Source organism: Enoplosus armatus, unplaced genomic scaffold (genome assembly GCF_043641665.1).
Source record: "Enoplosus armatus isolate fEnoArm2 unplaced genomic scaffold, fEnoArm2.hap1 Scaffold_52, whole genome shotgun sequence".
NCBI lineage: Eukaryota > Metazoa > Chordata > Actinopteri > Centrarchiformes > Enoplosidae > Enoplosus > Enoplosus armatus.
In genome coordinates this window covers 1-55000 of record NW_027261244.1, presented here as the reverse complement: position 1 = coordinate 55000, position 55000 = coordinate 1, and the positions used below count along the sequence as shown (strand labels likewise).

Below are 55000 nucleotides of genomic sequence, written 5' to 3'. Positions count from 1 at the left end.
ATGAGGAGAAAACTACAGCAGAAGTTCAGTTTTGGGAATGGCTGGTAGTATCAGAGGGTCTTCGGTGAGGCTGGCATGTTTTCAAACATGAAGCCACGAAGCCAAAATAAAGGGCGGTGGTTGTGATAGCTGTCACAAACTGCGGGATGTAGCCACACGGCGAGTGCGCTGGTTTGTGCTCATGTTGTTGTCAACTTACCTTCAGAGAGCTCCAGCTCCAGCTCCGCCAGCTTCTCCCGGACCTCCGCCGGCAGGGTCATAGCGACAGCCGGCGTGGGCTCCAACATCATCGTTAGCAACCCGGTAGAGGTTCTCTCAGCCATGGTGGTCCAGTACGACGCACGAATAGGTCCACTGAGTCGCCGGTTCTGAGGACAATGCGACCAGAAAATGAAAATAAAAATAAAAACAACAACCCCTCCTCACTTGGTTTCGGCTAAGGAGGGCAAACAGGGTGTTGGTGCGTCTCCTGTCTCGCTGCAACGTCGTACAGATGTGTGAGAAATCTCTCCAACCGTCATGACACGGCTAGCTGTGGGGCTAGCAGACACACCTGGCTGCGCGTTTCCATGTAGTGTGCTGGGTCAGGGCCCTGCCAGCGTCTCCGTGCCCGCTGTCTGTCCCTCGGCACTGACGGTGTCCTGACTGTCGGAGGCAGCTTCACTTCAACTGTGCAGAGAACTCATTCAACTCCTCGCTCGCTTCCCACGGCGCAGTCGCCATTGCATCATAGCAACAGCAGCCCTGGCCGTGCGCGTTCACGAGGCCCACTCGTGTATTTGTGTGCTGCACGCTGTCTCCTGATGTTCCTCATACAACTTGCCTGCCTCCTACTGTCACAATCACAGTGCTGCGTGGCACTGGATTACATGCAGTGACCTGGGAGATACTACTGTACTATTGAAAAAAATATATATATGGTTTGTATTGTAAAGATAGCATTGAATTATCATCCGGCTAATGGCACTCCCAAAGCACAAAAATATCTTCATACTGTGGCCGGTATACTAGAAAGTATTCAAAAGTCGCTATAAGGATGCTATATTTACAACTAGAAATGGCTACATTTTATGAAGAAAATGTAAGTGTGCTTACTGCTGACATGTTGCAGTTGAAACATTTGAAATAGTTAAAATACAAATATTTATAGCTGTTAAAAGGGAAGTGCTGAAAGGAGTTGAAGTATCAATTTAAGTATAAGCACTGAATGAAGTTGAAGTATCAATTTAAGTGTAAGTGCGGGGTGAAGCTGAGGCATTTCAGTTGAAATGAAAGTGCTGAGAGGAATTAAAGTTTCAGTTTAAGAGTAAGCGCTGGGTGAAGCTGAAATAGGCCACCGTATCAGGTGAAATGAAAGTGTTGAAAGGTGAGTTGAAGTGTCGGTGATGATCTGAGCAATAAGTGTCAATTTAAGTGGAAGTCGTGAAAGAAATTAGTGTTCAAGTGTTCAAGTTCAAGTGCAGAAACTCAAAGACAATGTCAGCTGAAGAGCGCATAAGGCCACTGTAAGGCAACACTTTAAATATTATTATTAAATATTTAAATATAGATATTTTAAAGTGAACATGAAATCATCTACTGAATTCAACAAACTGCCATATAAAGAGAAAGTGGAGGTGGAGGGGGGTTGCAAAAAGCAAAGCCCAAATAAGAGCAGATCCTGTCAAAGTCATGACTGGAGGCTAGGAGGAGTCAGCATCCTGTTATCAAATGTGGTCCTGCCTCCTGAACTCAAATTATGCTGACATTGAACATCATGTGACCCACATCAACATACTGGTCATTATATTTCAAACATTGTTCTACAACTTTATTGTACTGTAGCAAACGTAAGTATTAAGATAACAGAAATGCTTACAATGAAAGAAAATAGCCAAACACAAAATACACCAGTGCCGGCCCTAGCCATTTTGGTGCCCTAGGCGAGATTATGATTTTGCCCCCCCCCCCCCCCCCCCCGCGCGCGCGCATACACGGCAAACATTATAACATTAATAACATTTTTTTTTCTGAAGGCTTGGAGCGGTGCCCCCTCCGGCAGGTGGCGCCCTAGGCGACCGCCTAGTTCGCCTATGCCCAGAAATACACAATTTGTTGATCCCAGGGGTGATAAGTAAGTCTTATTGTGAAAACATATTGAAGGTAAAGGCATACATATCTTGAATTGAAGAATACATTTTTTATTTTGAATACATTGTTGAATTACTTTACTATTGTTTGTATTAAAATTACACTTAAATGTGAAATTATGCTAGTTGCCCACAATGGAAACTATGTTAATATTAATAATAATAGTAACTTAAATTATATGCCATGTTTTTCTAAAACAAGTTACAGAATGTGAGTAAAAAAAATGAAAAATCAATAATACAAATACAATAAGTAGTACATAGATTTTTTTTTTATATTTTAAGTTATTTTTTACTTTGTATATATTTCCAACAGCAAAATCACAATGTTTTTATTTCACACTTGCTTTTGCAATGTAAATGTAAACATTTCCAATGCCAATAAAGCTAATTTGAATTGAATTGAATTAGATAGATAAATAGATAGATAGATAGATAGATAGATAGATAGATAGATAGATAGATCAAATATAGTGTTTACTTCATAATAAAAAAAAGTGATACATATAATAAAAACATTTTAAAAATATATGGGTAACATTCCTGTTTTAGCTGCGCTGTATGAGGCAAGAAAAAGGCCATTCACATTACTTCTTCAAAAAAGAAAATTAGTTACATATGATTACATTTACAGTAAGTTGTGTATGATTAAAACAGTCTTTATGTGCTTTATATTACTCTATAACGTTTGTTTTTTGTCTTGCATGAATTGACATTTGTTTCTATTGCGAGGTTCTGATTGGGTGTGCTGTTTGTTTATTATTATTATTATTATAATAATTATTATTTTGTTCTGCATGTACATTTGTATGTCTGTTACAAAACAGTTAAAATATATATATGTAGTTTATATATAGGTTATATTAATATATATGTTTTGCTTCATCTTCAATGTTTGGAGTTAATACAACCAGTAGGTGTCGCTATATACACAGTAAAAAAAAAAGGTTCTTCTCTGGCAAGGCATGTGCTACATTCATTTCTATGGCAAGGTATGTGCTACATTAATTTGTGGCAGGAAGTATTGCTGGTGATGAAGTATTGCTCTATTGTAAGAAAAGATCTTTCCGCAGAGTATGTTTCAGATCGATGTGGTAGTGTGCGCCAGGATTCCTCTTGTTATGTTCAAAGATGGCCCCATTCACCTCGGTATGAACATCAACAAGGTGTGTTTTCCTGTCAGAACACAAACAACAGTTTAGTCTAGAGCTTTTACAGTCTTTAGGTTATATGGAAACTGTCGAGTGTTTGCCTGTACCTCCTTTGGCCTTTGTGTAAGGCGTCTGTCAGTGTCTTCAGGTAAATGGAGCGATGGTGTCCTTGCTCCAGTTGACGTTCATCTGTCCAGCAGTGACTCCAGAACACATCTGCATCTGTGGGGATCATATCACATCTGGATGGCCCATCACACCCATCTGTCTCCAGGTCCTCATCCCGGTGGTGCATCGTGGCATGGGGCTGGAACTCAGGGACACTGTACCTCTGGATGAAGAAGAGTTTGGGCTTGCCTGTCAGCATGGGGCATGCATCAGCAGTGAAAAGACGTCTGACAGTGTCCAGATGTAGACCTGGACTGTACGAGTCTGTACCCAGGAGGTGATTCGTCGTCCCGCGGCTAATGATGCAACAGATAAAGCCGTCACCTTCGAGGTTCTCTCTCTGTCTGAATATCCCTGTGAGGGCTGAAACAGTGTCCTCCACATTCAGCCATTTGTAGACGACCACCTTGAAGTGAAGAGCCTTAAATGTCTGCTCCATCATGTCTGAGTGAGCGAGGAAAGATGAAACCAGAATTTAAGTTTTACCCTCATAATACATCACTAAAAAGATAAATGAAAAAATCAGACTATGGCTGCTACTAACTACCAACAGTCTGAAACCCAAATATATTCAGTTTCTATCACCTGAGACAAAGAACAGAAACAAGCATTGATAAATTACTAAAACAATTTATCAACTATCAAAGTAGTTGTAGATGAATTTTCTGTCGATCGACTAGTGGATTAATTGACTAATTGTTTCAGCTCTAATTCAAATCAAACATATTTTTTCAGTGGTGCATGTAAGGAAGTACATTTACTCAAATACTGTACAATAAAGTACAATTTTGAGGTACTTGTGCTTTACTTGAGTATTTCCTAGGGGCAAATATTGTACTCCACTACATTTATTTCATTGCTATAGTTACGAGTTAGTTTTCAGATTAATATTTAACATAAAAACACGTGTGATAAGCTTATGAAATACAACTTGTTAAAGATTAGTCCTTACAAAAACACACCGTCTAGTTGGAAACCAATTTCTATGAGTTGCAGTTGCACCAAAAAGACATTTCCCCTCTAAACTTCTCATGGTTTCATTTAAATAACTATTTGAGGGTAAAAAAAACATTTATTAAAGTTATTTACTATTTAAAAAAAAAGCAAAGATAAGAGAAAAGTCTTGTGTAGCAGAACTTGTTGTTCTTCTGTTTTTTCTTCTTTCCTCTCCTGTTAATCATCTCACAACCCCTCAGCTTTAACATGTGACCCTTTGGAGGGGCCCAACCCCTAGGTTGACTAAACTACCTTACTGTGTATAAAATAGTTAAAACTAGCTCCACTTCAACAGTAAAATGCTGCTTACACATGGATGCATCAGTATTAACAATCTACTATGTAATATACAATAATATGGCAGTCAAGGGCCATTTTTCTGCAGAACGAGTCATTTTACTTTTGATACTTTAAGTACCTTTTCCTGATCTTACGTTTGTACTTTTACTTAAGTAGGATGCAGGAGTTTAAATGCAGGACTTTCACTTGTAATGGAGTATTTCTACACTGGCATTAGTACTTGTACTTAAGTAATGGATCTCAATACTTCTTACTCTTAGACTGTAGCTAGAAAGTGTTTTGTCTCTCACCTCCATCATTACCCACGCAGTCTATGATAACACAAACTCCTCTGGGATTAGTGTTAAATTTATACCAATCTAGTTGACTCTGTAATGCAAAAGAAAAAGCAAATAAGTTTCAAACATGCCTTTTACTAATCAAACACACTCAAAAATATAGGAATGGAATTATAGTAAGGATGAAGTGTTCCTTTATGGGTTGAGAAAATTCTCCTACTTCTAAACTAAATAAACTATAAATAAAACACCTTCGATTAGTTGGAAAATGCATCGTCACAAACTGAAAACAGGGTTGCTTTTCTGAGCTCATGAAGTGGACTTCTTAGTGATACATGGTACAAGGACAGCGTCGCTACAAACACATAATGATATTATAGAATATGATGCAGTGCTGTAGATTAAATTACCCAATAGTATATAGAGTAGTACAATTAGCGCAACCATAAACATCTACAGCAATAAAATGCAATTTACACATCAATGCAGCAGTAATATTAATCCAGAAATATTATATATAATAGTAAAACACTGACAGGGAGCATTTTCTGCCCAATGAGTACTTTTACTTTTGATACTTTAAGTACATTTTGCTCATAATAATTATTTACTTTTACTTAAGTAAGGTTTTGATTGCAGGACTTTTGTAGTGAAGTAAGTTTCACAGTGTAGTATTAGTACTTTTACTTAAGCAAAGGATCTGAGTTCTTCTTCCAACTCTGTTTAATAGTGAGTGAAAACCTTACCTGACGGTTCTGCTCTCTGTATACAGGCGCTGGTATGTTTTCAGTGGCTGGTGACAAAGGGTAAATACGGTAATATGAATAGCAAAGTGAAAGACAATGAATGACCTGGGGCTTTCCAGCTGTTTTCATTGGGTAGCTGTAAAGCTCCATCTGAAATAATATTTGCTTACAGTATCTCTGGCACAGTTATTATAATTTGCTAATAAGTAGCCTGTCTTACCACTGTGGAAGGACGGTCCTCGTCTTGTTTGTTGTACAGGGTTGGAACTATTTGAAGGGGGGAATGGAAACTGAGGAGAAGATGTTTCGGTATTAGTTTTATGAGAGAGTAAATGAATACAGTAAATATTAACTGTTGTACTCTGTCGTACTCACATGAGCTCTGAACCTTTGTTGTTGAGATGAATGTTGTTCAGATGCTCCAACTGTGTACACAGACAGAGCAAACAGACGTTCTGTATCTTCACATACAATAAACTTGATCAAGCCTGCGCAAAAAACTCCTCATGTGGGACATAGATATGTGTTCCTTGGGCAAGTGCACATTTAATATCAAAAGTTACAGTCATGGGAAGCAGATGAAAGAAAATGTTAATATTGGTTTGATTAAAGTTAGGTTTTTAGTTGTATAAAAGTAAGATGGAACAATGAGACCTGGAATAAGCTGAAACTTATAACATATGGTTTAATAAATACAGAGTTTAGTACTGAAAATTGTGTAAAATTGAATCTGCCCAAAGGGCAAGTATATCTGTGTCCAACTGAGGTATGGTATCTTACCATTACATCTGTAAACTGGACGTTATGCTGGTATTAAGATGTGTTTTGTCAGTTATGTGAGTTAAATGAAACAGAAAATGAAATGCATTTTGTTTTATATTGTGCTTTATGTCATATTCTGGGAAAGAAAAAAACTATTACTTTTTGTTGGAACATGCTGAAATACACCTTTGCATTGTCAGAGTATGTGGTCACTGCGAAAAGATGTGTTGTACAGGTGGCTTTAATTTTGGGTTTCAATGTGTGAAACATGTTTTTCTTTCTTTTCTTTGTTTTGGGAACTATGTAGAGGATGTGATATTCAGCTATTACATTTTTCTTTGGAACTTGTCAGCTGCCAGCAGTCATGTGTTGTGAACCATCATTCATTCATTTTCAGTTAACATTTTCCTGTCTAAAGAAAGTATAAACATTTCATATTTCACATGCACTGTGTGTACAGTGCAAATGTTACAAACCTCACAGTTTGCTCACTTGAGAACATGCTTTTCACATTTTGTCAAAGATGATTTTCATCTTGGCGATTCATAAACTCCTTACAAACTTGAGCCATTCCGTATTAAAAAGGTTAAAGTAACTCACCTGACATCTTGTATGCAGTCAGTTTTTTGGCTAGGTCGAGCCTGCCGATGTCTTGCAAACAGTCCTCTACAAAGTCGACTCTTTCAGCTGAAACTATATCCAGCTTCTCCAGTTCAATGATCACATCCAGGAAATTCTGTCACAGAAGAGAGAGGGGGAAGTCAGAATGAATGGAAGTTAAAATTGTTGTGTTATGTAGAACAAGAAGTGAGCCTTTGACATTTTTGGGACAGTACACCAAAACTCCCCTCCTACACACACAAGAATTTGGAATTGAGTAAGTGAAAACGAAACCAAACTTGAGTCTCACCTTGGCCTTTTCTATCTTCTCGCGGGGTAATGTGTTGCTTAACAAGAATTTCACATTGTTTAGATCTTCATTGGCCATATCCTCACTTATATTAGCCATCAATACTCTGCAGTAAGGAAAAAACATGATTATTTTAAGAACCACAAGTATGTTAACTTGGACTGTTAAAACATTTAAAACTAATATGCAGTGGTGGAAGAAGTACTCAGATCTTTTACTTGGTTAAAAGTAATACAATACCACAGCGTAGACATACTATAAGGAAAAGTCCTGCATTAAAATCTTACTCAAGTAAAAGTACAAAAGTTATTAGCATCAACATTTCCTTAAAGTACCAAAAGTAAAAGTACTCATTATGCAGAACGGCCCATTTCAGAATAATGTATACTATATCATCGGATTATAATTATTGATTATAATAAGCATCACTAATGTTGTAGCTGGTAAAGTTGAGGCTACTTTTAACTACTTTTTGTACTGCCATTTGGCTTAATCCATAAAAACACATCATAATGTATTAGTTGATTATATTTTGCATTAATAATCTGAATCTTCAAAGAAACAAGTAACTAAAGCTTTAAAATCAATGTAGTGGAGCAAAAAGTCACAATATTTGCTTCTGACATGTTGTGGAGTATAAGTATAAAATAAAATAAAAAAATAAGTACCTCAAAATTATACTTAAGTACAGAACTTGAGTAAATGTTCTTAGTTACATCCCACCAAAGCTAACTTGACTTTTTAAAACACATCTTACCTGAATCTTGGCAGAACCTGCCTGCATTTCAGATTCCTCTCTACCTCCTCTCTGCTGGTTTTACACACTTTCCTCAGGATATCAAAACGCCTCAATTGCAACATCAGCTCCGTCAGAAACAGGTGATCTCTCTCATAACACATCAATTTAGACTTTAGCATTTCCTTCAGGCAAGCCACGGTGTTGTCGGTGTCCCAGCTTTCACACAGGTAGAAGAGCCTCCTGCGTTCACCGCTGCAGAGAGCCTCTGCTATCTCGTTAATCGCCTGGAGCTGATGTTGGTCTGGATGAGCCATGTGGACCTTGGTGGGAGACGAGTGACAGCTGGAGATGTTGAACAGCAATCAAGACCGATCCACCTATACACCGGAAATCCGATTAATACTGTGTTAGGCTTGAGTTCCGAATAAACATAGCAAACAATCATGTCAATGCAACACTGACTGTACCATATATGATTACATGTGATAAATACTAACAAATAACTTGATTGATCAATAACTGAGAGGATTATTGAAACAGCCTACCTTACACCGTCGAAATCTGAGGGACAGTTTGAAAGAGGAATGGAAAGATGACGCACGACATAAAATACTTGGGGAAGTACCTCTTTGGTAAAGTCACACAAATCCCACGAGTCGTGCACGGCGAATCACTGACTGACATTTAGAAATCAGCAATCTTGATTACGGGACAGGCGCACAATTACGACCGAAATTCTTCTAGGTTTATAAAAGTGCACAATATGGAGTTATAGCTCACTAAAGCGAAAGTGAAAGCAAAAAGGCGGCCCCGCTTTGATAACAAAACTTAAAGGCACAAGCTGTAGCAGCAGATGATCCGGACCAAAATCCATTTATTGACAATTTATTAACACTTAAAACCGCAGACTATCAGCATTTCTATCATTCAATCAATCAATCAATCAATCAAGTGTATTAGTCACATGCAATCATAAAATGTACAATCAAAGTGAAATGTAATAATCACAGTATCTGGGTAAATGGATTAATAACATTTATAACTATATTATTACCAAATAGAAAGGATAAACCTGGCAAGCCTTATGAGAAAGTAGCACAAAATATAATATCATAAAATACAACAGGAATTATTAACATGAGTAATATTTAAAAACACTGGAGTAAAACAGGTTTATGTTTTTAGACTTTTTCTGACTGGGTAGTCTTTATCAACAAATTAAAATGGGCTCTGTAATCAAATTATGTTTGGTGGCTGCATGAGAGGGGTGATTTATTATGCAAATAAAAACATAAGAATAGGCTTCTATGACAATCAAAAATAAGGACTCCTTTACTTCAGATAATATTATTTACTTTAGATTGCATTTATTTTTTCATATATTATATGAAATATTATATATTTTTCATACTTTTTTTAAAAAACATGTTTTCGAATTAATCTGCTTTAGTTCAGGATATTCTACTACTGCCAAGTTACACATCCTGCTTATATGCAGTGTAATCTGTTTGAGCAGGATATCAATAAGAGTAGCTCAAAGCATGATTGTGAGTTTTCCGACAGCCTTGAAGGCGTCACTGCTGCTCCCCCTGCAGGTTGCCGGAGCTTTCTGCTTACCAAAGCGCTCCGAGTTCCGCTCCGTCTGGCCAATCGTGTCACGCTGTGGCTCAGCACCATTGCAGTGTGCAGAGATCATACGGAGGTGCTGCTCACTGAGAGAGCGACCGTTTGGAGGAAAGATACTCGACCTGGGTGACCGCTCTGGGCAAACACCAACCCTACTTCCCTGACACAGTCACCGCGTGGCACTGCCATAACCAGCTTCAGTCCGGGTGAGTATTTCATTATCTGGTAGCTGGCAAAGCATTCAGGGTTTTCCAGGTACTCGCAGTCAAGGGCTGCTGGTGACTTGGAACATCAGCAGCACTGTCGTGTGTTGATGTGGACGTAAACCCGCGGCGGGGATGCTTCAACGTCAGCGGGCTGACCAGTGCCGACACGAGTGTTAACTGTCTGTAGCTAGTGACCACAGAGCAGATGCTTCGGCGTTGGAGCGAGGCAGTCAGCCGTTTTGGCCTGGTCACGACTGGTGTAAAATGAGGATGAGGACGTCCAGCAGCAGCTGCCGACTAGAGCAGGCACGCTAACGGCATGCAAGCCTAGCTAAGGTAGCTAACGTTGACGTGCAGGTTCAGGCTTTCGTGGCAGCGTTGTAACAGCCGTTAGCTAGGTAGCAGTTAACTAACTGACTAACAGGGCTGCGTAGAGCCATCCACATAACTCGTTAGCTAGCTACAGTGTTTCAGGCAAAACAGCACGTAGGTTCACTTAACGTTAGCCACTGCACATTTCGTCCTGGAATATATACACTATTTCCACCTTGACACTTGCAGCTTGTTTAGTCAAAAATGTTTTATTTTGAAAAATATAAGCGGAAGGCTCAATTTTGCACCCTTGCAGGCTTGCAGTATAACTTTTTAATGCTTAAAAGTAGCACTAACGTCCATCTATTACATCTTCCACGAAGTAACGTTACGTTAAAGGGTTGGGTCTGATTCTGTTAAGTAACGTTGATTGTCTGAAAGGAGATGCTGTTGCGTAAATCACTGTGATGAACAGCGGTCCAGCTAAAGTCTCTGAGTAGCCTTTGCTAGTCTCAGTGGCCAGGTAGTGACTTGTATGTTTTATTTGTCGCTGGTTAGTAGTTCACGTTAGCCATCAAACCATCCATGTCTCTGAGTTTGCAGCAGTACCACAGTGATTTGAATTACCACCACGTATGTATGTACATGTTTCAGTGGCCAAGTTATGTTGGGTATGAAGAACCAATATCTGAGAGGTGTTGCCTCAGTAGACAAAGGTGAGAGTGCACAGTGCATGGCTAGTTTAGGAGCTTCAGACCAGGAGCCTGATGCTGCTTAAGCTTTTCATCCAGAAACATTTCATTTGGGTAGCTGTTAAAGCACACAGGGCCTATACCTGCACCACTTGGCTGAAGACAGGGTCTCACTCTTCCCCCAATGCTCTTTTATAAACTCTGCTGGGACATAACAGTGTTTTACACCAGTAGTTCAGTCATGCTCAAAGTTACCAGCAACCAACACTCCTTAACATCACTAATTCATACCTCTCTGCTCTGCCAAGCCAGTTTACTTCTGCCAAGTTGCTTTCTAGTTGATCTTTAGGTGTTGGCACACTACTGCTTTTAACACTTACATCAGTAAGTTAAATGAATGCTGCTTGGAGCGATGTTGGTCATGATAAGTAATTTAGCTGCGCCTCAAATAATGGCGTCATGGGCAAAGATGTAGAGCTGAAGATCCAGATAATTCCATGCCATCTGCTGCTCATCCTCAATCATCATCATCATCATCCTCCTCCTCCTCTCTCCTCTTTCCTTGCTCTATCCGTGCCACCGTGTGTTTTGGGACTAGGCTATCATCAGAGCTGCGGCCTATTTTAGCCGGGAACTCCATTTACCCACTTAATCTGTGTCTCTGTGTCCAGGAGTTGAGTTTCTTTTATTGCTCAGTGTGACAAATGGTAGCTTATCCAGCCCAAGTTGTTTGATGAGCAGAAGGACCTAAAATGTGTCAGATCATATTGTGAATTCACTTATCAAACACTATACTGTAGTTAAAGGCCCATTTGCTGTATAAAACTATGGAGCTTGCCTAATGGTTTCAAATGGGATTCACTAGAAGCTTAGGTCAACTGTTATGAACTTTGTGTCAGTATATGAGTTGACTAATAATGCACAACATTGTAATTGTTTTGGCCATTCATGTGCAGCAGATGTGAGCTTATTGAGACAGCTCTAAACCAAAACAAATCTAAACGTAACTGTATTGAGCCCCAGAGTGTGTTGCCTCCCTCCCACCTGTGGTGATGCACACGCCTAGGGGATCAAAGCTGTAATTAGCCTGCCATGGATTAGCAGTGGGGACTATTTTCCACTGTACTCGCTCCGACAGAGCCAGAGGATCACACAGGCAGCCAGCCCCCTACCCTTCCTCTTCTTCCTGTAGAGAAAATCTGAATTGACATGTTTGTTGTTATCTCCTCCAGGCCAAGCAAAGGGGAGACCTCACAATCCTGCCCTGGAGAGTCTGGACATCCAGAAGTTCTTAAATTTATTGTGTATTGTTTTCCTTTGTTGTTAGTCAGCATCCATATTGCTTCTTCATATACTTATATGTCACCAGTGGAGTCTCTGTAGTCGTGTTGCGTGCAGACAGTCTTGAGAATCAGCTGGATTTGTGGTTGGCATGCAGAGAGAGCTGTGGTGCTGCTGACTCACTGCACTGCCAGGTATGAGGTCTGTTTGTGTGTTGGCTGTCTCCATGATGTACAGCATGTCTCTCTGTGAGCCAAACAAGAGTTCATACTGTTCCTCCGGGGGCTCCGAAGGGGTGGAGCAGCATTAATGTGTGTACTCTCTTGTTGGTAAATGAATCAATGCTTTCAAAACTGATTGCAACAAGGTTTGGGAATCACAGGGTTTATTGCCCAAGCTGATGATGTATTCATACAGGCAGTTCAGCAAAAGAGGGGGATTGATGTTTCATCGCAGTACTTGTGTTTCAGGCTGCAACTAACAATATTTTCATTATCAATTAATCTGCAGATTTTCTCAATCTATAGTGAAAAAGGCCTATAAACAAAGATGATGTATTTGAAATCGATTGCTTTGTCTTACCAAATGTCCAAAACCCAAATATAATCAGTTTACATCATATGACAAAGAAAAGCTTAACTTGAGAAGCCGGAGCTACCGAATGTTTAGCCTTTTTGCTTGAAAAATGAATAAAACGATCAAGCAATTATGAAATAGCCCATGAATAATTTTCTCTCAATCAACTGACAGATTAATCGACAAATCGCTGATTACTATGGGAAATGCAATCCAATCCATGCCTGTTTCAGTGTATCAATAACCTATTTTAGGAGAATACATTGTGGTACATTTTACAAATTCTTTGTCAAACCTGTAACTCAAATTATATGTGTAAAGTGGCCTATGCTGCCATCATTGGCATGCTGGTTAGCTCAACATGTGTGAATGTTTTGATTAGGTTAGATTAACCGTATTATCCCGAAGGGGAAATGGCTTGTTCCCATGGAAGTGGTGAAAGGCTTTCTTATTGTTCTGCTGTACAGTACGGCCAGTTGATTTCAGGGTGCCACAGACTTTCACCTCCTTCAGTTCTTTTCAGTCAATGCTGTGTTTGCAACCCTTCATTATTAATACAATGCTGTGTTGGCATATCAAGTGGTTAACCTTTAATCCACCATTCAGCATTGGTCACAGGGAACAGCTTACTTGCAGCACATATTTTAGTCATGTTTAAATGTACCTGATACACTATATATGTAATATACACTTCAGGCTATAACTTTTCTATTTTGAAAATTATTAAATTGTATGGCAAACTTTAGAAGTGAACATATCATGATGCACAGTCACCGAAGGCCATTTTGAATAGAGAGTAGGGCTGCAACTAATTGGCATTCAATGCATTATCTGGATATCTATAGATTTTTTTTTTCAGATATATTTAAAAATACAGATCTCACAAAACTGCATACTAATTCATCTACAGACAGTTGGTTAGTTAGCATTAGCTACCCGACAGGTATAGACTGAACAAAGTTGAATCTGAACATTTCTTCCGACTCCTGTGGCGGCACTGTTCATAACTAGATAACACTTTGTCAATGAACACAAAGGGAGAGCTCAGATCAGTGTACAGTCTTTAAATCTGTACCTCTCGTACATGCCACCCTTTAAATTCACAGGATCGTCAGAACCAGCAAGCCTGCTGGAGTCATGACAGCCTCGTAAACGGCGACCGGTGCACATATAGCATAGCTATTCACGTCACAGTTTGCGGGACTCAAGACTTGTTAATTCAATATATTAATCAGCCCTATTTCTGACCAACTGTATCACACCCCAAAGTATTCCATTTAAAGTGATAGAAAAGCAGCAAATCCTCTCGTGAGAAGCTGGAGCCTGTGAATGTTTGACATTTTCCCCTGATAAATGACCAACCCTGTTGCTCTGTATTTGTGCCCCAGAGGTCAAAATGGCAAGGATAGTTGAACATCACACAGGTTTAGCACACTGGGGCCAAACTCAATTGAGGGACTGTGTGGAAGAAATAGATTTAGGTTCTATGGGGGCCTCTTGCTGTGACACAGTAAAAAAATGTTTGAAGTATACCACATAAAGTATGTTGTAGTTGAATTCCAGTCACCACCAAAAGCAGTTTGACCAGATAGGCTCATTTAACATGCTAACGGCAACCATTGAACACAAGGAAATGACACAACTTGCTGTTGACCTGAACACAATGCACATGAGACTGAATGGCACCTATGCTTTCCTACTTTTGTACTGGGTGTCAGGGTGTATGTGTGTTTTGGAGGGGAAACACAAGGTCTGTATCATTAATGTGGTAGCATGGACTGTTTGTTTAAGCCAAGATAATAGGTCATCTTCCTCTCAGAGCCACTGCTCTCTGCTGGCCTTTACCTTCCCATCGATCAGCTCTCTGCTCTCCTGCTCAGGTTGCTGGTCACGACTCAGCGCCCGTCTGAAGTTGAACAGATGCCAAAGCCCGGTTGATTCCAGGAGCCTTTGAATTATTGCCAGTTATTTGTTGTTGTGATATGATAGAAAAGATGTGGAAGGAAAGTGGGATTTTTTTTCTGAAGCAAGCCATGAGAGATGTTTATTGGAGAGTGAAGCACCTGTTAACAAACGTGTCCCCTTACATTTAGTGAGGCCTAGTTGTTTGTGCTGCCGATGTACTGAGAAATGTTTGGGAATAAGGGGATGGAGCATTTCTAAAATTATAAAGCCCAATAGGCACAGTTTTCATTGCGTAATTAATTATTTTCAGGTGTCTGTGTCCTAAGTGACTGAGTGTTTCATTGGCAAGCCAAAATCTGGCCAAGGCTCGATGGCTAATGCCTATTAACTTGGCTACAGTTGCTAGCAAAACTCTGTCATTGTCCAGCTAGTGTACTGTCTTTGCATCTGCTGCAGGGGGATACATGGAGCCAAAATGTAGCCCACATATTTGTTGTTTTTCATACTGTAAGAAACAATTTGATTTAACAACTATTACCAGTCTCTGGGGTGGGAGGAAGTTGAGAGGCCAAGCTCTCTGGCTTGATTTTCTTGGTATTCAGCGGTTTTGCACCCCCCCCAGCATCTGAAGCGGCACGGTAGTAATGCACCCACTCTCGTCCTGTTTCCCCCCTGTTGATCCTTTGGTCATGCAGGCTTTGGTCTCAGGCCCGTGGCCTGTGCAGTGGTCTTGGCATGTCACGAAAGCTGAAGGTGGTCTATTGTTAGCAGACTGCTGAGCAGCTTATATGGCAGTACAGCATTTCCCTCCTCCGTTTCTCTGGAGTAAAGTAAAATGCTGAGCTGCTCCTCCACAGACCATGAACACACTGTCAGCAGGCGTGCTAAATACTGTGGAATTAGTGGTCATGTGTCTGTAGTTTGAACTGTCAGTGAACTTGTGACTGCCCAAGCTTTCATTAACCCCCCCCCCCACACACACACACACACACACACACACACACACACACCTCATTGCTTTTGTTTTACACTGTTAGGTACACCTGTACAATCTAACGAATTCAGTACAATAGCCCAGCTGTAAATCCTATCTTTGTGAAGCTTTTAACGTTCAGTCTTTGTTGACACTGTGTCAGACAAGTGTTGATTAACCTCTATGGTATTCTTTGAGGATATAGCCAGTGGTGGTGTTATATTGGGCAGCACATTAATGAAATGTGTTTGTAATGTTTGTTTACCCCCTCTTATTTACACAAGGGGAACAAAATATTAGAAATGCCTTTCAATGTAATTGAATTTTAATCCAATAAAACACCACCACTCATCACGGCTTAGAAAATAGACTTCTGTGACACAGTGTCAACAACTGAACATCATAACCTTATAATTTATGGATTTCATAGGATGGGTTTAATTGCAGCACAGTTATATTGAATCGCATTAGATTGTACAGGTGTACCCAATAAGTAGGTAACTGTGTTTCCCTCCGTAGTACATCCAACCTAAACAGTGGTTTTCTGTCCATTTGCACTGGTCTCTCCAGAATTACTCAATTTAAAAAGGTTGTATTATTCATATATTTTATGTATCGAACACCAAAAAAGCATGAGAACTCTCAACTTACATGTGTTATTTTTTCCTTGTGTAAGGAGAGCCATGACTTGTCGAGACACTACACTTGCATTGTATACAAGTGCTTGCTTATTATGATGCTTCTCTGACAATTATAGGGCGTTGTACACAACAACCTTATTGTAAGTCATTCTGGATAAGATCACAAGCTAAATGTTTGAAATGTAGCAAATGCCATGGCCTTTATAAGTCAAGTTGTTCCTCCAGTGATAATATGTGTAGGTGAGGTTAATATGGGGCACTCTGGAGGGCCTCAATACAGTATGTATGTGCGTGTGTGAATGTGTTTATTCTGTATGCGGATGAGTATACACACAACATTTGCATTGAAAGGATTTGCATGCCTCAGTTTGAAGAGCAGACAGGAAGGAGGCAGAATGCTGTTGGCATTCACCTGTGCTGTTGTGTGTTGTGGCTCACCCTGTCTAATTGGTGGAACCGTGTGTGTGTACTTGGTTGCAACACGGGCCCATCCCAACACGTCTGGCCCTGCAGCTGCAGCAGAGCTAATTTTAGCCCAGGATGTGCGTACGCCTCAGTTCCCCTAGCCTGGCCTATGAGAGATGAGGAGAGGATGAGGGAGAAAGAGTAGCCAATCTTTCACTCTCTCTTTCTCTCCTCTATCTGTGCACCTATCTCTCTGTCTTTCTTTCTTTCAGTATTATTATCTGTGGTATGAAATTTTCATGCCCAAGGAAGTAGTTTTTTGTCTCCACGTGTTCTAGGGGCAGCACTATCGATTTGCACAAGAACATATTGACTGCAGTCACTGTTGTCTGCCTGTTTGTGACCTTTTATTCACCAGTCCTTTCTGCCTGTACCTATCTACCCACCTATCTTTATAACTATATATGGTTATCATTCTGTAAAGAAAACCAGGCAATAGAGGTAATTTTCCAGTGCTGTATTTGCTATTAATAACTCCCATTCTATTCCTGTGCTGCCTGCTCCACTGGTGAGTGGCTGGTTCTTGTTGCGATTGAGAGAGGCACAGGGATGGAGATTACAGCCGACTGGTTCACTGTGGTCAGGTATTAGAGTTAATCCCCCTACCTAGGGAAAGTGTCTGGATAGTGTCTGTGTCTGTGTCTGTGTGTGTGTGTGTGTGTGTGTGTGTGTGTGTGTGTGTGTGTATAGTATGATTGTGTGTATGTCTCATGAAGAATGGCCAATTGCAGACACACATGCACCAAAGAGGATGACTGTCAAATGTTTTAGAGGAATATTTGAGCAGGGAGGACGCAAAATTTGCATGTGTGTTTTGGGGGTTACTCGTGCATTTGGGCTGTGCTGCTTGTTTATGTGCAAATCAGCAGACTGAAACAAAACTCACAGTGGTCATGAACCTGCCCCAGATTCGTGTAAACTTGGCTTTGTAGACTGTAGACTCAGTTCAATCATTAGTCTAAATTTGCATTTTGTGGCCCAAATTTAGAAAGTACAACATATTTAAATCTCCCAATATTTGCATTTGCTCTATGAGAACAGCAGCACAGTTTTGAAACAGCAAAAATATATCACTTTTTAGCAAGAAAAACATTTAAGTACTGCAATGGCATGCATCCACCCTGTTTATGTGTCTTTGAGCAGAACACTGAATCCCTCCTGCTCTGTATTTGACCCTGTGATCTGACTCTCCTGTTGAAGAGGTTAAACGCAATTTTCCAACACAGATCAATAAATTGTCACACCATCATTGTTGGACATTTAGTTTGTCATGGTCACAGTGAGCAAACTTGAGGGAAGAGGGGCAGCAGCAGAAGTGGTGCAAACAGAACAGGCGCAGGGCTTGCTAAAGCTCAATAATTCATGGCTGACTGAGCTAAGATGACCTTGAAAAATCCCCAGTGTTGGACTGTTGAAACCTGGCACTGCTCATTTAGGGCAGAGAGGAGAAGTTGAGACAGACAAATACAAACACACATAGGCAGTGCATTTGTAGTCTCCCTTTTTGGTAAGGTTTTTTTTTTTTCATTTGCTGACGCAGATTAAGAGAGTCGTCTGCCAACATTGTCCTTTTTCATTCTCACAAAGGGCATTCATTTTGGATTGTATTACTGTAGTTCATGTATGCTATTCATTTGACTTTATATTTTGTATCTTCACTAGGTTTGAGTTCACATGTGAGAGAGAAACATGTTCCACTACAGTGACTTACTGTGTCACAGTTAAAAAAGGAGCCTGCTGCTCTCGACAGAGATTGTATTGTGAAAAAGCATAAAAAAAGAACTGTCCACAGCAATCGGTGACGCAGCTACTGAAAAAAACTAATGTATACCCACCTGCTACCATTTATTTATGTTGTTTCTTGTTTTACTGCTGTCTCGTGCTGTTTTATGACCATAAAGGAATGGATCTAGACTCTGGACTGATTTTCATATTGAGCTGTTTTCCATTTGTTGATACTTTACCTAGTGCTAAATGGTAATGGTAAATGATCTCACTTATATAGCGCCTTTCAACCTTCACGGTTCCCAAAGCGCTTTACAGCTAAGTCTCATTCACCCATTCACTCACACATTCACACACCAATGGTGACCGAGCTGCCATGCAAGGTGCTGGTCTCCATCGGGAGCAACTTAGGGTTCAGTGTCTTGCTCAAGGACACTTCGACATGACGGGGGCAGCCGGGGATCGAACCCCCAACCCGCTCTAACCAGCTTTACCTCCCGTGCGACAGTGCTAACCACTGCGCCACCATGCCGTGCTGTACAAACAACAGAAAAAAGCGAATAATGGCAATAAGCACAGGCCTATCATGAAGTACCAGGGACTGAAATCAGTTTTTTTTTACTCCCCTCACTCCTCTTCTGCCAAAAATTCTCACTAATCTCATGGAATGACAGTTCGACAAAATTCAGTCTGATAATTTAATTATTTGTGTGTGGATATCAGTTTTGATTACAAGTGCTGGGTCATGTGAGGTTGCCAGCCTGCAGCACACAACAACCATCTTCTGCTCGAGTGTTTAGGACGTTTCTTAACACGTCATGCTGAAAAGTATTGCACCCAGTTATCACAACCGCTGACTAGTGCTACTGCAGCATTTGCATTTGTTATAAGGATGCGGCACTTCTTATTTTTCTTGCTTTGAAAGATGTTGTGAACGCTGCCTCAAGGTTTGGAACTGACGCATGTGGTGAACGTGGTTCAGTTTCCGATATACTTGTGGTTGAATTTGTGGGGAAATAAAATGATTGTTTCCTTTCCAATCACGTAGCAACTGCAGCAGTGCTCATTGGAGCCCTTTGTAACATGATCCTCAAATAAGAAGCATTGATTGTGTCGAATATTTCAGCAGTTCATGACTGCTGCTCAACAGCGGCTCATTCAGGAGCCAGAACTACTAACACTGGCAGGAAAAATGTGAACCCAAGAAAGAACTAACACAAGCTCAGTGTTGATTGCTATATCTTTGGTAACACAAGTTTCTACTGTAGATCACAACTTGGACAGACCAACTGTTTAAATAATCCTGGTCTGTCTCCTCTCCCCTGCCCTGGGTGCCACAGTGGTTAAGAGTGGCCCTGTGTACTTTGCAGGGCTGTAACCTTGTGTTTGTTTACACTAGTTTAATGAGTCGCTTAGTCACGGATACTTGTATGATTCATCTGTCTGTAATGAATGATGAGTGTTGTTAGGTGCTTTAGGGAGCCCTCCATTTGGTACTAACTTGAAATAAGATAATAAGGGGATAGAATAAAGGCTAAAGCTACATGGTTTTATGTTGGCCATTGTTGCTAATGTGTCATACATTGGAAAAACCTCCTTTTAGCGGCATACTCATCCATTGTACTTAAGCCTGCCACCTAATGTACAGTTCAGTCAAGCCCAAGCTAAAGAGGTTTGTTTATGCTGAAAGCAAGGTAAACACATACAGTGTACACAGAGCAGCAATGTGGGATTAGCAGGCTGCCATAGAACTGACTTGATTAGCATGCTTATAGTGTTTGTTTATAGAGTTGCACAGCATGTCGATTAGCATGCTGCAGCTGTTGCTAGTCCTGTATGTCCTGGCAGCTGGCAGAGGAGAGGACCGATGGTGGACCAAGACGGCGTTTTGGTAAGACTGGAGTCATGGCACACACACACATACACAGCAGTCTTGCCCCAACATTCAAGATGTTAATCTTATGTTGTTGTTTTGGATTTTAGCGCAGACTTGACTGATTGTATGAAGCCATTTTTCATTTACCAGTTTAGCTGACAAATACAGTACTTATTGAGTCATGGGACTGCCGAGGTTCCAGGCTCATATGTGAAAACAATCTCAGTCAGAAGGTGAATAGTGAGCAGTTTCTCCCCCCCTCTAAGTGCAGTTAACATGTAGCACTCCATATCTGCCTGACTGCGCTGCTCACTGGCCCTTTTCTCAGTTATGTATTAATCAGTGGCGGTGAAAAATGTTCTACTATTTTAGCCCCTTGAGATCATCATACAAATGCATTTATATTGTAGAGACTGAGAAAGAAAAACTTGTCTACCATGATGGATTGAATATGTACATTTTTGTTTAATTTCTTGATCCGTATATTAAACATTTCAACAGTAGTTAGTAATTGTCCATATTAATCAACCTGACAGTATATGACAAGGTAGATCTTTTTTAGACATGCTAGTGGCGTAGCTCTAAGGATGGCAATGTTTGTCAGGTGGACGGTCAGGCTGCCCATTACTTTGGTCCAGATGGAATAACCTCAACAACCATTGGATTGATTTCCATGAAATCTTGTCATGGTGATAATGACATTTCTACGAGTCCCATTTGTACTTTGTGTTTAGTACTAATTAGCAAATGTTAGCATGCTAAGCTGAAATGAAAACATATCTGCTAAACATCTACATGATAACATTATCATTGTGTGCAAATTGACTGCAAATTCACAGAGGAACATATTGTGTGTTAACTCCTCTGTCTTGAAACTAAATACACTTGTTGTGATTTGGGGTTTGAAGTGCCGTAAACAGGATGGGTTGGCACTCTCCTCTTCCCTTGGGAGCTCCGCCACAGGACAATGAGCAGGTCCTGCATAGAGGGAGAGCAGCCCTTGAAGGAAAGTTTGCTTATTGTCATTCGCCAGGCCTCATTAGGTGTATGACATATTTAGCTCACAGTGACGGCTGGCTGGAGAGCACTGTTGTTACTAGACATGCAAACACTGTAGCTCCCAAGTATGGTTCCAGCTAATTGTGCATTGTTGTAACCAGAAGGAAGGACAGAGTCGACTTTTCTGTCATTCCTTTTCTTATTCCTGTTACCCAGCCTTAGCTAGATGTTTAATATGTCTTATTCTTACAGTAGTTTTATATTGATAATGAGGCTTTTTGGTTTCATCTGTATGATGGGGAAAACTCTACCCAGTATCCAAGCCTTAAGGCAAAAAAACCCTTTGGGTAAGACTGAAGAAAGTGCATGTTCTTTTGTTACAGTGCAGTTTTGACTTATACCTTTATAGTATGCAGCACCTACAAAACTGTCTGACTTGTGCAACAGTTCGAAGACCCACTGCAGTACAGATGTTGGTCCGTCTGTTGCTTAGTATTCTATGAAAGGTCCTCAGAGAGACTTAATGGATGTAAATATTTCCTGCTTGCTCTGTTCCTTATTGTCACAGAGCTGTGTTTGTGTTTTGAAAAAGCAGGAGTGAGCAAGAGTCATGGACAATGGGATGGACTTAAAAGATATCTAATACATTTACTGTAAAAGGTGTGTGAAATAAAGAAAAGTTAACACAAATGTCCTTTTTCATATTATTTACTTTATAGATGGGACAAAGCTCAAGTGAACAACAAGGCCAATTTGTATATTGGTATTCAAATACACATTTCTTATGCATAATTATGAGGTACTTCCCATGCTGTTTGGACATGGGTAAAAATATATAATTATATATAATAATAGTGAAAGTTTAGATTCATGACAGATTTGAGGTACTGGACCAAATATTTAATGAAAATCAGTCTTGTCTAAAGTAAAAAACATCTCTAAAATTGTTTGTGCCAGTGTTTGCGTATGGAGTTAATCCTCTATCCAGTATATGTAATTTTATATTGCAATATCGACAGAAGGAGGAACTGTTAATGAATGAAATAACCAAACTGAATCTCTGTTTGAGCTAATCCAGATGGTTAAATGCCTGACAGATCAAAGTGCTATATTACACTGAAGCAAGAATCATATGGAAATCCAATATAGCCATCAAACTGCTCTGCTCATTGGTTTGCAACATAGCCCACAATGGCCTCATACTCCCAGAAATATTAAAGGGATAGATGCCTCAATATATAAACTGCTAGCTTGTACTGTTTGGTAAAGTTCTGAGATATAATGTCTACCGTATAAAAGAAGTGAGATAGATGCGTCAAGTTAGGTTGATCACACTTGATGGATACTCATGTCTATTGTCCTAAAGAACTCAAAGTATTTTCCCATCAACTTTAAACTTACATAATTCAGTTATATAATATGTAATATATTTGTGTTGCAGATTTTGTTTGTGTTGTGTTATTCATTCCTTGTCCCTCCCTTTGCTGTATCACTCAAGCTGGAGCCACTGTTTACCCTCAGCTTTGGTGAGTCATACAGAGTGAGTAAGCTTTGTCTGGCAAAGGAAAAAAATAAATACCTTCTTTACTGCTCTCAACAGATAGAGAGGGTATGCACATCATTCTAGACAGATGGGACTTCTTCGACTCTCTTGTGATGAATTGCTAATATAAGAGTCCTTCAGATAAACACAAGGCTGTGTTGGAAATGCGTGACATCCGATGGAGTGCTCAGTGATGTGGCACTGTCTGCTTCTCAGGGACGTGCAGCGGTGCAGAGTGGGCTCTCTACGTCGTCTTCTTGTGTGTCACTGAGGATTCAATCTGCCAAATACAGTAAATACTATGGGTGTGGATCCTCAAGATGCATTTTTAGCAGACGAGGACAACAAGTTGGCCAGCTGACTGTTGCTACGCAACAATGGGAAAATTGACTCCTTGTGCCATGCCTCAAAATAACCTTTTAAAACTAAGTGTTGAACAAATGCATAGTTTGTATTATGAAATGAAATGCATGTTGTTGGTTTGTACTAGTTATCATGCTGTGAGGCTTCTCTGCGTCACAGTAATGTTCTTTAATGTTGAAACTGTTCATCTTTTAGTGGAGGGCTGTGCTGTTGTGGCAACCGGCTGTTGGTTTCCAAGTCTCAGTGTTGTCAGCTGCTTTGTACTTTGTCTCGACTGATTATTTGTCATGCGTGTTATGTGCCGTCAGTACAATTTCCCCTTTCAACAAAGTAACCATTCAAAACCATTCTTTGAAGCACTGTTTGAAGTTTATTTGTAATTCCTCTCAAAGTCATCCATCTTTTTAATCCAGTCTGAAGAGAAACACATTAAGTACTTTTTTTTCAAGTCACCAAATGATACCGAATAATAGGGATATGTCACATATTTTCATTGATTCATCTGCCGATGAGCTTCTCGATTAATCAGTTTATAGTTTGGTCTTTAAAACTCCAGGAAGACAAGGAAAAGCAGCAAATTCTCACATTTTAGAATCTGAAACCATCCAAATGTTTGGCAGTTTTGCTTGAAAATGATTAATCAATAAAATAGTTGCCAATTAATTTTATTGTCATCAATTAATTGACTAATTGTTGCAGCTCTACAGGATAATATTATGGCAGCTGGCAGATTATTGTAACAAAAGTAGAAGTAACTGGTATAGCCTAATGGATGCTGAAGCGAAGGATCTTTTCTCTTAAAAATTATTCTGGCACTTCAGTTGTATCACTTGGGTCTATTATTAATGGACTCCTGTGTGAGATCATCCACAGGTAACGAGACATTTTCTTGGTAAAAGGCTGCTGGCTTTTCAGTTACATCTGTACATCTGTTTGATACGCACACTCACTGTAAAATTCTAGTTTAGTCTAGTAAATAATCCTCAACCCAAGACTGAAGTGAGTTTTCTTTGGTGGTCGTGCTTATTTGTTTGATGGCCATGCCGGATATGTTCATATGTTTAACCGGTCCTCAGAAATGTCCTGTCATAGTTCTTCGTGTGATGATCTGGTTGATGGATCATGTTTTCCTTGTTGTTGCAGGTGACCCTCAGTGATTGACAGATGTGTGACACTGTGGAGAACCATTTGCCTCTCCCAGTGGAGATCTGAGTTCTGGGACACTGAGGTAAGCATAGGGGGGGGTCAACAACAGGCCTCTCAAACTGAAACTGAACGTATTGAACCTGTTTTTATCAACACTGAACTCCAGGAAAGTTAGAGTAATGCCCTTTTCCAGTTTGGAAAAGATTGGCATCACAAAGGTAGACACTTCTATATTTTCATCCACTGCCTGTAAAACAGTTTACATCATCACCAAAAGATATGTTGGTGAAGAAAGTTTACATTTTCATGGATATGATCTATTGAGGCAAATACCACCGATAGCTGATTCTTTTACCTGCATGTTTGTCAAAACATTTGGAACATTAAAGGTGCAGACTAATTCCTGTCAAAGTCTTAGGTGTGCACATATTATCAGTATATATAGATTAATAGATTGTCGTTAACAATGTAAAATTTACTCTTTAAGATGACTATATATCAATCTGACTTATTATGCCAGAAACGGCAAATTAAATTTAAATTTGAGCTGTTGTTGATGGATGGGTTTTCCTTCATGTTGCAGTGACAGATGTTTTGATTTTTTTGTCTGGTTTTGTGTTTTCACTTCAATGTGTCTTCTTTGTGCAATTAAACCAAAAAAGCAACAAAACACATGAGCTCTCACTCTAAGGATTATGGTGCTGCTGACATATGGAGGATAACAACAACAACAACAACTTTTTGACATCTTTTCATGTTTCACATCTTAGATTCTCAGATTTTCCTCTGAGCTCATCCCTTACCTGCCACTTACGGCAGCCCCCCTGTTTTATATGCAGCGTGAGAGCAATGTAATCTAAGTTGTTATTACAAAATGGACATTTCTCGTTGGTGAATATTTGCCATTGCCTAAAAGTCATTTGACTATAGTTCCCATGGTAACTGATAAGCCTGCCCTGCCAAAAGAGAATTTCACTTCAGCGCGTCTTTGACAGTTTGACAAGCCAGAGGAAATGAATGAGTCAGCCTTTCATGAAGAGCTGAACAAGCTTACTAAATGGAGGCTTTCAATCCACACACAGATTTAAGGAGTGTGCTCACACAAAAAGATTTGACTCGTTCAGATCGTCATCTGCTCTGAGCAGCGAACATGATCTCTGTCTCCACCAGCCTCGCAGCAAATCGGATATATTGCTCCTCTAAGCCTGTTTTGTAACATTCTCAGGCTTATCTGCACCATTCAGAGAGCCACGCATCGTCTTATGTTGGATTTGTTTAAGACAGTAACTTCTAAATACAGGTGTGAAGTGCCTTTAAACTGTTACAGGGTACAGCAGTTAGTCCAAGATGAAGATAGATAAGAATGAGAGCAAGCTGTCAATTAAGCATTTTCAAGAGGGTCAAACTCCAAACCTGTTAACTTGGGTGAAAATATAGATTTGTATAGAAAGTAGGTTGAGGATTTACACTTAACCCACGCTTAAATATGTCACTTGTAAATTTAAAAACAGAAGTCAGATAACTAGTTGTGCCTGTCTAAAACAGTTAGTGTGATATAATATAGTATTAAAGAATTTCATCGCATTTTACTTGCATTTAATGTGTTGGGAGCTTTAATCTTTTCAGGCCTTGAATACAGTTTAGATTATAGCAATTATGTTTAATTTGCATCGTTTACTGCCAGCCTCTTTTTTTTTTGCCAGCAAAAGTAAGAAAGTTTACATTTCTTATCTTGAAATATAGAGAATGACAAATGAGAGCTTGTACAGATTTCCTGGCCTGTAATGATTTGGGTGTACCAAATGAGATTAAACAGGAGTGTGTCGACATTATGGCTTACTGTGGGAGGGAGCATTAAGACTGTGCACATGCACACAGTTTTACGCTGTTCGGGACTTACAAAAAGAAACAACGTGGACATCTTAAGAGCAGAGTTTGCTAAATCTGACAAAGTCTGTGTATGCATATACGCAATTTTGTGCCTCCACAGCTTTTTACTCTTGAATCTGAACAGTTTTGTACGTCTTAACTCCTTAAATCTGTGAGTAACTGTCTGCATAATCTCCTGTGGTCTGAGTTTATTCACTTCTGTTTACTTGCACATGTCAGAACCAAGGACACTGACCCAGATACGGCTGCAATGAGTTTATTTACACACACTCCTCTGTCACATGTCGCTTTATGTGAGGGCACACTTTGGTGCCAAAGGGAGGAAGAGACTGGTCAGATCATAGACTGTGACATAACTTTGATCACTGCTTATAATCACAGTGTGAAGATATAAGCTTTGACAAAATGGCTCATTGCAAACCAGTTGAGTAGAGTGTCTAGTTATCTTTTCTCTGGACTGTGGCATCTGTGCAACAGTACAGATGATATCATGTCACATGTATATATTATATTACTACTACTCCTATATTATAGGCATTTAATTTATGACAATTGAACATCGCCGTCACGCATGCAGATAACAGAATCAGTGTGTTGGCTGCAGAAGAACACCGTACAATCAGCCAGCTGAGGCAGTTGCCTGAAATGTTAAGTGGGATCTTCCCACTTTGAAATGAGAATATATTGAGTTAGTCCTAATCCCTAATCCCATCAACTCAAAACCACAACAAGCTTATGAACCGCACAGGTTTTCTGAGGACAAAGGCTCAAGGGCCGTCTCAGCTGAACACAGGTGACAGAAGTAAGAAACCAAACTCCTGTCTGAAAACTACCCTTTTATAGGCTTTTTACACACTATACACTTGTATCTGTAATATTTTGCCATTTTGTTGCTGTTGCTGCATCTTCCAGCTGGTAAAGTATGCCTCAGGTTTAATATCTTGTTGACTTTGACATAGAGTCAAAGTTGATGATTACAGATTTTACTCAACACTGTGGCCTTTATTTAAAACGTGTTATTTTTTTCTATTTTTATTGCAGAGAGCAGGTTGTTGTTACACTTAAATTGTGTGCTTTTGGCTTTCTTAAAGGCTCAATCATGACAGTCTTAAGTGATGGTTGTCAAATAGTGTGAAAGGATTTTCAATGGCATTTATGGTAAGCTATAGCCTAACGCTCAAATTACATAAGCATTGTGCATCTCTGTCATGTTGGCAGCTTGGCACACTGTGTCTCTCTTGCAGCGTCGCCTTCAGTCTGTATCCAAACTCTCACTGGAGTCTGTGACTGTTCCACCTCACACACACACACACACGCGCGCACACACACACACACACACAGCTAGCCTTTTTTATGGGATAATTAATGAGAATATATTTTCCATGGGATGAAGTCTAAAGGAGAAATGGCTTTTCATTTTGGTGCAGTTTGCTGAAGTTAATTTTAGCTGCTGGATACAGAGAACAAGACCAGGGATAACAGTCTGCCTGTAGCCAGAGATCAGATTACGTTTGAGGAAACTAGGGACTAACTGTCTTTTGTTATCTCATCTCTCTCTCTATGTATTATGAATTAAATGTGTATTAACATTCAGAAAATTCAGATCTCTAGCTTTCTGTCATTGCAATGTCTAAAAATATTTGAGCAATAATTTTTGTGAACTTTTAATTTAAGTAGGGTTTTTATTGGGTTTTTACAATGCTTCATCATCGCTAGTTAGATCTGTGTTTAGCTGCCCTGAGGTTTTGTGTCTGTTTCATAAGATGTCATAAGAACGCACAAGAGCCGAGGACCAAATAAGACTTGAGCTTGACCTCCTTAAGATTTGAATTGTCAAGGGAAGGCCCATATGACAGGTGAGGCCTCTAAGGTGGCTCCTTTTATGTAACAGTGTTTTTACATGTTGTGTCCTATTTACTAAGACTCGTGTACAATGAACATTACTGTCGACCATTTTCCAAAGCATACCATAGTATTTTAGATTACTAATTACTGTTATGCAGAAAATTGTTTTTAGTTATTTCAATTTACACGACTTCAAACAGGTAATTCATCTCGGTGAACATTTAGTTTTCTTTATTTTCAGAATGGCTGCCTATTTAGTAGGGAAAGGGCATTATAAAATCTTTTTAAAAATGTAATCTGAAGTACGTGTACTTGGTAAATGGGCTCAAACATAGACACGCACTGGTATTGCCCTTCATCATGCCGTTGAATTTGAATAAGTACCCACCACACTTTCCTGATTCCTTCCTGACTCCTTGTTCTCTTCCTCTAACTAACTGTTTGATTTGCTTCTCTTCGACTCTGCCCCCGCCCATATCTCCTCTCTCTCTCTCTGTCCTCTGTGTTTCTCTGTCCACCAGGTGGCCGAGGGGGGGTCTCTGAGGAAGATGCTGGGTTCAGAGCGCGGTGTTGTCGAAGAATGGCTCTCAGAATTCAAGGTAACGGCCCTCCTCTCCTCTGTTCCCCATCATGACTCATGGCAATGAAATGTTCATCTTTGGAGGCATTTTTCCAGAGAAAACCACACACTGTGGGTGTAACAACCGAGATGAAAGAGAGTGTTGAGCATGCAAGTTTGTGCACGTCACCTCTTCAACCTTTCAGTCCTTGTAGATTGTGATTAGATTTAATGAATGCAAGTAAGAATTGTGGCCTTTTTAGGAAGATTAAGACTCAGGGTCGGCTCTACTTTCATCAGTGAAAGCTGATTGTACTTTTTCCGGATCGAGGTCAACACATGAACTGTACCTGAAACATTTTTTGTTCATCCATCTCACAGAGCAGATACACTTTGATTAAATCTGTGAGACATAGTTTACATTCATCAGTACCACTGGAACTTGTTTTTGCTTGCATGCACAGGCAGTCATTCAGATCGCAGTAACCCCTTAGTTTCTGTACTCTGAGAGCTGCCATATAATGTTCTCTGTGCTAAAAGCTGATGAGTTGTTGTTGTTGTTTTTACCTGGCTGTAATGTCTGAATGTGAAACAAAACCAAGTCTATATAGATTACCCAAAGCTCAATTCAAGTCAATTCTAATATAGATTTAAGGTCAGCTGCACTCAACCTTAGTTGTACTTCAGCTAATTGCAGTTAGTGGCAGCATGCTAACATTTGCATTAGCATTAGCAGTCATACTCCTTTGATTGAGTTATGAAAATGAGTATCGTAAAGTCGCTTGAGCTTTGTCTGAAGACGTGTTAAAAGAATGAAGGTTGAATGTGAAAAGATGAGTGCTACAGCAGTAAATGTATGAGTTGTGCCGAGAGGTCCTCTTAAAAGTATGAGGATATACTTCCGACGTATTTATTTAACGTGACTTCCAGTTGTAATTTAAGAACATAATCTTATTTGATGATCTCTGGGAACTTCATGTTAGCTCCAGCTATACACTACATTTCACTTACACTAAAGTACAGCTGGGTCCTACAAAGTTTTTTTTAAACAAACTGACGCAGACCTAACCTCCAGTGTCCAACTGACGCGTGACCAGCATCTTTTCTCCACAGCCCTCCATCTTTACTCAACGGGTCTATTTTTGATGGACTAGCTTTTGTCTCTGAGGCACAAAATTCACTTGTGAATATATACAAATGCTGATATTACTTGTAAATTGACAAAAGATGTGTATTTAATGATTTATTCAATTTGTTATTGACTTTGTCTTTAAGCACTTAACTAGTTTTTCTTGTTTATGTTACATGTATGTTTTCCTTTGCTGCATACGATCAACAAAATGAGTCAAGTATAGCTGCGAAGTGTCTGCTTACCAATCATAAATCGGCTGAAAATGCATATTCAGGATCCTTTTAAAACGCAAAAAAGGTCAGCAAAACAACCCTAAGCAATATTGAAAATGTGGCTGCTGGAACACGCTCTGTTTCTGAAACGTGGACATTGGACACTGGAACTAATGCAGCTGCATCCAGTGGACATCAGGGTAAACATGACAGCATACAGGCCAGACTCATGAAAGCTGACCTGAGCCTGTTGAGTCTGAGATGTCCTGAAATGGCCACTTTACACTAAATATTTGAAATTATCTGTGTAAGATCTATGGAGTGCAAAGGGAAGATGACTCAAAAATAAGGAAATTAGTGTGTAATGCATTAAAAGGGATGGCAGAGCACAAAACTGTGTGTGTGTGTGAGAGAGAGAGAGAGAAAAGAGTGAGTATGATGAATAGTGAGGGAAATAGATTGGTATGACTCATTGTGTGAGTGATGCAGGCCAGGCACATTGTGTTCTGTCCTCAAAATGACCATACTTAGGCTGTGCTGAGAGGATATCTCTGCCTTCTGTCATCTGCAGACAAACACACAGTCTTGACCATTTAAAGTATTTCACCCCAGGATGTTCTGAGCCTGTCAGATATCATCACTGTGCGATGTTCAGTGCCTTCAAAGAGTTATTTTGTGATGCCTTTTCATGAGTGTATCCACTTTCACTTAACCTGCCTCATTGACTGCCCCAGTAAGTGAATTCCCCACATTTCCCAGACTCCTTTTAGACACTAGCTAAGGGAATAGGCCTTTTTTTCAACAAGACATTTTGACACCTCACAGTAGGAAAAGCACATGTGTAAACAAGTAATGAATTCCATGTAGCTGCTTCAGTTTCAGGGTTCTGCTATTGTGCATGCTGACTCACTGTCACATGGTTTTAGTGGGACACTTGAAAAGAGCAGAGCCATCATTAATGTTGTTAGTAACACCCGTGTTTTCGTATGCGTGTGAATTTGTGCCATTCAGGTATGAGTCATACATCTAGGTGGAGAGAGTGATAGTAATAGAAAAAGAGGAACTGTTCTATCAGCCTCTTCTATGATGGATTTCTTTCTGAATGATTGAACATTGATGTGAACTCAATGTGTTAAACTTTAGAGATCTGAAAATTCCATTCATGCGGCCCTATATCTGTCAGTGATGACGCAAAAAGGTGATGATTAGTAAGTGTCCGAAATCTTCTTTTAAGTTGTTTTTTTTGCTGTTTGCCATGCATATTTAGTGGTGACTATTTTGAGGCGTGCAAGGGAAAATGATATAAAAGTCTTATGTGTCGTACATCCTAGTCTGAAGGGAAGAAATGTACAAATTGCGTGCAATTGCTCAGCAGACGTTTCTTTGTCCTTGCTCCAGTCCTTACCAGAAACCCGCATACCCAGCTACGCCGGCAGCCTTCATCTAAAGAAATCCCTGGTGCCAGCACTCTACAGAGTCATCCAGGACCCCAGCAATGAGGTGACACACACACACACACACACACACACACACACACACAGCAAGTGTCAAGTATGGCTGTTTTTAGCTCGGGGAAATGTGTTGCTTGTGGCTCATATGATGTAGACTCAGTTGGCAGTGAGCAAGAAACTGACACACAACTGTGTCTGCGGGCTGCACCAGCACATTGTACACTGGGAGAGTATGATGGACGGGCGCAGTGACGGTGCCAGCCACATTACCTGTGAAATGGCAACACAGTGTCCCTTATACACACACACACACACACACACACGCACACAGACTGGAACATCTGCTGCCCACATTGGAAAGGCTACATGCATAGTCAAAGATGCAAACACACACACACACACACACTGTGTAGACACATAGACGCAGACATGGTTTATTATTAGGTGTGCTGCAACACACAACCACTTTGCTGTTTAATGCACAGGTGTTTCCTGTACCAGCGAGGCTAAACCAGTATTTCCTCTTTAAAGGAACTATGAGCAAAGGACTGAGGCGCTCAATTAGACGACACTTAAATTTCACTGTAACGATACACCCGGTGCCTCCAATTCTCTTTCCCCCTCTTTTGGGTGTCAAGCAACCAGGGATGTAAATTCCATTAGTGTTTTCAATCTGGCTGCACAATCCCATTAATGATCTGACAAAGTGATCCAGGTGTGTGTGTGTGTGTGTGTGTGTGTGTGTGTGTGTGTGTGTGTGTGTGTGTGTGTGTGTGTGTGTGTGTGTGTGTGTGTGTGTGTGTGTGTGTGTGTGTGTGGTTGCAAAGTGTGCTTGACTGTTGCGTGTTTTTTGCTGATGACATCGAGAGCCAAATGCCTTGCCAAGTTCATTAATGAGCTGCTTATTTCAGGGTCAGCCACAGTACAACACACACACACACACACACACTGTTACACAGTGGTACTGTGTGGGCCTTCACTTCACTGACCCCTGGACAGTATAAACACATTGGCTCAGCTGGCTCCCCTGAGACTACATCTGACCAGACTTCCATTGTAGTGATTTATCCCCTCTGTTCCTACTCACACTATTGACCGGCAGCAGAACTTTCCCTCCATCTGTCCAGCTCACCGTGTTATAGTCGGGATGACATTCATTCATGTTTTGAAATAAGAGCTGTGAAGCAAAGATACTGTCTTAGTGTATTTCTGATGGCTATTCGGAAAGGTTGCTGCTGAGACAGAGAGTTTGCCATATTTTATCTCCTCCTCCTCCTGGTCCTGTACTTATTTTGGGATTCATGTTAATTTATTGAATTTGAAATAAGGTAGATCACTTCACTTAATATGATCTCACATATTTCTTGAGTCCACAACAAAAAGACATTACATCATTACCAGGTGTTTGTACTTTTTGTACTGAAAATAATGATAATTTGGGGTTTCAGGTCTGTACTATTTACTTATGTCTCCCCCCTCCAATCCAGCTACTGGAGCCTGTGTGCCACCAACTGTTCGAGCTGTACCGGAGCTCTGAAGACCGCCTGCGCCGCTTCACCCTGCAGTTCCTGCCTGAGCTGGTGTGGGTATATCTGCGCGTCACAGCCAGCAGGGATCGCCAGAGTAATGGGTGCATCGAGGCCCTCCTCCTTGGCATCTACAACCTGGTGGGTGTAGTGGTGCGTGAGGGGGTAAAGGCAAGACCTCATAGAAGACATACATTTGCGGCAATTAATTCTGTACATGCTAACTGTGAGGTATATTTCTGTGTGCCATTTTGCATCCCCAATTGCATCCCCAAAGTATCCATATGATTACTAAGAAAAATCCAAATGGCATTCAAACCGCAACGCGGCAGCAGAAAAGGAGCTGTGACATAAAACACAGCAAAGGCTCAGTAAAGAAAGGGAAAACTAATATCTACCCTGGTGAATAATTGTCCATTACGTGGATTGTGTGTGCAGATGTATGCCACAGTGATTAGAGAAACTGTGACTGCAAACATCATCTAGGCGTCCTTCAGACAATCTCTAAATCTCTACAGCTTGAGCGATGTTGCCCTGTAACTGACCCTGACAGAGAATCACAACATTGTGAACACTGTCATGGTCATAAATGGCCAACAGGGATGGCTACAGTGTCCAAATTCCTGCAGCTGAAGTTAACTCGTCAAACACATGATGTGATAATTGGCTAACCAGGATAGTTGTTATATTGCTGCGTCAGTCAGACAAAGAATCTGACAAAGAAGGCCTTGTTTTGTTCCCAACTCCCCACTCTGTCCAGAGCTCATTTCACTTTTACATTAGTCATCAGGAGCCTCAGTATCAGACTTTGAGGATTGCATAATAGCTGACACAAACTTGTTGCGGGTCGATATGGATGAATATAAGTAGGTATGATATTTTTAGAGGAAAGATACATTTTGTAGAAACATTTCTGATGACATTTGTTTTTACAGCTGTAAATGGCTCTGTCTCTGCCGTTTCAAACTGTTAATGTGGAAAAGACCAAAACATTGATGTGCAAATCATTGGATATCTTTTAAACCTAGGTGGAACATTAGTGAGGCTGTGTTATTTCTGTTGACATTAAAGGAGATCTACAGGGAAAGCCCCCCGGTTAATGGATAGACCCAGGATAGATTGCATCACCAGGAAACACCCTCAGGGAAATGGGCTAAGAGCTAGAGATATCAATAGAAGCTTCATGTCAGCCAGCACAGCTAAAGGTATATCCATGCATAATTTATTCCTCTGTCTATACCACACACACACACATAGACTGTACATGCTCATAGACCTCTCGCCTCTGGTCATTGACAAGTGAGCTCTGATAAACGGCTTTGCTCTCAGCAGTCCCATCAGATATTCAGAGATATACTGCTAGCCAGTGAAGGGCAGGCCGAGGCCTGAACTAACAGTACACTCTGGGAGAAGGGGAGAATGGGAGATAAAAGGGATAAAAAGCCTTTTTGGTTCCACATTCCAAAACCTAGATTATGGATGAATAAACTGATGTGTGTTGTTTTCTTTGCATTAATCTACTTGAATAGGCCCCACACAGCCACAAAATAGAAATCTGACCACTTTGAGGAGCACATGTGAACAACTGCAGTTGAAGCACATTCATCCATATTTTATAATAACATAAGGAAAACTCCCCCTGCCTTCCACATCTGCCATAAATTATATAGATAAAACTGAGGAATATTATACACTCAAAGAAAACGTGATTATTTCTGCACATAATTGGTTCATGGCGCAAAGTAGGAATGACAAGTGCTTTCTGCCAAATACAAATTTTTCAACTCTGCGTCTCTGCGATGCACTTTATTATTATTGTGACTGGTGGAGATAATCAGGCATTACGTTTAGAAATGGCATCATTTTCAGGGCCGTATTAATCTTTGTGTTATGTATCACAGTGTGAAATTGGAATTGAGTGGTGAGGGAGCTGGCAGTGACATTTAATCTGTCAGAGTCAATAACATGTACCAGCAGAATGGTCTTACGCTAGCTCAACAGTGCGAGGGACAGTGGATTGTGCAGCAGTTGTTAACCGTATGCTGCTAAATGCTTTCCCCTGTCCACGCAGAAGGGCTGAACTGAGTTAAGTTACGGAGGTAGAAATCTGAATTCATTGTAAATGAGCGTCAAACACCAGACTGTTTAAAAAAAACAATCATCCATTCCTTTAACAGCTTCTCTGTCTCTACCTTTCTCTCTGGATTTGCAGGAGATCGTGGACAAAGACGGCAACAGCAAGCTCCTCTCCTTCACAATCCCATCTCTGTCCAAACCATCGATATATCATGAGGTGGGGCTCCTGTCTTTCCTATCAATCAATGTTTTTAAGGACCCCCTCTCCTTCTTTTTATCTCTCTTGATGCTGTAGCTTCCTTCCCACTGACTGTTAGAGCGTTATAGACTTATTTAAGTGGCTATTTGGAAGGTGACACCAGTGTCCATTTTCATTAACCTCACCTCCAGGGCTTATCCATCTGTGTGTGTAAGGTGTCAGTGGGGGGTTCACACAGTTACTTAAGACTTTTTGTGTGTACAACCAAAAGCTTTACTCTGAATGTCTTTGAGGAAAGATTGTGCAACTTATTGTGCCCCTCTTTATGACGAGCAGCTCTTCACGCCACAATTGGGGTTGTGAAGAGTTGCCATGTTTTGAGCATGCCTTACACCTTACCTTACGTCCCTCTCTGCTAGAGTCTCTTTTCTTGTTCTGTGTTTTTCTAGTCTAAAGTCTAAATTTGAAAACGTTTTGCATGAAAAGGTTGGGCAGACCAAGAAAGAAGAACTAGCCAGATATAACTCCTTTACAGTTTGCTCTTATTCTCTTTTATATTTTAAAATGAGGTGACTCTTAACTTTGGTTTTCATTCCTCGGTTATTCTGTTTTAGTCACTCTCTCTGTTGTGCTGGGTTTGTGCAACCCCCAACTTCTGACCTGACTTCTAAAGCAGGGCACAGCATTGACTATTGTGTTGACCTGGAATTCATTAACAAGGTGTTTAACAGGACATGCTGACCAAGCGCATTTACTGAGAGCAGAAAGAAGCAGTGTGTCTTGTTGGCCAGTTTCTATGCTTTTTTTATGCTTCCCAAAGCAGAGCAAATAGCATACAGTATATTTTTATAAAGTATGACGGCCCTCAGTGGGTGCTAGTGTGTGTGTTAGTGTGTTGATGAGATACAGTGTGTGGCGTGTGCTGAGGGCGATTTATCGCTGTAATTACAAGCTTGAGAGGCTCTTTCCTCCATGCTGAGAGAATGAAGAAAGCATGGAGGCAGGGGGTGTGTGTGTGTGTGTGTGTGTGTGTGAGAATCACAACGAGCCTCCTAGGCTGTAGTATGGCTCTGCACATCACGTTGCCTTATCCCCAGGCCTCCAGCATTAGCATACACTCCAGTCTCTCTTCTTGAATTAATCCATCCTCCCCTCCTTCTCTGCTCAGAATAAGATACTCAGGACAAAATATCAATTCAATTCAGGGGTTTTGCTCTGCACACCATCAGCATGAAGTGGCTTTGTGACATATTCACACTTGAGCAACGTTGGTTAATGTCTTCAGTCATCACCTGCTCCACTTCCTGTTTCTATTTTGATCTTGAACGAAAGAGAAGATTTAAGATTCATTTTCTTATTGCCATTTCAACCATTTATGCTAGGAACTTGTAGGGAGTCAGTCCAGAACAAACAATGGGTGGGATGTCTGCAGGTTTCTAGGAAATTGTTCAGCAGATGTGGTAAACCACCGAGACCCTGACATTTCTCATCTCGTGATCAGTTTAGTTAGTAGATGACAAGAGTGCCTGACTCATTAAAGTCATTTGATGAGTGAACTGTCACCTTGAATTGACTGAGTTGACTGGGAGTTTGGCAGAGGTTCAGTAGTAATGTCATTCCACTGTAATAAAACGTGAACACTAATCACAGCAGTTTGAAGGGCACAGCAGCTCGTTGGCGCACGCTAGAATCGCATCATCATCACTGCCAATTCACTAGCATGTTGTGAAAAGCCAACATGGTGGGCAAATGTTGAATTAACTTTTTCTTTGGTCTTTGTGTGTGTGCAGCCTTCTAGCCTGGGGTCCATGGCATTGACAGAGGGGGCTCTCTGTCAACATGACCTGATCCGAGTGGTGTACAGCGGCCTCCACCCTCAGAGAGAGACCTTCACGGCTCAGAACAGGTACCACTCTGACTCCACCAGCTGTTAACAAAGAGGGGAGTCATGTGAGACGCAGTACAAACGTCACAAATGAGATTAAATGGAAGCAGTTTGGAGACATTGCGCCAGGGGTAGCGTACTGAATAAGTCACCAGACAGTGAAACCTTTGTTGCATTTTGGATACAGAGAAATGGCAGCGCTGTTGGCCCTTTCAGTAAACGCAGGTGGCACCACCAGACTGTCATCATTCATCATTCTGTGTTTTTTTTTTGGTTTTTTTTTTTACAAGAAAATAGTTTTCTTTACCTCACATCTCATCCTTCCCCATAAGATGCAAAAGACCTTTTAAGATGATCAGAGCGTAACCCTCGACTCTCATTCAGCCTCCTCTGGCCAGACTCAGCACGCCTGAAAGCTTTTTTGGCTCTAACATTTTCTCCGCTGCTGTGGATAAATGATAATCTTTGCATAGTAATGAAGCGTGTTGGACCTCCTGCCAGAAAATGCTCTGCTGCTGTACTGAAATTCACAGAGTGGTGCTTTTGGACGTGTATTTGTTTGCCAGTGACGCATGCACAGAGACAGACACATCTGAACTATCAGAGCTGATAATGTAAGGCAGGCCCAAATTTCACTGGTCACCCTGCAAGTTGTCCAGAGCAGTGTAGCCCCTTGGCTATGATGAACATAGAGCGTCATAAATATACTGAATGGATGTCAGCAGGGCCAGGCCTCGTAGCTTATCTGGAAACCCATTTGTGTGGCTGGGCCGGAGATAGTGTTTATGAGAAAAAAGCCCAAAGCTCCAGAGAGGTGCCTGCTCACTCCGACTGATGATATACAGCCAGGCCATTTACCTCCCCCTGCGCACAGAGTCAATTATGGTGCTTACACTAGAGGTCCTCCTCCTGGTTGTTCTCCGTCAACACACTAAACAACAAGAAACTATATACTTAAAGTTATGCAGTATATAAAGAGTCATAAAACACATGCTTTCACAGACTCTCTGGCTAATCATTGGCACACCTTGACATCTGACACGCACACGCACACACACACACACACACACACACACACACTCCAAAACATTCTAAACAGGGATGCACAATATTGAGATTTGTACCGATATCCAGTGCTCTCATTTCAGTACTACCATTTATCTTTTCACCACAATTACCAGTGTTATCTATGATACTGTAACTATAATGCTTTTTGCTAAAGAAACATACAAAAACACTGCTTTTGTCCGAATTCATCTCTAAACAATGCACTGTTCTAAAGTATCTGCAGTCTGTCAAAGAGATCAAAGAGATGATCACAAATCACCTCAAATGTAATATTTATTTTGGCTTTAAATTATTAAACATCTTTGTTCTTGCATTTTTTCTACAGCAGGTAGATTCTTGACAGCTTCGTGCAACCTGCTGACTGTTACACTGCTGCGTCAAGTGAAAATGAGACATGAGCATCACATTTAAACAGAAATGGCCTATTATGGATTGAAAAAAGTCACACTTTTGCACTTGTGATCAACAGTTGAATCATGCACATAAATTGGTGCAATATGTCAGACATAATTCTGATGTCAATTCCAGTACCAATGACTTAATAATTAGTTAATTACTAATTAATTACTACAAAGCGTTGTGCAAACTGTTCTGTTCTGCACTGCCCAAATATTGTTCCAATAAACTATAAACTCGTTCTGCACATGATCTGACTTAACACCACTGCTGTTGAATAATGTTTTGCTAAAATTAGATTAAATGTTTTTTGATGGGTTTTTTTTGTTTTGTTTTTTACATTATATCATTCTTGATGTTTTGAATTTAACTGTATTATTTTGCCTGTTTTGTGGTTGCAGGTTTGAAGTGTTGTGTTTCCTCATGCTCTGCTACAACTCTGCTGTGGTCTACATGCCTCTATCTTCCTATCAGTCAGTCTGCAGAATGAGCTCACGGTGAGGAAAACACGTGTGAAGCATATGTCTTTTTTTAATCTTTTTTCACCCCCAATTTTGTCCTTTCTGTACCCAATTAGTGACCACCCTCCCCTCGTCTATCTCTCTTACTTGCTCTCCTGAATCTAGCATTAAATCACCTCCTCTACCCTGTAGCCACACACTGACCTCGATACAGACCGTCCTCGCTGCAGGAGAATTTGATAAGTACGATTTCATTAGGGCTCAGTTGTCTGTGATCGGCCAAATGAACGCATCGCTGCTGGATACCTGTCTGAGTCCGTCTGTCTTGGAAACACGGAGATGCCCTGGAGTTAGGAGAAAGGATCAATGTGGAATTCACTATATGAGGCTCTGTGGTGGAGCTGCCACCCGGTGATTGTTCCACCGCAGCGATTCAGGATATGAAGACTTCCCTGCTGTGAGTGAGCAGACAGACAACGCCTGAAGCAAGCTCAGTCTAGACAGACGGCACACTGTGATTGTGAAGATTTTTGAGCACAAGAACAACGCTCAGTCTTTGAGTTTAGCCTCACTGCGTAGACCCCAGACACCCCGTCGTCTAACCTTGCCTGACCTCCACAAGTGTAAAGCAATAAAAATTGTGCTCCCTTTGCTCACTGTTTGATGTGTTTCCTCTTTGTTTGGTTGACTCAGGAAGTGACGGATGTTCCCTTTAGTTGCCTGCAGCAGTTAGAGGGAACTTGTGATTTTAACAGTAGAACATCTCTTAAACTTTGTCTTGTATTTCCACCTAAACCCACCTCCCTTTGTTGTTGCTTGATGCTGTATTACTTTACTCACCTTACTTATGGGACTGTGTATGTGTGTTCCCCCCTCAGGTTGTGTGTTTGCGGTTTCCCCCGGCAGCAGCAGAAGCTTTGGAGGGAGCCGTGCAACCGCGTGCTGCTGGACCCCGAGTTCATGGTGCAGATGCTGACTGCCGTTTATCACGCCATGTAAGTATCCTTAAAGCAGTTACAGAGCAACATTATAAATCATATAAAAATATAAGCAAATATAAGTCCAGTATTCACTCTCTGTTAGCTACCAACTCCTGAGGGACATATCTGGCTCTTTAGATGCCAAATGCTCCACTATTTTTACCAGCTAGTCGCTAACTGTGACTGTCTGTCGTTTGATGCTCAACAGTAGTGTACAGTGGGTTTTTATTTTAGAGCTTTTTGTCTGAAACCAGCTGCCTGCTGGGGCCAAAAATGAAACTATGAGAGCTGTGAGAGTGAACCAAAAAGTAAAGTTGCAGGCTGGACGGCTAAACAATGAGCTGAAACCGATTGTAAATCTCCAAGAGGAGCTGCAGGTTCAGGTGATAATTCTCTGCAGGTTCAACACTATAAGCTACCTGTTTCACATTGTTTTCACATGATGAAAATATCGATATATAGGCGCTTTAAGTGGCTTTCATCCGTGCCTTCACATCACCACTCTTTACTGGAACATCATAGAGGACACTGACATTGAGTAATAGATATTAGGTAACGGGGAGAAAGATAGTCTCATGTTTGTTCCTCACCTTAACAGATATCATCATGTACAGAGTTCCTTTATGAGCTACATAACACAATGTTTCTCACTTTAGTTATTGTGCCTCTGCGGGACATCACTAATGAGGGCAGTCTCTCTTTTAGTTTGCTGTGATCTACCGCAGAAAATCTCCTAACGGCATATGCTAGCACTCTACCAAGGACAGAAGCTCCCCACTGTACAGACTGATTACATCGGCAGTGCATTGTGGGAGCAGGTGATTTCATCCCCTATGAGGACAGTCACCGCAAAGCTGATTACGTCTCCCCGATGATAGCTCGTCCTGAGCGATGGATCCCCTGATATGGTGGCGACTGGAGTCACCAATGTTAAAGATGGTGTAGCATGGAGGGAATGAGTATGTATTCTGCCTCACTGCCCCCATGAGGGTACACAGCAGCAATCAGGAGATTGGAGCAGTCAGTGCCGCTGGAAAAAAACCCAGACTGTGTGTGCGTGTGCGTGTGTGTGGGTGTGTGTGTGTGTGGGTGTGGGTGTGTGTGTAAGAATAATAGCCTTTTTAGTAATCCCTACCATAGGTCACCTCAGTGCCAGCCTGAGCTCTCACATTCACCCTTGGCCCGAGCAGGCGCACATGAAGGGCAGATAAACATGAATCCACAGCTCCGCACATGCAGAGGGACCTTGGCACTCGTCGAGGACACTCTGGGATTTAGGTTAATATGTCCACTAATGCTACAGCGCTGTAATACCACATGAAGAGAGGGAGAGAGAGAGAGACATGCAGGGATATCAGGACAAATAGACACGCTTATTTTTTATTTTTTTGAAATGTATTCTGGAGCAATTTTCCAGCCCTCGCAACATCAGAGAGTCTGTTTTTACTTCCCCATTCATTCCATTCTTTTCATCTATAGTCTAAAGGGAACCACATGCATTTGTCCCAGGCTGCGTGATGGTTGCATGTGCATGACCGGATCAAAGAGAGTTCAGCTGTGCATTTCTTCTTTTTTTAACATTAATATGCAAGGTAAACACATCCCTCATCTTTAGCAAAGAGCCAGGTGATAAACCCAAACATATATTCCCATACCAGCACTTACATTCATCCTTTATTCAGTGTTAATCTTCTGCAGGTGCTTTTGGAAGCTGTCCCCTAAATCACTGCAACACCTGTCGTCTCACTTTTGTTATACGTCTGATTCCTAACAAAGCAGCATGCAGCGTGTTGCGTGCTAATGCTTTAAAATGTTAGCCTTTAAAACATGATCTCACAATGCAGACTTGTCAATACTGAGGTCATTGACAGTGCATGGTCATTCCTTTGTCGTCATATCACCCAGCCCTGTCTCACCACACATCTGTCCACTGTCATTTCTCAGTTCTTATGTCTGGTTAAATCTGGCTGCACAGTTGTGGACAAACTGGTAATCCTTATTGATTTGTAGTATTTTATAATAATTAGTCTTGATTATGTCCATTCGCATGTAATGTTTACACATCAACTCAAGCAATCTTAACTTTCATTATTGTATTATTTCATATATTATTATATTCATTTTTATTTATTTATTTGGATCCCAATTAGCCACTACCAAGGCAGCAACTACTCTTCCTGGGGTCCACACAAGTAAACATTACATCACAATGTATAAACACCAATAACAAACCAAAAGAAAACGAGCATATCTATAGTCAGTAAAACATTTAATACAGCTCAGAAATGATAGTACCACTAAAAACAGCGTTTACTCACTCTGCATTAAATATGCAGGGTGTCACATAAAGCTTTCTCTAATGCATTTTTAAACTGTGAGTATTTTGGGGATTTTCACTACACAGAATCCCTCAGGAATGTATGTGTTCCCTTTTTAAAACTCTGTTTTGTAGTTTCAAGAAAAAAAGGTTAAGCACAGGTTAAAGAGACAGTGGTGTGACAGAGAGGTGTAATCACTCTGCATACACTATCTACCCAATTTGTCCTTCCCTCCCTCACTGTAGCTGCAGGCATCACTAAATATCTATTAATAGTTCAAGGGGATATGACTCAGACATCAAGGCATCTTGTCAGACACTCCTGTTTACTCATGAGCTCACGACATGACGTTGTTAAACGCTGATGTGTGTGTGTGTGCATTTGTGTTTTTGTGACGTGTAGATACAATGGGGAGTGGGAGATGGGTCGGGAAGCTCTAGAGGACATTCTGTACAGAGCCCAGCTGGAGCTTTACTCCCAGCCTCTCCTGGTAAGATCACCAGCACAGGAGTTAATCACATACAGTTCAATTCAACCTCAATTCAACAAAAGTAAAATAATGCTTTTGATCTGCCACGTTTTACACAGGCTCTCCACAATCTTTAAAATCAGTGATGATGGATAATAATAGGCTTTAAATCTTGTATTGCTTCCTGGTTTTGTCATTTAACGGCCTATTGATCTGCATCTGCGTATGTGTCAACTACAGCTGGGGAACGCCATGAAGAATTCTCTGCCAGACAGTGCTCCCGACGAGCCCCGGGGACGCAAGGTGCTCCAGGTGGAGGTGACGCCCACCATCAGCCGCATCTCCATCTCAGCCATCACCACCGCCTCCATACGACGCCACCGCTGGAAGAGAGAGGGTAAGACTGCAGCAGCCCTGGAAATGGGAAAACCTGCCGTCATGGCTTCAGCACACAGCGAAGTGAACCAGGCCTCAGTGCAGGAGAGCTCTCAGTAGATGTGACAGCACAGTAGATCCATTATCCTATTCCCTAGGGTAGGTTGGACCAGGAAGTTATGCAAGAAAAAGGAGCAGTGTTCAGTTATGATTTAAGCTGTATACTTATGAGCTGTTACTTTTTTTTTTTTTTCGATCTGTGAAAGGCCACAAGAGGAAACTATTTGGTGAGAGAATGACTTTCCTGGTGTTTGTCCTGAGCAGTGAGAAGGAAATCTGTTTCTGTGTAAACCAGTTACACCATTAGCATCCTCCAAATGGTGTTTCATGTCGGTTATTGTATGTAACTGTGGTCATATAGTCTCTTGTGTTGCAGTGCTTGTGCCACTCACTGCTCCTTATTGCTCTTTTTTTCTTTTTCTTTTTTTTTTTTTGCTCGTCTCGTCTATGAAGTGTGTGCCTTGCTTTTTATTACCAGTTTAAATATAAGGTTTGTGGTTTAAAACTCAGGACAAAATGGTGCCTGCAGATTCTACTGCCACCATTTTACCCAGGAGATGGGCGATTTAATGGGGCAGTTCATTTTTAAGATATCATTGCGTTCCTTTTTTCTATATTTAGTGATCTACAGATGACTTTACAGACAGCTGTTAGGCCTTGCTGTGCCCATGATGAGGCCCGAATCGGTTTGAGGCATGCTGCCACTAAAGAAACACGTTTCCCCGTCTGTGTTGTTGACTCCCAGATTGTTTTGACTACTCAACCGATGCAGAGTTGAGCCTCATCGTCAATCCTCCTAGCCTCGCCCAGCACCACCACCACCACACTCCCTGGGACCCCGCAGCCAAAGAGAAGAGAGGAGGGCGGCCTCACAGCCACCACAGCAGCAGCAGCAGCAGCATCATTCCCCCCATCACATTTGAGGGTAGGGGACAGGGGTGGACACTCAGAGCAGAGAGGGTCTCAGGAGGAGGTGCCCCTTCGATCTGTATCTTCCCAACCCCCCTCCTCCTCCTCCTCCTCCTTCTTCTTCTCCTACCCCTCCTCAGCTTGAGAGGGTTAACTCTGGCCGTTCCCATTTTGGCTGCCTCTTCACTTCCCCAGAGTATACTAACTCATCCAGTCTATAAGACCCTCAGCCAACAACCGCTCTACTACCAGACCACTGCTATTTTTCATCTTATCCAAGAGTGGAAGAGTCGCCTATTCTGGGTTTGAAGGAAGTGTGGCTAGTGGCCATTTTGCATGGGCCGTGTCATCATGTCATACCCTCTCTTTTTCCTCATCATGCCTCCAACGTACTTGAGACTGCTGCCCTTGTCACTCACTGAGCATGTTCAGTGCCCAGCCTGCAGCCTGATCGTTTACTCTGGGCTTTCTCAACTCTCGATAGCTGATAATTGTTTTTTTAGATTAATTTTTTCTGTAGCTACAGAAAATGTTTTACTAACCCGGCACAGAGTACCGGACATCTCGTTTCTGTACTGCCCTTCACGGCGCTTGACAGCACCGCAAGCTTTGGGTCACTCAGGCCAGCAGCACCCATCTGCTGTCGCCACTCTGCAGGAAAGAGGCCTTCCATTTTGATTTTCAACCCGGCAGCTTTATTGTATGTTCATTTTGTGTTCTGCGATGTTCTGTTTCTTTTCCTCAGCTCAGTGAGTGGGAACGAGCCCTTCATCATGCATGCGCACGCTACAGCAAAGCTTCGAAACATTTTCTGCTAAAACATGAAACTGGAACACTAACATTTCAAATGACAAGGCCAAGTGAGCAGACTGAACATTGTCATGGTTAACTAATCCAATACTTTGAACAGCAAAAGGCTATTCCACTGCAAGGACCAATCATACGGCCCATTTTGTCTTGTTGAATGTGTGTCATTTTCCATTTGTGGTTGCTACATGTTTCGAAATCTTCAGATCCTTTGACGTGACTAAAGATCAGCTCATTCCCTGGCTTTACGGTCAGTGTTCGTCTTTTTCCCGTAACTCAAACGTGAGCTTGAGCTAGCTACTCGAATAGTGAATACTTCATCACTTGATTTTTTCGTTTCGTTGAGAAAAACAGTTTTAAAAACTCTCACTGTTGGTGTGTTTAAGGATGCCGGGCTTGTTTTTAATGCCAGAAATGACAAAGGACAACACACACGGTTGATATGCGTCTCATTTTTAATAAAGTTGCTATGATAATTATAATAATTACTTTTTAACTTTCAAACAGCATGCCTTGAGGTTTTTGGGGAATCCACTCCTTTACATGTGGACAGTATTTGCCTACCTGTGCATCAGGTGCATCATTGCTGCCAGATCCAAATAGCTTGTTCGCCTTTTTTTTTATTTTTTTTTTACGAAACTCACATTATCCTTTTCGCATGGACAATATATACGTATTCAGGGTTTTATTTCCAAGAAACATTCCTCATGTGTGCAATAATTTTTGGCTCTCTAACATTTTGCATGTCAGAGTGTCCTTGAATTCACCATCAAGGAACAGTTTTTAAAATGGGCCCTGCTCCACAGCTGCATTAGCACACAACCATATGACACATTAAAAATGACGGCAGAGAAATGTTTACTGTAGCGGATTATCTGTCTCAAGCACATTTCAGGCTCTGCGGACTGATTTTCGTAGCATACTGAAATGACTGGAAACCGATAGAAAGCATATAAATGTATTGCCCAAACAAATTGCGGTCGAAAGGCTAAAACATGCAAAAACACCAGTACAATCCTTTAATTGCATCCATGTTCGTAAAGCTGTGAAGAACTTCTAGCCCTTCATTTGGGATTGGGTTGACTTGTGATGGCTTTCAGACTGGCCCGTTTAGCCTCATGGGCTGTCAGCTCTAACTGGGGTGCTATTGATCTGATGAAGTGTACCGACTCGCCTTAGTGCTCTCCCCAGATTGGCGGGCTCGTCTCGGCCGGCCAACCATGTGACCGCTGGGCCAGTGCTGCAGGAGAAAGGAGGGATGGGGCAGGAGAGCATGTGTCTTCTCCTCATGTTATGTGCATGTCAGTCCAGACCTTTTTCTTCTCGGTTTCTCCATTTCTTTTCTGGTGCTGCCTGTGGTCCCCTGTCGTCCAATTTTTGCTTGTCCCAACGATGCATGACGGAGACAGACTGCTGATCCTCTGTCTCTTCTCTTTAACGGGCTTCACCCTGCATACTGTATGTCAATAACATGATTTTTTTCTAACTCAATTTATCATCTTTTTCCCTTTCAGCTTTCAAGCAACGAGGTCATAGATGGATTATTAAATGTTTAGGTTTAGATTTCTGCAAGTCAGTGTTGTGCCTTTTAAAATTGATGATTATCACCAGATTTAATTGTTAATGTTGATTATATATTGAATATGACATATTTAGCTAAACAAGCTGTGCTGTCTTATCAGGCAGGTTATTGAACTCGCACTTTTCCTAAACAAACAGCCAGTCAGATTTTAGTCGATCTGAGTTACATCAGATGATCAAAGCTCAAGGTCGTTGTGTACCGTATTGAATTGTACCTCTGTTTGGTGCATAATGAGGGAGCTAATGAAGCAGCATGTCGAGTGTTAGCACTGGCCTGTTTGAAGGCTACTAATTTGGTCTGCTAATTTATTCTGCATTATTTATAAACACTCTTTTAAACACATTTTTAATCTTATTGCTCAGATTAATCAGAGTTTGTCGCAGGCCTGTTCACAATTATCAGCGGCCCCTTCTCTGGATTTTGGTGATATTTTTTCTAGATCCAGAATTTTGGTACTTTATTATTAATAGCAATTGGCTTATTAGAATTTTGGCGCTGTTGTTCTATCAGAAGAACTGAATATGCTTCACAGGACTTGTAGCATAAAGGTTAAAAGTTCAGATTTTACTGAAATTTGTCAACAATACCCTCAGTTGTTGTCTGACCTCACTTTTTTGTTTGTCTGACCTCACTTTTTTGTTTGTCTATCATGCTCTTTCTCTGTGTATGTTCGTGTACGGTCATGTTCAGATGCTGATGGTATGAGCGGCGGGGAAGATTCCTTCAACGTCAACGACCCAGACGAGGGTTTCTCCTCCGGTGCGTCTAACAGCAGCCAGCCCAGCGGCACCAAGGCGGGCGGCAGCGTGGGGCCGAGGGGCGGCAGCCTGAACAGCAGCAGTAGCAGCATCAAGAAAGCCATCACGGCCCGGCTGTCTCGGGATAAGGAGAGAGAGCGGGAGAAGGAACGGGAGAAGGAACGGGAGAAGGAACGGGAGAAGGAACGGGAGAAGGAACGGGAGAAGGAACGGGAGAAGGAACGGGAGAGGGAACGAGAGCGGGAGGCAGAAAAACAGGCAGATCTGTCAGCAGATCACCAGGCTGCTGTGAGGAGGCATCACCAGAGGCAGCAGTCGCCTCCAGCCAGCATCAACTTGGATGCCATCCAGCTGAGCCCCATAAAGAAGCACCTGAGCTTCCCTGTGGGGCCCACGCTGGTGCGGACTGGCAGCGCCTCTTCCAGCAAGTCCTTTGACTGCATGAATTTCAACCTGAACGGAGGCGACGACGAGCGAGAGGAGGCAGCGGGGGGCTCTGACAAGGAAGGGGGGCTTCCGGCAGGTGGATCCCACCGCCTCTCCACCATTAGCCTGAAGGAGGAGCACCTCATCAGGCCAGAGGACGCCCAGGACCTCTTGTCTCCTGGAGCTCCTCTCACCAAGCAGTCCCGCTCCCCCAGCTTCAACATGCAGATCATATCACAGGTCTAATGTGCAGTGCAGGGCACATTAGACACACACACACACATACAAAATACCTGTTCATAACACTCATCCTCATGCAGTTTTTCTCTGCAATTCTTTACAACCCTACTATGACAACTTCTGTCTACCTATCTGTGTGTGTGTGTGTGTGTGTGTGTGTGTGTGTGTGTGTGTGTGTGTGTGTGTGTGTGTGTGTGTGTGAGAGTGAGAGTGTGTTCCTGCGCAGGAACACATCTTCAGATCTCCAGAGTTGTGTCTCCACCCTTTTAACATCCATTAAACTTACAGTCATGACATGCAGTCGTTGCTGGTGGAGAAAAGAGAAAAGTAGTAAATGGCGACTGCCCACTGCTGTAATTACAGTCCAGCATGTCACTGCATCCTCCCGTCTGACCAAGCTGGAGCATTCCACACCGAAACTCTCCCCAAAAAGGAGGAAACGAGAGAAAACTCGTAAAGATAGCTGTAGGGGATATATGACATTTCAGATTTCTTTTTTTTTTTTTTGAGTTCCTGACTGAATCAGTCAAAAAATGAATCAGCAATAACACTTACCGTCGCTCATGTGAAGAAGAGTGGGGATTATTGCTCTTTCTCTTCATTCCTTCCCTTTTCATTCCCGGGCTCATGTGCAATCATTCTTGCTGATTATCGTCCTCGTTAATTGCTGTTTTTGATTAGGCATAAATGGTTTTATGAATCAAATTGATTTCATTTTTTTTTGTTTTGTTTAAAAAAGAAAAATGGCAATCCAAAGAAGGTAGCATTTGTTTTTGTCTTCACTTTGATGATGATTTGGCAGAAATCCATCAGACCCAAGTGATTCTTCTGGTTTTCAGCCCACCACCTTCATTTTATTCTGTAATTATAATATTCTGATTTGATCTGTAAAATCAGACTTTCAAGATTGTTGTAAAACCAAACTGGAATGTGGTAAGGGTTTGTCTTGCTCCAAGCTTTTAACTGGACAAATCTGAAGAAATCACCACTGTGCAGCTACAAGAGGAATGAATTCACCTTGATGACTTGATTTTAAAATCAGAAGCTGAATCTTGCAGAAGAACTGGATTAAGACAGTGCAGGTTTGGGTCTGAAGCTAAAGGCAATGACTGTATTTTATATTGGATTGTCATTATGGTTCAAACCATTCAATGGGTCCTTCCATCTGAAAGCACTTGTTGGTGTCAGTCTGTGGCTTGTGTGTGCTGTCAGTTCTGAGCCGGTGAATTACTGCCCTCTGGAGGCTTGTACTAGTCACTGCGCAACAGCATTCACCATGATGATCTCGTTTTGTGCTCTGATTGGATGCTCATGAAACATTTTGTTCTACCTCATTGTGTGTTCACCTGCCACTCAGACACCTGTCACCCAATCAGATGCAGGATTTAAAAGACCCCATTAGGTTTGCCCTTGACCAGTTTGGTGGGTGGGGGGGGGGGTTAAATAGTGCAGACCACACTGCTAACTGTGCAGACACGGTGTGTGTTCATGAGGAGTTATGACTGAATATCTCGGCCTTGCATTTCAGTTCAATCACATCATGCACAAAACCCTAGCTGCAAAACAAGAACACGACTGTCTTCAGGTTTTCGTATTTTCTGTCATATATCAAACCACATTGGGATTAACCTGATTATTTTAATTCCCTAGAAATGTCCTGCTTATCTTTCTTTTTTCTTTCTTTTTTTTTAATGATTTTTGAAGTGCAATTTTGTTTTTTATCCTATTGTGCATGGAGTTGGATCTCTGCTGTTAAACGCCTGCATCTGCGCACAGTGCTAGCTAGCCTTCTGTAGTGCTCCCTGCCCAGGCTGAGTGATTTGAACGTGGCGTGCTTGTTTGCATGTTTAGTGCCCTGCAAAGCACTGCTGTTTCAGATGCGAGAAACAGCCAGCGAGCCAAACCCAAGTCTCGTCCTTGTCTTTGCCAGATGTGCCAATACACATCCTCTCCTTAAGGAAATTCTTGCTTGGGTGTCTTAAGTTAAAATGCCTATTTTTTTCTGTTTACTAACTTATTTTAAAGTTAAGGGACAAACAAAAAGGGATGTTTGGACATATGGCTCAACGTGCCCTTAGATGCAGCTTCACCTGTTTTTGCCATGAAGTTCCTTTTCACTTATCACACATGTGTGTGTGTGTGACACACTATACTCTCACAATCATCGCTAAGCTTTGTTGTTCACATGTAAAAGCAGTATATTATGCGTCTGTGTACTGTAGATGTCTGCTGTTGTATTGCATTTTTCATGTCTTGCTCACATGTTTAAAACGAGGATGAATGATGTATATAAAAGTCAGTTTCAGTCTGCAGTGAAAACCCCAATGCGCTCATGCACCCGCTGTGCTGGAAACCTTCACAGCTGCTGCTCCTGGTCCTGGTCCTGAGTGAGTCCTGTGTGCGCTTTAGCCTTAAACATTTCAGGCCCAAAAGCGTCACTCGTCTGCTCTTTGGCCTCTCCTGCTCCTCCTCCTCCTCCTGCTGGACTGTGGAAGAAGAAGGAGAGGAGTGCAGCTACAGTTCACACCCTCACCTGATCTGTCTGCTGTCATCCCTGTGCTGTGTGGCTCACATCGAGTCGTGTTCCCATTTGCTGTATTTTGCTGTGAGTTGAGTTGTTTTTTTTTGCTGTTTTTTAAAACTGGTGACGTGTTCATGTCATTAATTTGAGTGCCCCTGACCAAGGTTACCAGCAGCCATGTTGGTACTGTATGTTGACTTAGGATAGACTAATATCCCTCAGTGTCTGGTGTTATTTGCATGTGATCAGGGCAGGAAATGAACACCAGCCGGTGAATGTTGATAAAACTTGACAGCGGATGGAAATTTTAGAAGAAGAAGCAGAATAATAAGCCCGAAAATCTACTATACTAAAAAAAGTCTCATTTCCGTGGTTAAATTTGTACTTGATCAGCCACTGCTGCTGGTGGATAAAGTTCATTTCCTGTCCTGCATGTGATAACTGTGGGCTTTGTTTTCATACAGTATAATGCACTTTAATCCATCCACCTCTCTCCTCAAGATAGTTATTGAAATGATATATATAGATGTGCAAATGTGTATACACTCAATGCAGGGTTTTAGTCTCTTTAAAGTAGTACTTCTATGTGATGTCACATCCAACACAATGCTATTTTTGTTAAAGTCTAAGGGTACAGCTATTTATTATTTTTTCTTTTCAAAACCAAAAAAAAAAGTTTCGGGGTCTGGAAGGTCTCAGGAGTTTATCAAAAAAAGCCACATTTTAAAAAAAATGGCAGCACCAAAATTTCTGTTCTTGAAGTCAGAATTGATTCTATGCAACATTTCTTCCCCTTTTCTTCCCTTTTTGTTTTTGGTGTACCGGCTTTCATTAATCCTTGTCGGGTGGGCTGGGGCGGATGCATTTAAGCTGATCTTTAGGGTGCAAGTCCTCAGCGGTGTCCCCATTCAGCGATTCTGTTTATACACCCGGTTGTGGTGCTACAGAGCGAAGGACCTCTCTTCATGTGGGTGAAATAAGAGGACCATCCATTTGTCATCCGACTGCCCTCACACAGAGAGAAAGCCACACCTAGACTTTTGGTGCATGTCGAGCCCTTCTGTCAGTTTGCTGCTCTGTGGCTCAAAGACGTCAGTTGGTGTATGAAATATAAACAGATTATCAATGATGAATCTAATCTTGATGCTTCGAGGGAAGCTGCTGGACGACGTGATGACACTGTACTATTGATGTTGTACAAATGGAGAGAAAGACTTATTTTGAATCTTGTAAATAAAAACTGTACAAAGGTGAAAGCAAGATAAATATAAAAAACTGTCTGAGATGTAGAGAGAAATTAATCTGTATATTGTTGAATAAATATTGTGCCGTAAGGGATACGAGTGTCTGTCTGCTTTGTGCTTCAATATGATCTCGCTCATGGTCACTCTTTACTCACTTAACCACTATCTACAGTTCAGTTTTACCAAACTACTAGTTTACTGTTATCAATCCATTGTGGAGGATTTAAAAAATAAATAAGTAAAAGAGCAGAGACACTCCAAAAATAACAGACAGCAGATTTTCAGCATTTTTGCAACTTTCTTCTAACATTTTTCAAGCAAAACTGCAAAACATTGTCCAGCTTCTCAAATGTGAGGATTTGCTGCTTTGTCTTTGTCTAATGAGATAATAAAATTAAAAAAACTGAATATCTTTCCAGGATATTTTCATGGGGAATCAGGAGAATATTCCACAGATTAATTGAAAATGAAAATAGTTAATTGCAACCCTAGTAATAATATTGGCATATGTGAGAATAGAATAAGAAGTATGAAATTATATACCACAGAATTCATATTTAATCAGCTAAATGCTACATCAAAGGTCTTGTAGTTAGTTTGTTTTGATCAGACATTATTTCTATTTAGCAGGATTTGTTAGATTTTCACTCAAAGACATTTATTTCTTATTTACCAGTTGTTACCGTTTGCCACACTCCAATTCAACACCACAACTTAGTGCTGTAAGACGTCAAATCTGAGAAAAGATGACTTAAGTACTGCAGAAATACCCATGCAGCTGATCTGTGACGCTGAGATCAGCGGTGCTGTGCTGACATCTAGTGCTGGTAATTCTTCCAGAAAAAAAAGTCTGAATTATTGACATTAATACAGATGCTGAGATTTGAATTTCCTTTCCATTGTGTCAGTTGATTGGTGTTTTGCCACCTCAAACATCCCATTATCAACCTCTGCTGCAGCTTACTTCCTACTGTAAAAATGCCATTACGGATATCTTTGTCAAGCATTTTGGAGAAATTACTCACAAAGTTTGCAGAATTCCCTAAAATCCCTTCAGATTTGCCAGATTGTCATGGAATTTTACTTCTCATCCATGTTGACTTCAAAACTGAGATTGAAAGTTAATTCTTGACCTTGGAAACAGCAGCTGACAAAACAATCTCATGATCTCAATCTCAACTTCATAGCCAACATGAACAAGAATTCTTAAAAGTGCTCAGAAAAATGAAAATCTACCTGCCACATGCTAACTCTCCTGTCGTTTTGGATCCAGCCACTCTGCCACTCCCCATCACCTGACCTCGTCCGCCCACCTGCTCACTTGTTCCCACTTTCCTTCATCAGCCCCTGCAGTATATATATAACGGCCCATTTCCACTCTTTGCCTGCCAGACTTTCTGTTGCGCTCATGCCTTAGCTTTAGCTTTTTCCAGCCCTTTGTTCTGCCTGTCCAACCCCTTTTTGGATAAGTTTGCCTGGTTTTGACCACAAGTAAACATGAACTTTAACTAAGCTGCTTGTCTCTAAATCTCCGTCTGTTCAAACCTGGTTATTTACTGAGCCTCTACACTTTATACAGAATAAACAGTGCTGTGTACCACATTAGTAATTGATAAATACCTGACTGTCAGGCACAGTAACAGTTAAACTCAGAACTAGTGACAGTTTTATTCAGTGACAACTATAAACTCAAGTATGTATTTGCTACTGAGAGCCAACCAGAGCTGCATTCGGTAACAAGATCCCTAGTTGAATACTCTGGAGGTGTCACCTGGCAACAAGCGCTATAACACCTGGAGAAGGACATGAAACACAGCACTTCCACACACCTGAAAGTGTTTGTTTTTCAAGCTAGACACCAGAAACGACTTCATGTTGTTGCTGCCATTTATCCAAGTGAAAGGAGGATCTGAAAGCAGTGAGACAGGTAATGTTGACTCTGACAAAGACCTTACATTTTTGTTTCTTTTCACCTGGGGTCTGAAAACAATGACTGAAATGCGTAGATGTACGTGTATGAAATCCTCTCAGACTGGTGAGTCGACTCCCTCCATGTGTTAAGCTCACGTTTTTGAATATATTTCACAGTCCTTTAGTTTGGTGCTAATGTGAGCCCTGACTGGACGGCTGAAGCACTAGATGTTTGGAGTTTCAAGGGAAGGAGGTTAATGTTGTTTTGAGAGGGTGAAGCCATTTAACAGAGCAACATAAAAAGGCAATTACAGCCTTTCTGTCCAGTTGAGATCAGGAGGGATTCGTTGCCATGACAGAATCAACGGGTTAGTGTGGACTTTAAATGTGTGGTATTGTAGATATAGGTCCGAAATTTAAAAAAAAGTTTGTTGAGTTGAGAGTTTCCTGCTATTCCAGGGCCTGGAGGAAGTAGAGATAATAGAGAACAAGTCACATGTCAGGAAGATAAGGCATATGTCAGAATACTAAAGACCAGCCTCTGCGGGTTTTATACATTAGGAGTCCATAACTGGCAAGATGCACACTCTGCCTCCTCAGACTTCCTCCACAAGAAGCACAGGATACTTCTTCCCGGCAGAGGTTTTCAACTGATATATATATATTTTTTTTTTACTTCCACAGAAATTATGCCTAAATTTGAGAATAATGGTCAGCAAATGGTCGAGCAGCTGCAGCAGAAGAATCTTCAACTAAACCAAAATCATAAAAAGGTGAGTGTTCGCCTGTCAAGTTTTTTTTACATTTGATCTAACAGTGTAATTACTGTTAAACAATAACCAGCATGAGGACTGAAGGGGCGAGTGAGCTGTAATATGAATGCACCAAAACAAAAGGCAATCTAGTATGAATCAGTTCTAATATGAAGGTTTACTTCTCAAGATATGTGCTGAATGTTAGAAAATGTCATAAAACCATTTTGTGAAAGATATGACCCGCATGTCATTTTGCATTGAGACATCTTCAAAAGCACACCACGTTTTTTGATATTTTCAGTGATGGAGGACGTATTCAGATCATTTGAAAGTAAAATAGTAATAATACACAAATACTTCATTACAAGTAAATGTTCTGCATTTAAAATTTTACTTGTATCTCAAAAGTCTACTTAAGTACAGTGCTTGAGTAAATA

At 41.1% G+C, this 55000-nt stretch overlaps 2 protein-coding genes across 4 annotated transcripts; one reads left to right on the top strand and one right to left on the bottom strand.

The window, feature by feature from the left end:
* Positions 1–2927: 2927 nt before the first annotated feature.
* Positions 2928–8870, bottom strand: LOC139307254 (CASP8 and FADD-like apoptosis regulator). Of its 3 annotated transcripts, none has more exons than XM_070931091.1 (10): positions 8725–8870; positions 8198–8556; positions 7441–7546; positions 7131–7266; positions 6144–6193; positions 5989–6058; positions 5769–5815; positions 5035–5113; positions 3388–3892; positions 2928–3305 (listed from the first exon to the last, which is right to left on the bottom strand). In XM_070931091.1, exons 2-10 carry the CDS (start codon positions 8491–8493, stop codon positions 3176–3178), a joined length of 1419 nt encoding a protein of 472 aa, XP_070787192.1. In that variant the 5' UTR covers positions 8494–8556; positions 8725–8870; the 3' UTR covers positions 2928–3175. The 3 variants fall into 3 exon arrangements, with proteins under 3 accessions (XP_070787192.1, XP_070787194.1, XP_070787193.1); XM_070931093.1 differs by having other exon boundaries at positions 7441–7477; XM_070931092.1 differs by having other exon boundaries at positions 8805–8855.
* A 15710-nt stretch (positions 8871–24580) lies between these two features.
* On the top strand, positions 24581–48196 carry LOC139307255 (hyccin 2-like). Its single transcript, XM_070931094.1, has 12 exons — positions 24581–24590; positions 28765–28842; positions 31545–31646; positions 33085–33264; positions 35336–35416; positions 37189–37304; positions 39149–39244; positions 40087–40203; positions 42909–42996; positions 43216–43372; positions 44156–44335; positions 47399–48196. Exons 2-12 carry the CDS (start codon positions 28792–28794, stop codon positions 48136–48138), a joined length of 1908 nt encoding a protein of 635 aa, XP_070787195.1. The 5' UTR covers positions 24581–24590; positions 28765–28791; the 3' UTR covers positions 48139–48196.
* The last annotated feature ends 6804 nt before the right edge of the window (positions 48197–55000 follow it).

What these genes read in the sequence shown, in the direction of transcription:
- LOC139307254 (XM_070931091.1), bottom strand. Translation starts at nt 8,493, where the DNA reads ATGGCTCATCCAGACCAACATCAGCTCCAGGCGATTAACGAGATAGCA. An exon ending in AGAAGATAGAAAAGGCCAAG is followed by an intron (nt 7,267 to 7,440) that starts GTGAGACTCAAG and finishes CTTCTGTGACAG; the next exon opens with AATTTCCTGGATGTGATCAT. An exon ending in AACAAAGGTTCAGAGCTCAT is followed by an intron (nt 6,059 to 6,143) that starts GTGAGTACGACA and finishes TCTTCTCCTCAG; the next exon opens with TTTCCATTCCCCCCTTCAAA.
- LOC139307255 (XM_070931094.1), top strand. Translation starts at nt 28,792, where the DNA reads ATGCTGGGTTCAGAGCGCGGTGTTGTCGAAGAATGGCTCTCAGAATTC. An exon ending in TCCAGGACCCCAGCAATGAG is followed by an intron (nt 31,647 to 33,084) that starts GTGACACACACA and finishes CCTCCAATCCAG; the next exon opens with CTACTGGAGCCTGTGTGCCA. An exon ending in TTTACTCCCAGCCTCTCCTG is followed by an intron (nt 42,997 to 43,215) that starts GTAAGATCACCA and finishes TGTCAACTACAG; the next exon opens with CTGGGGAACGCCATGAAGAA.